The following is a 72089-nucleotide window of genomic DNA, read 5'->3' on the forward strand; positions in this document are numbered from 1 at the left end:
ATAAGTTAAACAACTTGTTTTTGGACTTTGCCAGCTATAGTTTTCCCAGACCTATCAATAATTCTTTACTTGTCTATAACAGTTTGCTCTGGACTCAGATGTCAATCTTATCTGGGATTAAATATAGGAACAACTAATTCAGAATCAGAATCAGATTTAGTATCATTGGCATATGTCATGAAATTTGACAACTGTGACATATCATCCAGACTTGAAGAAGACTCTCTGAATACCGTCCAGTCCATCGATTCAAAGCAGTCATGTAAGCACTTCTGTGCCTTCCTGGTTCATACCTTCTTTGTCTTCACTACTAGTGCTGCAGTCTTCAGTCTCTGCCTATACAGGTTCTGTGTCAATGAAACTGATTCTGACATTGTTAAATGCAGGTTCAAATTCTGGATTCACAAATATTTTTTACAAATTGGACTCCCATGTGACGTGTAAGTCCTTATAAACTGGCATATATAAAAGAGCAGTGTTTACAGCTTTAAAAAAGTTAGAAACATGGGCTTTGGATTTCAAATATGTAAATTGTGTAGAATATATATTTACCACATATATACAGTTAAGCAAAATGGATTAGTATATTTCCAAAGTTACAATGGAAGCAATTTATGTTCAATTAATTCCCTCCCGCCCAATGATTTTTAACATTACTTTACTGGTTCTCAGAATATCCATTAAATTCACTAAAGTCCCATATCCCTGCCAACAGCAAGTAAATAAAAACTCCCCAAATGCCTAATTATGATAACCAAGAATAAAGATATACTTTACAGTCTCATAAAGTTGAAATTACTATGTAATATAATTGGCTTAAAAATTGGAAAATAAAATTATTGGTTTCTGCTAGAAACTGCCTGCAGTCGCTTCAGGGGACTGTATTTTTGGCTAGCCTAGATATGAGTTGTATTACCAGAGACATGAAAGAATTGACAACATATGCTATTTAGAATGGGTTCCACAGAAATTGTTACCTCTGCAGAACTTGATTGATCAAAAATATTAAAATCAAATTTTAATAAGCAAGTAAATTGTATGTACATATTTGATTACAAGCTACACATTTAAGGTAACATCTACACTGAAGGCAGATAGCAGCAGAGTCACACTATTGAGCAAAAGGAAATGTCTGCTGCAGCACATAAATTGCCAGCATAAAAGATATACAAGTGGAATATTCCATCACTCTTCTCACTTAACCTTTGCACAGCCATCTCTTGCACTCATCACCATTGCTTCACCTGATTGAAGCTATGAAGGTGTTGAATTTGCTCATGAAGGTTTTTTCCTCATTCCTTATCGCCTCCTCTGGCACTGCAGCAGATTTCAGAATCAGAATCAGGTTCAATATCACTGCCATATGTCATGAAATTTGTTAACTTTGCGGCAGCAGTACACTGCATTACACAAATAATAGAAAAGAAAAAAACTGTGAATTACAGTATATATATATATAAAAAATAATTAAATTAAATAAATAATGCAAACGTTGAAAAAACTAGGGAGGGAATGTTCATAGTTTCAATTTCTATGCATAAATTGGACGGCAGAGGGGAAGAAGCTGTTCCTGAATCACCGAGTGTGTGCCTTCAGGCTTTTGTATCTCCTTTCCGATGGTAGCAATGAGTTCATGGCATGACCTGGATGGTAAGGGCCCTTAATGATGGACACCACCTTTTTGAGTTTACTTCTCCTTTAAGATGTCCTGGATACTACAGAGGCTAGTGCCCATGATGGAGCTGACTAAGTTTAACACTCTCTGCAGTTTACTTTGATCCTGTGCATAGTCCCCTCCCCCCATACCCTACCATACTATTTGAGGCACGCACCATTAAGGGCATTTAATAAGTAGTGGGAGCTTATCCCCATTACCACCACCATCTCTAACAACCTTAAGGAACTTCCTGCTGTAGTCAATCATCAATAATCCAGTTAGAATGCTCTCCATGGTACATCTGTAGAAATTTGCGAAGTGTTTTAAGTGACATATCAAACCTCCTCAAACTTCTAATGAAACATAGCTACTGTCGTGCCTTCTTTGTAGCCACGTCAATATGCTGGGCCCAGGACAAATATCAGAGGTATTGATAACCAGATACTTGAAACTGTTCACTCTTTCCACTTCTGCTCCCTCAGTGAGGACTGATGTGTGTTCTGATTTTCAGCCTTTGCGAGAGAAAGGCTGCCTTTTAATGACTGGAATATTGACTACAGGATTATTGATCATTGACTACAGGAGGAGGTTCCTTAAGCTTGTTATAGACGGTGGTGGTACTGGGGATAAGCTCCCACTACTTATTAAAAGCTCTTAATGGTGCGTGCCTCAAATGACCTCTGACAACCAAGTCCATCTCCCGGGCTTCAAGTGTGGATCAGCTACTAAACCGGGCTGAATTGTTTCTACTGACAGGAGGAGGGGCAAAGGCAAGTTGCTGGCGCCTTGAAACCAGTCGCTTCAGGCAGCTGTAGTTGGCATTTCATCTAGGAGGAGGAAGACTGATCTGCGGCCTTGTGGCTATACTTACTCAGGGAAAGGCTTCAGGAGTAAACCCCAGCGGAAGAATCCAGAGCTGGTGTCCCTAAGGCAGTCCGGTGTTGAGTTTAATGCTGGCTGGCAAATCCGGTGACACTGCTAGTGCCAAACTGCATTGGTCTTTGCCATTCCTTTGGGTTCATCAGATGCAATGAAGAAAGGGGGCTTGCTACATGGGCAAAAGTTTGCTCCCTGCATTGTACAGCCCCTGGCTTGAGTATCTAGACAGCTAGGATGCAACATCTATGGTTGACCCTGATCTTCAGAGACCTATAGAGCAGGAAGAGGAAACCAGAGGTCCATGAGCCAGTCCTTGTTGGGGAATCAGAGGATGAGCAATTTTAAATTCCTCATTGTTACCATTTCAGAGGATCTGTCCTGGGTCTAGCACTTAAGTGTCACTACAAAGAAGACTTGGCAGTGCCTGTACTTTCTCAAAAATTTGTGACCAGCATGTCATCTTTGACCAAGTTCTATTGATGCGTGGTGGTGAGTACACTGACTGGTTGCATCACAGCCTGGAATGGAAACACTAATGACCTTGAACAGAAAAGCCTCCAAAAAAGTAATGGATACAGCCTAGTCTATAATGGGTAAAGGCCTCCCCACCACTGAGCACATCTACATGAAGTGCTGTCACAGGAAAATAGCATCCATCATCAGGGGCCCCCACTATCCAGGCCATGCTCTTTTCTCTCTGCTGCCATCAGGAAGAAGGTACAGGAGCCTCAGGACTCACAGTACCAGGTTCAGGAACAGTTATTACCCCTCAACTATTGTGTTCTTGAAACAGAGGAGATAACTTCACTCAACTTCACTCGCCCCATTACTGAACCATTTCCACAACCTGTGGATTCACTTTCAAGGACTCTTCATCTCATGTTCTCAATATTTATTGCTCATTTATTTATTTATTATTATTATTATTATTATTATGTTTTATTGTGTTTCCAAGAAAATGAATCTCAGACATAGATGTACTTTGATAATATTGTTTATTTATTGAGATACAGCACAGAATAATCCATTCCAGCCCTTCAAGGCATGCCACCCAGCAATCCCCTGAATTAATCCTGGTCTAATCACAGGACAATTTACAATGAACAATTAACCTACCAATTTGTGTGCCCTTTAGACTATGGGTGGAAACTGGAGCACCCAGAGGCCACGCGGTCACGGAGAGAACCTGCAAAGCATTGAGTTAACTATTACTCTACGTGCTAGCCCAAATTTATTTTGTTGAATTACTTTGAGTTTAATTCTAAAGGAAATGACTCCATATCCAGGAAAATTGATAAGGCTTATAAAAGAGTAAGAGGGTTAAGGGAAAATCCTACTCAACCCCAAAGATAGAAAGGGGCCTTTAAATGTTTAAACCAAATTGGTCCTGTTCAGGTCATTTTCAGTTCACAAGCTTGTCTGAATTCTTATTCTCAATCTATTTTATTAAAACCATATGTTTATTGCAGATGTCTTAACTGAGTGACATGTTTCAGTGACTGAGCTGGTCCACTGTTTATGAGATAAGCAATAATCAAGCCATGGCCTGAACACTTCAGTTCTGAACACTTCAGTTATCTTTCTCCTAATGGTGATTGGAGGAAATGGAAATTTATGGACTTTGGGCACCTTTTCCAAATAAAACTCCCTCTGGAGCAACTCTCTCATGTGCTGACCATAACAGTTCAAACCAAATCACATAAGATTAGGTGCATTTATTTCACAAGAAACCAAAATAAATTGAGTCATACTAAATATAAATAGGAAGGACAATCACCACTCTTCTGAATCCAATTTCTTGTTGGAGATAGACCAAATCACCATATACAAATAGAAGTCCGATCTGCATTTTTCTGACAGCTTTCTTTTGGTCCCATGAGGGATAAGACTTCAAATGAATCCTTACAAAGCAAAGTTTTGCAAAGGAGACAAATTTCAGAACTTCGTAAAATAAGAGTTTCTGTTGCAGCTCCATACAACAATGATTGGTGATGTGAAGTATGCTGAGCCTTTCAAGGGCATGTGTATGCCTCATTTTAAAGACCTTGGAACAGAGCATAAATTCAAAGTTTGTGGATATTATCAAACATGAAATATGATTAACAGTGAGGATAGTTAAAGACTGATAGAAAGGCTTAATATATAGCAGATGAAATTTAACCCTGGAAGTGTAAAGACATATGATTCAGTAGGAAGAATGAGAAAAAAAAATTAAGCTAAATAGTATCCAAACTAATTTATTTCTCTCTCTCACAAGTTTGATAGAGTATCTTCCATCTGAAACATGAATTATTCTCTTTCACACAGATGCTGCCAGACCTCCTTAGTTTTTCCAGCATTTTCTAATTTTTGTTTTCCTTACTTATCCTACACATGTAGGTCTAGCCGGCCAGGAAAGTGTCAATACTTTACCATTAACATATAATTATAGACTGCTAGGAGTATAATGTAGAACATAGAACACTACAGCACAGTACAGACCCTTCAGCCCACAATGTTGTGCTGTCTTTTTAATTTAATCTAACATCAATCTAACCCTTCCTTTCTGCATAGTCCTCCATTTTCTTTATTATCCATGTGCCTATCTAAGAATTCTTTAAATGTCTCTATAATATCTGTCTTTTCAACCATCCTTGACAGGGTATTTCTCACACTCACCACACTCAGTGTAAAAATCTTACCTCTGACATCCCTCCTATATTTTCCTCCAATTACTTTAAAATTATGTCCCCTCTGCCCTGGGAAAAAGTTGTTTGCTATCCGCATGAACTATGTCTCTTATTATTTGTACACCTCTATTCAGTCACCTCTCATCACCCTTTGCTCCAAAGAAAAATGTCCTGACTCCCTTTATCTGTCTTCATAATGTAGTAATAGCTTTCTCCATAAAGCCATTTCAGCTCATCCTTTCACAAACACACACTTTGTTCTGCACATCCTTCCTCTACTACCTTTCCAACTGACAATTCACTTGCATGAGTCTCCAGCAAAATGTGAACTTCAGGAGGAATTCCATGGGTCAGGAAATATCTGTGAAGGCTGAGGGATAGTCAATATTTCAACTGTGACTCGGCATCAGATGATGCCTAGATCTCTGAATTCCTCCAGCAGTTTGTATATATTGCTCTAGAGCAGGGATTTCCAACCTTTTTTATGCCATGGACAAATAACATTACGTAAGGGTACTGTGGACCCCAGGTAGGGAACTCCTGTTCTAGAGCAATGCAAGTGGTTTTTCAGTTGGACAGATGGCAGAGCAAGTGTGTGTAGAACTAAACATGTGTCTATGATTGCTCCAAATTACAGCATTTATGGCTTTTTTTATTCTGAATCTCTCTTGACCCCAGTTCTTACGAAGGGTCACAGAGCTGAATATTGATTGTTGCCTGATGCTGCCTGACCTGCTGTACTTTTCCAGCATTTCCTGTTATAATTTTAGATTTCCAGAATTAGCATTTTTTCTATTTGTATAACATATAATGCGCTCTTTATCAAACAGAAGGCAGACAGGCAGAGAAATTGCATATATAATTCTGATAGGTGTCATTTTTACTAATCAGATAGCAGACATGCCATCTCTCCCGGGAGTTCTGGGAGTCTCCCGCATATCGATAATGGCTCCCTGATGCCCGCAAATTATATAAATTATCCCGGAAATTGATATTTTAGAGAGGGAGAGGGAAAAAAAAAAGAAAGAAAGAAAATGAATGAATCCTGCTTGATCTCTCTTTGTGCTACGTAAACATCTCTGTGGGCGGGCTACGTAGACATCTCTGTGGGCAGGCTTTACAGTCGACCTCTCTCTCTCTTCCATATTCCATCAGTTCAGTTACTGCCATCTGTAATGATGCTGAAATCATCTGGACAACTGTCGGTGATGAAGTACAAAAGCCTGGCGAAGAAATTCCCAAGGTTGGCGGTGACAACCTGACTACGCGAGGTTGTCCTTTACGGGCAGGGCGCGTTGGCTTCTTAAAGGGGATTAGAGCGGGGTTTAAATTGGAGCAAAATTCCAAAATCATCTGCTAAGACATCTTTAAAAACGCGCTCGCAGCAAGTAAATTCTTTGGGTTTTTCTCCTGAAACACTTCCACTTACAGGTACATCGAAACCTGCACTCAAAACACGCTGGAGGAACTCAGCAAGTGGGGCAACATCCGTGGAAACGATGAGTCAATATTTCAGGCTGGAACTCTTCTTCGTCGACTCATTGTTTCCACGGATGCTGCCCGACCTGCTAATTTCCTCCAGCATGTTGTGAGTGTGGCTTTGACCGCAGCATCTGCAGAGTATCTTGTGTTTACATCGAAACCCGCGATGGGCTAGCTTTAAGCGCAGCCATTTTCAGAAGAAAAAACTATTTTAATAAATACCTGGCCCCCACCGAGGTCTCGTCATTAGGACAGCAAACTGTTTACCTGTGCTGTGCACTTTATATGCATTTTGAATTACACTTTATTAAATAATATGGTAATATATTGTTTTATGTGGTGTGCGTGACATATGTATTGTGGCTACACCGTGGTCCAGACAGAGGTTGTTTCATTTGTAGACAATCAGCCAGATGACAATAAACTTGAACTTCTAAATCACTCATTTCAAATCCCCCATTTCGATGTAAGAAGGTAAGTTCTCATTCCAACTATTGCAGGCAATGTGTGTGTGTGTGTGTGTGACTACTGACGTATATGCGATCGGACGTTGTCTGAATGGACGTTAAGCGACTCACACCTGTAATAAGGATACACCTTATGCTTTTATTTCTTTTAGGGACCACAACATATTAGGGAGGCTAAGCGCAGGGAAGGCTGCTCAAGTATTTCACAGTTCTTTTCAGCAGAAAACCAAAGTCTGACAGAGAAGGTCACTAGAGCTGAGGTGTACTTTACATCTTTCATCGTTGAGCATAACCTGCCATTCCAGGTGTGTAAGCACACAGGCAAGCTATTCAGGAAAATGTTTCCTGATTCATATACAGCAAAAAATTATGCCTGCTCATCAACCAAGACAGCAGCTACTGTGAACATGGTGCGTTAAGACAGAATTCAGAAGTCAGTTGTCTCACAAAACACTTGTGAATCTGATGTCTTACGAAATTAACAAATTCATTGACACAGACTACTATGAGGTTGAGACTTCCAGTTGAGACCTCTGTGAAATGATTTTTTTTGCAGGGCGGGATGTCTGAGATGGAATAGTTCTTCTTACCTTGGGCATGAATGCCATTGGTAGAAGGTCTTTGAAGTCTGTTTTGACGGTCCAAGGAAACATTCAGCAAAAAGGCAGTTAGAACAGGTGTTCCCAACCTCGGGGTCCACTCAGACCCCTTGCTTAATTTTATTGGTCCATGGCATAAAAAAGGTTGGGAACCCTTGTGTGGAATGTGCTTGGCCTGTGAATTAGATGACAAGGGAGAGTCCAAGCTCAACACTATTTAGATGGGTTCCTTCAGAAGGCAAAACTAAACGGCTGTGCTTCATATTGCTCATGATAAAATACTTCTTTCAATTTGGGTCGCTAGAAAAAACAAATTATTAATATTATGATCTAGTAGTATGTTTCATCTAATGACTCAAATGTGGCAATTATGCCAAATAAAGCAAGCCTAATCCATTCTTAGGTGGTGGGGTGGAGATACATCCCTACCAAAGGAGGTGTAAGGCATTCCTTCCCTCCGCTAGCCTACAGGACACCATTGGACAAGGGGCAGCACCTGCTTAGCCGTCCCATTCAGGGTCATATTGAAGCCATGGGAACAGGAGGTGGATGGTCATATAAGCAGCTGGTGCATATCTCTAGTCTTGGTTATGTGACCACTGACACCAGGCAGACAATCTCTGAAGAGTATTGATAATGGCTGGGGTCACCTGTCTTGTAAAGACACTGCCCAGGAGAAGGCAATGACAAACTACTTCTGTAGAAAAATCTGCCAAGAACAATCATGGTCATGGGACCATGGTTGCCAACATCATACGGCACGGCACATAATGTTGATAATGAATGCATTCTACTCTCAGCAAAATAAAAGGCCTGATGTAAATGAATAATGCCACACAACAGATTCATGTTTTGGCTCATATGCAGTGAGCAACCCAATGGAATTGTTGAAAGATTGTAATATTAAATATCTTCTGACAGAATAGTACTGTACTCCCCATTTGAATTGCATTATAGATGTCCAATATCCTTGAATGCTAGTCAAAGAGGCATTGTGTAAAAAGACCACTGTCAAGAAGAGACGTGGATTAGACCTAACCAGATCCACTGTACTTACACAAGGGAATTTGAACTACATCCATGCCGATTAGGAAAGGTGATATCATCATGAGGGGAAAACATTTTAGTTTACTCTTAATGACTCATATTATTAGGAATAGAGGGCAATTTAGATACAAGGCAAATACAATCAAATGAAATGTATTTTCCATGAATGTAGGAAGGAACATAAAGAAAGTGGAGCAACAGGATATCTGCTGGAGGACCTCAGCAGGATGAGCAGTGATTTTGTAGGAGGACCTCATGGGTTGAGCAGGATATCTGCTGGAGGAGCTCAATGGGGAGTAAAGGAATTGAATCAAAATCAGACTCAGGTTTAATATGTGTGGCAGCAGTACAGTGCAGTATTTAATTTTTAAAAAACTATAAATTACAAGAAGAATATATAAAATTAATTGAATTAAGTAAGTAGAGCAAGAAAAGAGCAGGAAGAAATAGTGAGGCAGTATACATGGATGAATTGTCTGTTCAGAAATCTGATGGCAGAGGGAATGTTTACTCATAAGATGGTGAATATATGGAATGAGCTGCCAGAGGAATCAGAATCAGGTTTAATGTCATTGGCATATGTTGTGAAATTTATTGTCTTGCAGCAGCTGTACATTGCAATACATAATAATTTTTAAAATTGTGGTATATAAGTAGTGCAAACAGAGACCACAAAAATTAGTTAGATAGTGTTTACAGTTTTATTGTCCATTCAAATATCTGATGGTGGAGAGGAACAAGTGTCAGGTCAAAACCCTGAATCCAGATGCTAGCAAATTCTTTGTTACATCTGCACCTGCTTGTGTCTCCAGTGAAGGCATGGAGTTCCGTCAATTCCGAACCTGTGAAGTATATAACCAATCCAGAGACCATGATCACTATCAGGGCCACGGGGCTCTGAAGATGCATAAAGTAGATCTTGATACTTACTCAATGGCCTATTTTGATAAGTGTTTTGATGGCTGTAGGTTGCTGCAATTTTTTTTTCATTCTGCATTTGTCATGTGCCCAAGTTAACACAACTCAAAGAGAATCACTCTACATCCTCTAAGGGTTTAATCAGGCTTGTGTGGTTATCATGATGAATTTAAATAATTCTAACAGTTAAGTTTATACAATCCAATTTTCTGCTTGTTAAGTTTAATATTTCAGTAAAAAAAATTGCATAGAAACTTAATGAAGTTATGTTCTGATATGAAAGGTGTCAGGACTTAGTTATGAGAATAATCTTTGGTTGAATGATATAGAATAGAAAATGAAGAAATTCAAAGTAAATTTTATTATCAAAAGTACATATATGTCACCATATACAACCCTGAGATTCATCTTCTGTTGGCATACTCATGCTCAATAAATCTATAGAAGAGTAACTATAACAGAATCAATGAAAGACCGACCAATGAGGGCGTTCAGCCAGAGGGTAGAAGACAACAAACTGTGCAAATGGAAATATAAATAAAGAACAATAAATACGAAATAATGAGATGAAGAAAAAAAACATTCAAAAATTCAACTGAAGCATTTGCCCTTCGGACCAGTAGATAGAGTGGTAGTAACAACACAAATAGAACTGAGTATAAGTGGCCTTACAGTTTCAGCTAGCCAAGGTATCACTAAGATTAGCTATTTTCACATCCTAACATCACTTATCTTCCCTCCTGCACTCAGCCATCTGATGGAGAAATCTTAATCATGCACCTTAAACATGCTCTGCTCGCCAATCTCCCTCGTTATCACTGCTGTTGAGAGAAGTATGGAAAGTCCAGGTGGATACTCAAGAATAGAACAAAAAACAAGAAAAGAATATTGGAAAATTAGTAAATTTGCTTAGTATTGTCACACATGCCAAGGTGCAGTATTTTACATACCATTCATACAGGTCAATTCATTGCCATAGTGTGTTGAGTTAGCACAAGTAATAGTGCAGAATAAAGTGTTAAAGTTACAGAGAAAACGCAGAGTATCTAGACAATAAGGTGCAGATAAATTGTTCACTTAAGAGTCTATTTTATCTTTCTAGGGAACCATTCATTTGAGAGGAAAAGGATAAAAGGAGAGAGACACAAAAACTAGACTGTGGAAAAAGTCAAAGACATAAATATTTCTGCTTTTGTCCATAAGCAGTGTCTTGGAAGCTCAAAAAGAAAAATGTTCCTTTACTATCAAACTTGTGTGATGGGTCCAATTATTTAGAAAGCCTAGCACATTCATTTTTCAACATAGTCCCCTCCTACGTTTACACACTTAGTCCAGCAGTCATGAAGCATACAGATCCCTTCCTTATAGTAGTCGGCATCTTGGACCTCCAGAAAGTGGTCCACAGCAGGGGTGATTGATAAGTTCGTGGCCTAAGGTAGAAGGAGATGAGTTATTAACTTCAAACTTTCTGCAAAACCTAATACATTTGAAAAATAAATGTGCAAGGTTTTCTAAAATTGACTCCTTCTACCTTAGGCCTCAAACTTATCAATCACCCCTCGTATTTATAAAGATTAAGGAATTATTAAGTTGGGAACTTAATAGATCTGTTCATTTTTGGGTTGTCACTGAAAACACATGATACTGAAAGCTGCTGGATTGCCTTAAGTAGGCATGGTAGCATAATGGTTAGTACAATACTTTACAGTATCAATGACCTGGATTCAATTCCCACCGCTGCCTGTAAGGATTTTTACGTTCACCCCATGACTGCATGGGTTTCCTCCAGGTCCCCCAGTTTCTTCCCACAGTCCAAAGGTATACTGGTTAGTTAGTTAATTGGTCATTGTAAATTGTCCAAAGACTAGGGCAGGATTAAATGGGGGATTGCTGGGTGGCATGGCTTGAAGAGCCAGGGGGGCCTATTCTGTGCTATATCACAATAAATTTTTTTAAAACTTTAAAAAACAGCGAAAGTGCTGTTAATTATCCTTCAACCAAGGGAATCTTTCATTTTCCCTAGCCAATTCTAAAATGGCTTCAACTTAGTCTAGGTGATTGAATCTAATCTCATCAGTACTGCCTTGTCAAGTTGCCCCATTCCCAAAAACAAATATCAATTCCAACTTCTGGTAGCACTTATGTTCATTGATCTACACAAGTTAGGAAAAATCAGTCCTGACATTGCTTTCCTCAAAGCAAGGAAGGCTGAGGAAAGATTTAATCAGGATGCATAAAACCAAGAGGTGGGGTGAATAAGAAGGGCCTATTTACTTTTGGGAAAAGTGTAGCACCTGCTAAGCCACCCCCCCACCCCCAATCAGAGTCACGTGAAGACATGGGAGCAGGTGGTGGATGGTCGTATGAGCAGCTGGTGCATATCACAAGTCCTGATAGTGCAACTGCTGATGCCAGGCAGACAGTCTCTGAAGAGTATTGATAATGGTGGTGGGGGGGGGGATCAATAGTCTTGTAAAGATATTGCCCAGAAAAGGTGAATGGCAAACCATTTCTATAGAAAAAATTGCCAAGAACAATCAAGGTCATGGAAAGACCATTATCACTCACGTCATACGACAGGGCACATAATGATGATGATGATGATGATGATAATATTTACCTTTGAGAGAGGTTAATATTTAGTCGGTATAGTTATAATGATTAACATAATTAAGGAAGCATTTCTCACCCAAAGAGATCCATGGTTTTAGAATTCATTGCTTATGAGGGAAGAAGAAACAGCAACACTAATCACTTTTAAGACATATCAGGATATGGAAGTGACTGCTGTAACCTGGAAAAATATGGACATTGGAAGTGTTAGGAAGTGCTATTTGTCTCTAAATTGACTGGATCTTCCCCTTTTTTCTCATTAATTTCTATGATTCAATAATGTGTTGACAAAGGAGACAAAAGGAGCAAGGGAAAGTTACTCTTTCATGGGATGTATGCTTTGCCCTGGATGGACAAAGAGATCTGCAATCTGCTGAGGGCTAGATTGGTCGTGTTCAGGTCTGATAGAAACATAGAAACATAGAAAATAGGTGCAGGAGTAAGCCATTCAGCCCTTTGAGCCTGCACCGCCATTTAGTATGATCATGGCTGATCATCCAACTCAGAACCCTGTACCAGCCTTCCCTCCATACCCCCTGATCCCTTTAGCCACAAGGGCCATATCTAACTCCCTCTTAAATATAACCAGTGAACTGGCCTCAACTGTTTCCTGTGGTAGAGAATTCCACAGATTCACCACTCTCTGTGTGAAGGAATTTTTCCTAATCTCGGTCCTAAAAGGCTTCCCCTTTTCCCTCAAACTGTGACCCCTTGTTCTGGACTTCCCCAACATCAGGAACAATCTTCCTGCATCTAGCCCGTCCAATCCCTTCAGGATTTTATACATTTCAATAAGATCGCACCTCAATCTTCTAAATTCCAATGAGTATAAGCCTAGTCGATCCAGTCTTTCATCATATGAAAGTCCTGCCATCCCAGGAATCAATCTGGTGAACCTTCTTTGTACTCCCTCTATGGCAAGAATGTCTTTCTTCAGGTTAGGGGACCAAAACTGCACACAATACTCCAGGTGTGGTCTCACCAAGGCCTTGTACAACTGCAGTAGTACCTCCCTGCTCCTGTACTCGAATCCTCTTGCTATGAATGCCAGCATACCATTCGCCTTTTTCACCGCCTGCTGTACCTGCATGCCCACTTTCAATGACTGGTGTATAATGACACCCAGGTCTCATTGCACTTCCCCTTTTCCTAATCGGCCACCATTCAGATAATAATCTGTATTCCTGTTTTTGCCACCAAAGTGGATAACCTCACATTTATCCACATTAAATTGCATCTGCCATGAATTTGCCCACTCACCTAATCTATCCAAGTCACCCTGCATCCTCTTAGCATCCTCGTCACAGCTAACACTGCTGCCCAGCTTTGTGTCATCCGCAAACTTGGAGATGCTGCATTTAATTCCCTCGTCTAAGTCATTAATATATATTGTAAACAACTGGGGTCCCAGCTCTGAGCCTTGCGGTACCCCACTAGTCACTGCCTGCCATTCTGAAAAGGTCCCGTTTATTCCCACTCTTTGCTTCCTGTCTGCCAACCGATTCTCTATCCACATCAATACCTTACCCCCAATACTGTGTGCTTTAAGTTGGCACACTAATCTCCTGTGTGAGACCTTGTCAAAAGTCTTTTGAAAATCCAAACATACCACATCCACTGGTTCTCCCCTATCCACTCTACTAGTTACATCCTCAAAAAATTCTATGAGATTCGTCAGACATGATTTTCCTTTCACAAATCCATGCTGACTTTGTCCGATGATTTCATCGCTTTCCAAATGTGCTGTTATCACATCTTTGATAACTGACTCTAGCATTTTCCCCACCACTGATGTTAGACTAACTGGTCTATAATTCCCCGGTTTCTCTCTCCCTCCTTTTTTAAAAAGCGGGGTTACATTAGCCACCCTCCAATCCTCAGGAACTGGTCCAGAATCTAATGAGTTTTGAAAAATTATCACTAATGCATCCCCTATTTCTTGGGCTACTTCCTTAAGCACTCTAGGATGCAGACCATCTGGCCCTGGGGATTTATCTGCCTTTAATCCCTTCAATTTATCTAACACCACTTTCCTACTAACATGTATTTCCCTCAGTTCCTCCATCTCACTAGACCCTCTTTCCCCTACTATTTCCCGAAGATTATTTATGTCCTCCTTAGTGAAGACAGAACCAAAGTAGTTATTCAATTGGTCCGCCATGTCCTTGTTCCCCATAATCAATTTACCTTTTTCTGTCTGTAGGGGACCTACGTTTGTCTTAACCAATCTTTTTCTTTTCACATGTTTATAAAAGCTTTTAGTCAGTTTTTATGTTCCCTGCCAGTTTTCTCTCATAATCTTTTTTCCCTTTCCTAATTAAGCCCTTTGTCCTCCTCTGCTGGACTCTGAATTTCTCCACGTCCTCAGGTGTGCCGCTTTTTCTGGCTAATTTGTATGCTTCTTCTTTGGAATTAATACTATCCCTAATTTCCCTTTTCAGCCACAGGTGCACTACCTACCCTGATTTATTCTTTTGCCAAACTGGGATGAACAATTGCTGTAGTTCATTCAGGCGATCTTTAAATGCTTGCCATTGCATATCCACCGTCAACCTTTAAGTATCATTTGCCAGTCTATCTTAGCTAATTCACATCTCATACCTTCAAAGTTACCCTTCTTTAAGTTCAGAACCTTTATTTCTGAATTAACTATGTCACTCTCCATCTTAATGAAGGATTCCATCATATTATGGTCACTCTTACCCAAGGGGCCTCTCACGACAAGATTGCTAATTAGCCCTTCCTCATTGCTCAAAACCCAGTCCAGAATAGCCTGCTCTCCTGTTGGTTCCTCGACATGTTGGTTCAAAAAACCATCCCACATACATTCCAAGAAATCCTCTTCCTCAGCACCCTTACCAATTTGGTTCACTCAATCTATATGTAGATGACCAAGGAAATTAAAAGTGTTCCAGGTATGAACTCTGGGAAGTTATCGCACATGCAGAGTAGCAATTCCAGGCCAAAAATGAATCACAGAAGGCTGTTCAACAGGTGTGGAAAGGCTTAAATGCTGTAACCTCCTACAAACTGAAACCAAGTGATATTCGTGACAGCAAGGTTTTGCTCCCAGATGAGCTCAATGACCTTTATTCTCACCTTAAACAACGGAATTTGAGACACCTTCACAAACTCACACAGAACCCAATAACTCTCTGATTTTAGTCTGTGAGGCTGACATGAGAGCATTCTTCAGGAGGGTGAATCCACATCTTACCCAGATGGTGTACCTGGCCAGGTACTGAAGGTCTGTGCTGATCAAATGGCTGCTGTTTTTATTAACATCTTTAACATCACACTTTGACATTCTGAGGTACCCACCTGCTTCAAACAGACTTCAATCATACCAGTGTCCACGAAGAATGTGGTAATCTTGTTCAAAGACTATTATCCAGCAGCACTCACATCCACTGTGATGAAGTGCAAAATCAACTCCAGCCTGAGAAGCGATTGGGATCCACTCCAATTTGCCTACTGTACAACAGGTCAAAGCAGACACCATTTCTGAGCTGATCACTCAACCCTGGAACATCTTCACAGTGAAGATGCACACATCAGGATGTTCTTCTTTGTATACAACTCAACTGTCAACACTATTATCCACACAAAGCTAATTAATACACTCCAAGATCTTGGCCTCAATGCCTCGTTGTGCAACAGGATCCTCGATTTCCTCACTTACAGATCCCAGTCAGTTTGGATTGGCAACAAAATCTCCTCTGTAATCACCATTAGCACAGGTGCACCACAAGGCTGTATATTTAGTCCCCTGCTCCAGCTGTTTTAATGTTTATGACTGTGAGGCTAAGTACAGACCAATATCATATTCAATTTCTCTGATGAAACCTCTCTGTTGGCTGAATCAAAGTTGGTGATGAGTCGGCATGTAGGAGGGAGATTGAAAATCTGATTGAATGGTGCCCCAGAAACAACTTCTCACTCAAGGTCAGCATAACCAAAGTCTGATCATTATCTACAGGAGGAAAAAACTAGAGGTCCATGTCCAGTCCTTATTAAGGGATCAGAGGTGGAGAGAATCAGAAACTTTAAATTCCTTGGTGTTATAATTTCAAATGATTTGTACTGAGACCAGCATGTAAGTGCTATTATAAAGAATGCACGGCTGTGTTTCTATTTTCTTCGAAGTTTGTGCAGATTTGGTATGTCATTTATAACTTTGACAAACTTGTATACTTGCACAGTGCAGAGTTGCAGGGAAGCAGCATCCATCATCAAGGACCCCCATTATTCAGGCCATGCTCTCTTCTGGCTGCCGTTGGGAAGTAGGCACTGGAGCCTTATGATCTACAACGTCAGGTTCAGGAACAGTTATTACCCTCCCATCATCAGATTCCTGAATCACCTAGGATAACTTCAATCACCTCAACACTGAACTGATTCCCAAACCTATGGACTCACTTTCAAGGACTCTGTGACTCATGTGCTCAATATTATTTATTTATTTATTGATGTTTCTTTTGTAATTGAAGTTTGTCTTCTTTTGCATATTGGTTGTTTGTCAGTCTTTGTGTATAGTACTTCTTTGATCCTGTCTTTGTATCTATCTGAATACCTACAAAAAATCTTAGGCTACTATATGGTGACACACACACACACACACACACACACACATATATATATAATAAATTTACTTTGAACCTTGTATTTATTGACCATCCCCTACTGCCCTTGAGGAAATGGTAGTGAGCTGCTTTCTTAAACTCCTGTAAAATGTGTGTAACACTACTCCCACAGAGCTGACAGGGAGAGGGTGTTTTACCTAATCGTGACTATATTTCCATGTTGGGATGATGTCTAATTTTGAAGGAAATTTGGAAATTATGGAGTTCCCATACACCCTGCTGCCCAATCACCAGCATTCCCTCTGTTTTCTCTAACTTCAACACTCGACATCTTCAAAAGCATGCTTAGCCTCTTACTCCTAACAAAGGCCCTTGACACGAATTATCAGCTGTTCTGTCTTTCCCACTTCCCATGACGCTGTGCTCTGATGTTACTTGTCTTGTCTGAAGTTCCAGCTTTGGCAGTTTTTGCTCTATACAGTAACTCTGTGACAAGAGGTTTGTTGAAGAAAGGTTAGGCTGTGATTTTCCTCATTGTAAGTTCTCTCTCCAACTTCTGCAAGACCAATATGTGCTCTAAGGGTACTGCCCACTTGATCAGTAGTGAGGGTATAAATCAGTTCTTTTTCTATTCATAGCATTTCTCATAAATTGTACAAGCATGGAGGAGGAGTGAACTGGAATTGAAACTGATATTGGAATTGATTTACTATTGCCACATGTATTGCGATACAGTTAAAAGCTTGAGTTGGTTACTGTTCATGCAGATCAGATCATTACACAATGCATTGTGGTGCAACAAGGTGAAACAATAACAGAATGCAGAATAAAGTGTAGCAGCTACCAAGAAAGTGCAGTGCAGGTAAACAAAAAGTGTAGGATCCTAATGAGGGTGTTTGTAATGTCAAGAGTCCATTTTATTGTACTAGAGAACCATTCAATAGTCTAATAACAGTGGGTTTTTTTTAGCGTGTCGACCAGACAGTCAGCCATTCTTGTCTGGCGCGTGGTGTCAGGATTGGTCTCCTTTCGGATTAACCAGGTCACGATATGAACGTTCCTGACTCAACCCTTTTTTTTTACGAAGCCAAATGGCTAACTCGACGCTCAACCCAGCACGGATGGAAAGCGTGCTTGGGAGGTGGCCCGACTTGGATTCGACCTTGGGAGCCTTCACTCCGGAGTCCGGTGCAAGATGCCATTGTGCCACCAGCTGACCAACAGTGGGGTAGAAGTTGTCTTTGAGCCTGATGATGTGTTTTCAGGTTTTTGTATCTTCTGGCCAATGGAAAAAGAGAAAAGAGAATATCTAGATGGATGGGCTCATTGATTATACTGGTTACTTTACTGAAGCAGTGAGAATTACATAAAAACAGAGTCCAAAGAGAGGAGTCAATTGTTGCTTCAATGAAAATTGATAACATTTGATTAGGACATGCCAAGCCAAATGTCCTTAGCCTCCTGAGGAAGTAGAGGCAATGCTAATCTTTCTTGACCATGGCACCTATGTAGTTGGATTGGAACAGTCAATTGGTGATGTTTCCTTCTTGGAACTTAAATCCCTTAACCCACTCAACCTCAACAATGCTGATGAAGACAGGATCATGTCCACCATCCCCTTTTTCTGAACTCAGTGACCGGCTCTCTTGTTCTGCTGACGATTCATCTGTTAAATGTTTCATTAGGTAGCAGTCAGCAGAAGATTTTATGGGGTCTGGAAAGGTACATCTTCTTTAAAATGTACTTCTTGTAGCAGCATTCACTGGTGGACAAGTCCTTTGTTGGCACAGGACAAGCACAGTGATAGTGTAGAAAACATCTGAGACATTTGCTTCTGTAGTTAGGTAATGGTGATAGGGGATCGGTTTTGGTGGGATATAAGTACCATAGATTTTTTTAAAACAGCAAACTATTCATCTTTGGGAGGCTGACAATGTTTTCCCATTGATCTTGTCAAGTGCAACATATACAGTATGTGTATAATCTCAGGGTCACCCGTAGATTTTTAAATACCTTAAACTGGAATTTTCAATACTTGGTCATTTTCACTGTTTGGCACATCCCAGTTTATATAACAATGTTGTCTGTACCACTTACTGTCAGGAGAGGGTGCAATATCAGATTCATGCTGTAACGAATGTTTCGATGGTGAATCTTTGCCCGAGGTCCTGCATAATGTACACACTATCAGGCATAGAACACTTAAGCCTCAATTGCTTTTGTTTGAAAATGTGTTCATTTATTAGTGATTATTTTGTGGATGCTATCTTATATCGTATTGAGATTTTCAGTTATTATACATAACCGTTCTCATTGAATCACTAAGGGTCATGCTGTATCGAGTATTTCATGTTCTAGATGTAAAACAATGCATGTGGGAATTTGATTTTAATTAAATCTTTCTCAAATGCTAATAGATTTTAGAATACATAATGCTGTCATCTAGAATTTCTACTTGAGGTTTAAATGAAATGATTTAAAGATAGTTTATGTGCTTTGTCAAACAAAATATTGGTGCCATGCTGTGATAAATGTGTGAGAGAGACAAAAGAAATTAGAATTAGAATTAGTTTATTATTATTACAAGTATCAAGGTACAATGAAAAAAAACCTTAGCCACCCATACAGATTATTTCTTTGCAACTGTGTATTGAGGTAGTACCAGGGGAAACAATAATAGAATGCAGAATAAAGTGTTACAGAGAAAGTGCAGTGCAGGCAGTCAATAAGGTACAAGGTCAGTACAAAGTAAACTTTAAGGTTGTCTATATTATTAAACCGGGGACAGTTCGATTGTTTTAAAATATAAACCTCACCATGGAGATAGAGGAGCATTTCTTCTCTGTCAAGGTCCCGACTGATAATTCCCCATTTCCTCCTAATTCCCTTTGACTGCGACACACCTGATTCTCATCTAGACCTGCAGCATAAATATCCCAGCTTTGCATCCACTCATCACCAGATCTTTGTTTCAGCCACTGTGGTAATTCGTGTTCCTGGCCGCTTAGGATTGTGTATTATAAGTTTTGTTTCAGTACCGAGGTTTGCCTGTGCAACTCTGTCTCTCCGTGTCAAGAAAAGTTTTTTCTTGCCGCCTGCCTTTCTGTTTATCTTCCTGTTTGTGTTCCTCTCCAGCAACACTCTGTGTCAAGATAAGTATTGCCTGCTGCCTGCCTTTCTGTTCATCCTCCTGTTTGCCGTTCAGCTTCAGCAACACTTCATGTCAAGATAAGTATTGCCTGCTGCCTGCCTTTCCATTCATCCTCCTGTTTGCCGTTCAGCTCCAGTCACGCTCATGCCCTCGTCTGCATCCCAACTCTATCTTTGTGCCAGTGTCCTGCGTTTGGGTTCACCCGTTCTTTGCAACAGAACGATCTGGCCACCATGGACCCAGCAGACACAAACACCCTTCAACAAGCCCTCACCAGCCAGGGTTCCCTACTGGGACAGCACGACCAACTCCTCCGGGAAGTCATGGAGAACCTCTGTTCCCTGTCTGCTCACGTCACGCAGATTGGTAACCAGGTGGACTGTGTCTCCACTCATATCACTCAACCCAGTTTAGCCAGCCCAGACAGCTTGTAGCAGCAACCCCCCCACGAGTCACCAGCACCCCCGCCCAGACGGCCTCACGTGCCAGAGCTGGAGCACTACGCGGGAGATTTGGGAAAGTGCTGGGGTTTCCTCCTTCAGTGCTCCCTGGTGTTTGAACAGCAGTCGTCGACTTACTCCACAGATAAGTCAAAGATTGCTTATGTCATGGGGTTGCTGCAGGGGAGTGCATTAGTGAGGGCCACAGCAGTTTGGCACAACTACCTGAATCTGCTCCTCTTTCGCCAGTTTTATCGCGGAGATGAGAAAAATCTTTGATCACCCCGTCCGTGGTAAAGACGCCGCCAAGCGTCTGCTCATTCTCCGCCAGGGCTCCCGCAGTGTTGCTGAATATTCAGTGGATGTCCGGACGTTAGTGGCCGAGTCGGGGTGGAATGATGAGTCACTCCAGGGGGTTTTTCGGATTGGCCTCAGCAACCTGGTGAAGGACGGGTTGGCGGCGAGAGATGACACCGACAGCCTGGATTCCCTGATCTCCCTGGCCACCAGGTTGGACAATCGCCTCCAAGTGCGCCATAGAGAGGGAACTGATTGTCCACCACCTTTGGCCACTCCTCAGTGCTCTTTACCGCCTCACACCAGAACAAGCCTCTCTCCTCCTTCTGCACCCCGAGTAGCTCCCAGCCCTGCTGTTTCCACTGCCCTGGGAGAGGCACCCATGCAGCTGGGATGGAACCACCTTTCTCCCTCTGAACCAGTAGCAGGGGAGACCCTGGTGAGCCAGACAACATTCCCTTTCGTCCCCCGACCCCGGATGCAGCTTCAGGCCATTCTGTGTCACAACCAACAGTCCTTGCCTCTGCTAGCGCTAGTGGACTCTGGTGCAGAGGGAAACTGCATGGACGAGAACCTAGCCCTCCAAGCCAGAATTCCTCGTGAGCCTTTGTGAATCCTACTGGATGCTCGAGCACTGGACGGTAGACTCTTGGCCCAAATCACTCACTGCACGGTACCCCTGTTTCTTCTTCTCTCCGGAAACCATTGGGAGCAGGTACAATTCAATCTAATTTCCTCTCCTCAAGCCCCTATAGTTCTTGGCCACCTTTGGTTAAGCCGTCATAACCCCCACATCGACTGACCCACCGGGACGGTAGTCCGCTGGAGCTCGTTCTGCCATTCCTCTTGCCTGCAATCAGCCCTTCCCCCAGTGGAGGTCACTGCGACCTCATCCGCCCCTGAGCCCCCTGACTTGTCCATGGTTCCCGTAGACTATCACTATGGAGAGGTGTTTAGTAAGCAACAGGCCCTTTCTCTGCCTCCACATCGCCCTTACGACTGCGCGATTGATATTCTCCCTGGAACCTCATTAGCCACCAGTCAGCTGTATAACCTGTCTCGCCAATAAAGAGAAGCTATGGAGATGCACGTAAGTGACTCCCTCCTGGTTGGCATTATCGGACCTTCATCTTCCCCTGTAGGTGCTGGTTTCTTCTTTGTGAGGAAGAAAGATGGCTTGCTACGCCCATGCATCGACTACAGTGGCCTGAACAATATTACAATAAAGAATAAGTTTCCCCTGCCCCTGATCAACTCAGCATTCAAGCCCCTTCATGGAGCCACAGTATTCTCTAAATTGGACTTGCAGAATGCCTATCACCGGTCAGGATAAGGGAGGGAAATGAATGGAAGACAGCCTTTAACACACCCCCTCGGTCATTTTGAATAACTGGTGATGCCTTTTGGCCTGACCAACGCTCCTGCGGTGTTCCAGGCTCTGGTCAACGATGTCCTTAGGGACTTTATTAACCGATTTGTTTTTGTTTATCTGTACGATATCCTAATCTTCTCCCATAATCTCCAAGAGCACACCCACCATGTCCGCCAAGTTCTTCAGAGTCTTTTGGAGAACAAACTATTTGCTAAGGCAGAGAAGTGCGAGTTCCATGCCCATTCCGTCATTTTCCTGGGGTACATCATTGAGAGCGGGCGGGCGAGGGCCGATCCTGAAAAGATCCAGGCGGTGGCAGAGTGGCCTAAACCCATGACGCTTAAATAACTCCAGCGATTTCTAGGATTCGGCATTTTCTACTGTTGCTTCGTTAGGGACTACAGCCGGGTGGCAGCACCCCTTACTCAGCTCACCTCTCCTGCGACCCCCTTCTACTGGACCCCCGAAACCGACTCAGCCTTCTCGGAGCTGAAGAGGCGTTTCACCTCCGCTCCCATCCTGGCCTAACCTGACCCATTTCACCAGTTCATAGTGGAGGTGGACGCCTCCGACACTGACGTGGGGATGGTTCTCTCTCAATGCTCCGTCCCAGACCAAAAGCTCCATCTCTCGCCGTCCATCCCCCATTGAATGGAACTACAACATTGGGAACCAGGAGTTGCTGGCCATCAATCTCACCTTGGAGGAGTGGAAGCACTGGTTGGAGGGAGCAGAACACCCATTCATCGTTTGGACGGACCGTAAGAACCTGGCATACATTCAGACAGCTAAATGCCTGAACTCCCGCCAAGCCCCTTGGGCACTGTGTTTTGTCTGCTTCAATTTCACCCTCACCTCCCGTCCTGGTTCCAAGAATGTGAAACCAGATGCTCTCTCTCATCAGTACGTCTCTGAGGAGGACCCTTCCAATCCTGATACCATCCTTCCACCATCCTGTGTTGTGGCGGCCCTCACCTGGGAGATTGAGTCCGTAGTTAGAGAGGCCCAACGGATTCAACCTGACCCAGGCGATGGCCCCCCCAGTCGTCTCTTCGTGCCTGACTCTGTTCAGTCTCAGGTTCTCCAGTGGGGGCACACTTCCCGGTTCGCCTGTCATCCTGGAATCGGTCGAACCCTGTCTCTTTTGAAGCAACATTTCGGGTGGCCCACCATCGATGCTGACACTCGCTCCTTTGTCTCTGCCTGTTCTGTGTGTGCCCACAGAAAAACCTCCTATCGGTCACCTGCTGGGCTGCTTCATCTCCTACCTGTTCCTAGCCGCCCTTGGTCCCACATTGCTCTGGATTTCGTCACTGGTCTACCCCCTTCACATGGGAAAACAGCTATACTCACTGTGGTGGACCATTTTTTCAAAGCTGTGCGCTTCATAGCCCTTCCCAAAATCCCTACTGTCCGTGAAACTGCCGACCTCCTTGTCCAACATGTCTTCCACCTTCCTGGAATTCCCTCTGATATTGTTTCTGACCAGGGCCCCCAATTCATCTCCCAAGTCTGGAAATCCTTCTGTCAAGCCCTTGGAGCTTCAGTGAGTCTGTCTTCCATTTTCCATCCACAGACTAACGGTCAGACGGAGCGAACAAATCAGAACTTGGAAGCAGCACTGTGCTGCATTTCCACCATTAACCTGTCATTCTGGAGCACCCATCTCACTTGGGTTGAGTATGCCCACAACTCCCTGACCAGCACCGCCACCGGTATGTCTCCTTTCAAATGTTCCCTCAGTTATCAACCCCCTCTGTTTCCTGCCCATGAAGATGACATTGCTGTGTCTTCAATTCAGGTCCATCTCCGCCAGTGCCGCAAGGTCTGGAAGGATGCACACTCGGCCCTGCTCCACTCAGCTGACTGCAACCACAGTACCGCCGATCGCCACCGGATTCCAGCACCCAACTGTCAGTCTGGTAAGAAGGTTTGGTTCTCTTTAAGAGACAATCCCCTCAAAACTGAATCCAAGAAACTCTCCCCTCGTTACATCGGGCCATTAGAAATCGAGAGCATCATCAACCCCTCGGTGGTCAAACTCAAGCTACCCAGATTCATGCGCATTCATCCCTTGTTCCATGCCTCCCAATTGAAACCTGTATCCATCAGCCCTTTGTGTCCTTCTGCTGAACCTCCTCCACCTGCCCAGATCATGGACGATCACCCAGCTTACACCGTCTGGAGAATACTGGATGTGTGCTGTCGAGGCAGGGGTTTCCAGTACCTCATCGATTGGGAGGGATACGATCCTGAAGAGCACACCTGGATCCCCTGTTCCTTCATCTTAGACCCCTCCCTCATCTGAGACTTCCATTGCGACAATCCTGGCAAGCCTGGTGGTTCGCCTGGAGGCTTCCGTTAAGGGGGGTACTGTCATGGTTCCGACTGTTAATTCCTCATTTTCTCCTAATTCCCTTTTCCCCGTGTTCTCCCGGGCTCCTTGATTGTGACACCTGATTCTCATCTAGACCTGCAGCATAAATACCCCAGTTTGCATCCACTGATCGCCAGATCGTTGTTTCAGCCAGTGTGGTAATTCACATTCCCGGACACTTAGGATTGTGTATTCTAAGTTTTATTTTCGTATTGAGGTTTGCCTGTGTAAGTCTGTCTCTCCATGTCAAGATAAGTATTGCCCGCCGCCTTTCTTTCCGTTCATCCTCCTGTTTGCCATTTAGTTCCAGCAACGCCCTGTGTCAAGGTAAGTTTTGCCTGACATCCGTTCATCCTCCTGTTTGTCGTTCAGTTCCAGCAACACTGTATGTCAAGATCAGTTTTGCCCGCCGCCTGCCTTTCCGTTCATCCTCCTGTTTGCTGTTCAGCTCCAGCCATGCTCACATCCTCGCCTGCATCCCAACTCTATCTCCGTGCCAGTGTCCTACGCTTGGGTTCACCCATTCTTTGCAACATTCTCAAGCACAAAGAAGTTTCAAATGCTGCTTCAAATTATTAATTTGAAATTTGAAGTTGACAATTTATTCCTTTCAAGCATGGAAGCCCATGCAAATGGATAGAATTAAGATGCAGACACAATATTGTATGTTCTCGTTGAAGTGGCATTATGTATTTTGCTAAGGTTGGTAATCCATGTGAACCAAGTGGATATCATATGTGGGTGTTAGCAAACCCAGCCCTGAGACACCAGGCAAGGCCATTTGATACCAAACAATTTGTTTATTGAACATTACAGAATGTTTCTCCGGTGCTTCCCACTCCCTCTCCTCTCCCTTCTCCTTTTCCCAAACATGATTCCCCTCTGCCTATCCCTTCCCACTCTCAGTCCACAATAGGGACCCATTTCAGAATCAGCTTTATCATCACTCACTTATGCCATGATTTTTGTTTGCAGCAGCAGTAGAACAGTGCAATACGTAAAATTACTACAGTACTTCTCAAAAGTCTAAGGCACCCTAGCTATATATGTATGCCTAAGGCTTTTGCACAGTACTGTATATATACTTAACTATTTTAATGTTGCCTGTGACATAAAATGTCAGACAGAGGTTCAATGGAGATGAGATTCAATGGAGGAAAAGATTGCCTGTAGCCTTAATGATTTAAATTAAAGTTTTGAATGAGTATCTCACTGTGCATAAGAGCAACTTTCAACACTCATTCTGTACGGAATCTCTGTGGAAGTGCCGCATTTGACTACAGCACTGTTGGTTTAGAAAAGATTTGTATTTGCCTCCTTGACTTTCTAAATCCATTTTCAGTAGTCATCTGAAGCATGTTGACACTTGGTTGTTGGTTGAGGCTGATCCAGCCAAAAATATTCATTTCCTTTTTGTTGATCAAGACTGGATTAATATTTGTAACTTGGAGGAGGAGCAGAATGTAAGTTATTCAAGTTTGCCTATGATACAAAAAAAGGTGCAAGTTGTGGTATGGATATTGTGACTCTGCAAGGAGACAGAAATAGATTGAGCTATTGAGTGAAAACTCTTCACATGGAGTGTGAAGACAGCCACTAGCATATCTTCAGATTATAGAGTCATTACAGCACAATTTAAAAGGCCCTCCAGCTAATCTATTCCATGATGGTCTGTTACTATGCTTAGTCCCATTGACCCACACCCAGACCATAGCCCTTCATACCCCTTCCCTCCATGTTTTTTAATCAAAATTTCTCTTCAATGCTGAAATCGAACCTGTATCTACCACTTCCATTGGCAGTTTGTTCCACACTCGGATCACCCTCGGAATGAAGTAGTACACCGACAGGTTCCCTTTAAGTATTCCACCTATCACCCTTAACCTATGACCTCTTGTTCCAGTCTCACCCAAACTCTGTGGGGGGGAAAAAACCTGCTAGCATTAACCCTATCTATACCTCTCATAATTTTGTGCACCTCTATTAAATCTCCCCTCATTCTCCTACATACCAGGGAATAACATCCTAACCCATGCAGCCTTTCCCTAAAACTTGGGTCCTCAAGTCCCCCAACAACCTTGTAAATTTCCCTATACTCTTCGAACCTTATCAGTACCTTTCCTGTATGTAGGTGACCAAGACCACACATAATACTCCAAATTTGGCCTTACCAACATCTTGTAATATCAAGGTAACATCCCCACTCTTTTACTCAATTTATGAAGGCTAATGTGACAAAAATTCTCTTTAATGCCCTATCTACCTTTTTTGTTACTTATAAGGAATTAAATCAATCTAAATTCCCAAATCCCTTTGATCGATTGCATTCCCAGTACTCTTCTGTTCACTGTCTTTGTCCTTCCCTGGTGTTCTCCCAGTGTGCTACATCTCACACTTGTCTTCACCAAAATTCATCTGCCATTTTTCAGCCTATTTTTCCAGCTCATCTAGATCCTGCTTCAAGCTTTGATAGTCTTCCTCACTGTCCTTTATGCCCCCATTCTTAGTGTCATGTGCAAAACTGCTGATAGTGATGGTTGTTAATACAAATGATGCATTTCACTATATGTTTCAATGTTCATGTGACTAAGAAGTAAATAGATCCACATCAAAAATCATACACTTCACTAGGTGGGGGGGGGTGTCAAAAGGACAGAAAGAAACTGCAAACTTGGAAGGAAACCAGAGCATCTGGAGGAAGCACATGTGATCATAGGTAGAACGTACAAAGCACTTGTAGGTAGTGGCGGGAATTGAACTCGTATCCCTAGTTCTGTAAAACATTGTGCTAACCACTATGCTACTGTGCTGCCCCAATTTCCAGCATCTGCAGAATGTCTTGCATCAGACCCGCTGAGCTGCCTGGTAAAGAACCCACAGCAAAAACAGCACTAGACGCTAAATGGTGAACAGTCTCTTTAAACCTGGTTTTATCTTAACTCTGTTTCTATTGGCAGGGATTTAAAAAAAAAACATAAGACCATAAGATATGGGAGCAGATTTAGGCCATTTGGCCCATCGAGTCTTCTCTGCCATTTCATCATGCTGATCCATTTCCCTCTCAGCCCCAATCTCCTGTCTTCTCCCTGTAACCCTTCATGCCCTGACTAATCAAGAATCTATCAACTCTGTTTTAAATATACCCAATGATTTGACCTCCACAGCCACCTGTGGTGCTGAATGCCAGAGATTCGCCACTCCGTGGCTAAAGAAATTCCTCCTCATCTCCATTTTAAATGGACATCCTTCTATTATGAGACTGTGTCCTTTGATTTTAGACTTCCCCACCATAGGAAGCATCCTCTCCACATCCACTGTATTGAGCTCTTTCAATATTCAATAGGTTTTAATGAGATCACCCCCTCATTCTTCTGTATTATAGTGAGTACAGGCCTAGAGCTCCTCACATGATAAACCTTTCAATCCCAGAATAATTTTTGTGAACCTCCTTTGAACTCCATTAATCAGTCTGCAATATATATATACATATATATTTGTTCATGATATTATTATTAAAATCTTTATTGGGAAGAGACCCAGGGAACAGCGATATACAATTAACGCATAGCACCTGACAAAGCCATATATAAGCACATAAGATCATAAGATAACACGAGCTTAAGTCACCACTTCTGTCGCTACGGTTGTACTGACACATAGAAGTCTGTAGTTAATTAACCTACACAACCTGATGTCTTACATGTCCAAATGATCCTGGATATTCACTGTGAAACTTAACACACTCTGCCAGAGGGGCAGGAAGAAACAACATTTCCCAGCTTCATTTGTGGTGCTCCAGGAGAAATATGAAACATCATTTAAGAAACAGATCCAGTCTAAATGGAGCATAGTAATTGTACTGCTTGCAGGTGAATAAAGGAAGCATATTGCTCTTGTAATACACTTCCTTGCTAGGCATGTAATTTACACTGAAGGTTCAGTGTGCAGATCATTTTCTGTGAACAGACCTCCTTTTCAGGTGATGACATTAGTTAGTTATATCTCAACAGCTGGGTCCTATTAAAGCAATTACATAGGTCATAAATAAGTCACACCTGCAGAACTAAAATACCGACCTCTGAATCCCACTCAGGCTGATGGTGGTGTTAGTTGGAACTGCTGTGGTGACTGGAAAATGGAGAGAGAGAATATCAAGGAAAGAGCCAAGCTGTTGAAGGAAGTTTTTGGCGAGAGTGGAAGTGAACTAGAGATGGAGGTTGGCGGGAAAGAGGAACGGAATAGAAAGAGGAAGAAAAGAAAGCAGAGGTACGGGATATCAAACTCTGAGGAGTCAGCGGGTGATCAAAACAGTACAGGAAAACAATGGAAAGAAGATTAGATCAAAGCAATTATAAAACTAAGTGAAGATGGGGTGTCTTTTGGTGATTGGAACCCAATTTGTTTGACAAAGATGCTCAACAAAATTATAGGTGAGATTAAAGGAGCAAAGATTTTAAGAAATGGATCGCTATTAGTGATTTGTCAGGATAGTGCTCAGCAAGGCAAAGTGATAAGATTATATAAAATAGACGGCAAAGAAGTACAATGCTCAATACCCAACAATAGAAAGTGGACTAGAGGAGTTATTTCGGGGATACCAACAAAAGTTACTATGGGTGAGATTAAACAGAACATAAAAGGAGCAAATACTATTGAGGCCAAATGTTTGAAAGTTACAAGAAACAGGAAAAAGTGTGATAGTTTATTGGTAATGATTAACTTTGGTTAAGAGAGATTGCCGACTAGCGTTTATTTAGGGTATATGTGTTATACGGTTAGAATATATATATATACCACTGCCTTTAAGATGCTATAAATGTCAGAAATTCGGCCACATTGCAACGGTCTGCAGAGGAAAACAAAGATGTGGGAGATGCGCTGGAGAACATGAATATGGGAAATATAAAGCGGGAACTAGGCTGAAACGCTGCAATTGTGGCGAGGAACACAGCGCAGCTTACCCAGGGTGCATTTATAGCAAGAAGGCAGCTGAGATACAATATGTAAAAGTAACACAAGGAATCAGTTATGCAGAGGCAGTAAAAGAATTTGATGAAAAAAAGGTTGTCAAGCAAACAAATACAGGGAATAATAAACTGGTGAATTGTGAGAGCTGTAATATGAAAAATAAGGATACACTATTAATGAGCACAAAGGATTTCATGTTTTTTATGGTGGATGCAATTAATTGTTTGGCGCAAACAAGCAAAAGTACTGAGAAAATTAAAATTATCGTCAAGTCTGCTGAAAAGTATCTTGGTATTAAAGGGATTAGGTGGGAAGAAGTCAAAGAAACACTGAATGGAGGATCCATCAGTTCGCAGACAGGGGAGTTGGAATCTTAATGACAGTATATTTATCGCAAATGGTCAAGAATTTAAGAACTGTTTCAGAACTTAAGGAAAATCCTCAGATCTTACCCTCACCCCAGGGTAAATGTGCAGAACTCCAACAACAAATGGAAGTACTCGGCAAGAACAACGGTGAGTTGGAAAGAGATTGGAAAATGGAGGAAATTATTACAAGGATACAAAAGGAAAAGGAATTTGTAGCAAAGTGAATTATCTATATTCAGATTATAAAATGAAAACATGGAAGCAAATGAAGAAGAATTCCAAGGTCTCAGTAAACAACTGCAGGCTACGATCCAAGAAGAGGAAAACCTGGAAAAGCAGATAGACTTGGAAAAACAGCAATTTTAAAAGTATAACGTGTGATAATTACTATTCTTTAACAAGATGATTTTAGTCTTACAAGTGATATAGATGAAATCAATGTAATTGAGGTAATACAACTACACGAAAACATGTGACAAAATTAGGGAAGAATAGCAGTTTGCGGCATTATCTAATGAGCGCATTAAGCATTCATGAGGAATTGCAACTACAGAGTGATGATAATAGAGAACTGCAGGCTGAACTAGATTGCCTAAAGTAGAGAACTCCAGGACATATTTGGTTGGACCACAAGAAGTCTAGCAGGTGGCGATAATGCACTGAAAACTGGTTGCCAACCGCCATAAAAGAAAGGAGACAAACTAAAATACCACAACAAACAATTGGAGGACAACTATGGGCCCTGTGGTTTCCAAATTCCATCATGACCTTTCCCAGGTCTATTACCATAACATCCTTCAGCCCACTGTTTCTGTAAGATCTCTGCTTCCACTCCTGATACATCTACTCCACCATGTAAGGTTGTGCATTTAACTGTCTGAACCTGAGGTGTGGAATTCTATTCCTAAACTTGTGCATCTCTTTTTCCTTACTATTACCTTCAAATCAACATCCTTGACCAGGCTTTTAGTTCCTTTTTCCGGTGGTGCCATTAAGAAAGCTACTTGTGTGAGTAGCTCCGATGGATATCATCAAATATTCCCATTTTAGACTGCTACAGGTGGAATCCTCAACTACAGACATGGATTATTATGTACTTCAATGTACTTCTGCTGCATAACAACACATTTTGAGTGTTGGTCTTTTATTTTTATTTTTATTCTTTTTCTCTTTAAATTGGGTTCTTTTGAGTTTCTGCTTTCTGGCTACCCATGAGCAAGCAAATCTCAAGGTTGCATATTTCACGTATTCTTTGATAATAAGTGTACTTGAAACTTGAAATTTCATGAAATATGCCGGTGATAATTCAGATCCTGATTCCTTATTTCAAGACATACTGTCGTGGTAGAAACCAGATTGCGATTAATGACATTCTTTGTTGGCCTTCAGATATTTTAATATGTTGAAAACATATATAAATGCAAATTAATGAAAACCTTTGCCTCTCGAAGTCTAACCCTACGTCCCCGTCATGAGAGGTGAAAACAGATAAGACTGGCCAACAAGGTTCTGGTGAGGCTGTATAATCTAGTCCCCTAAACAGTGGATGCAATGGATTGCAGAAAATTTGATGAACTCCAACCATACCATCGACTTCAGAAGATGATGGAGACACGAGGTCATCGATGGCCTATGCTCCATGGGGAGTGAATAAGTAGGTAAGTAATGAAAGGCTTTAGTTTATAGATTTAAAGAATATTTGAATAGATGTTATCTTATTTGCATTTTATTTTCTTTCGGGCACAAAACCCAATTATTGGGTGATTACTCATTAAACTAAATGCACCCAAACTAATGAAATAATTTAAAGAATTCTGTAATAAAAATAGATTCTACATGTAATATTCAACTTGTCAGACAGCATCTATATAGAGCGAAAATGAGTTAGTGATTAATCTGACCTTCCATCAGAACAAGATGTTTTCTCTATCACCATCACCATTAATCTCTTGAGTTGCCTCTGGTTTCCATTTCATTCCACTTTAGCTGATGTTCTGTGGTGGCAGAGACGGCAGTGGAATCGATTGGAAACTAAGTAAAAATTATCCAAGATCAATCTTGCTTTCAGAACTTGGAACTGAAAGATAGATAAGGCAGCAATTTTGTGCACAATTTAATGTCATTTCTGCAGGTCTGTATTATGAAGCATACAAATCATACAAATGAAATGATTTTGCTCTAAGTACTATTCCTAGTTCATTCATTCATTCATTATGTGCCATATAATATGACATAGACGATCATGATCTTTCCATGACCATGATTGCTCTTGGCAAATTTTTCTACAGATGTGGTGTACTATTGCTTTCTTCTGGGCAGTGTCTTTACAAGATGGGTGACCCCAGTCATGATCAATACTCTTCAGAGATGGTCTGCCTGGCATCAGTGGTCACATAACCAGGATTGTGGATGTGCACCAGCTGCTCATACAACAATCCATCCGCTGCTCTCATGGCTTCATGTGACCCTATCGGGGTGATGGGGGTGGTGGTGTGTTAAGCAGGTGATGCACCTTGCTCAAGGGTGACATGCAGTCTAGCATCTTACAAGATGGAGCATCTTATACTTCCATTGGTACAGATGTATCTCTACCCCATCACCATGTTGTACCCTGAGATTCATTTTCTTGCAGGCATTCACAGTATAACAATAAAATACATCAAATAATGAAAAACTACACACAAACAAAAACTGACAAGCAACCAATGTGCAAAATGGTAGAAAAGTGGCTGAAAAAACAATGAAGCACTTCTTTGAAGTTTTGAGATCCTTGGCATCAGACAGAGCAGCCCTGAACCAAGTGTTTTTTAATGGGTTTTGGTGGAGACAATCTTGTTTGATGTAGAGAGTGCATAGCATCACACTCTTGTATCAGAACTGCAGTGTACCTGGACGGAGACAGAGCAGGAACTGTCTCTCAGCTGTCCACTATTGATGGGAAGCAAAAAACTGCTTTAGCAATAGTGCAAACAAGCTTCAGCAAGACTTTTGACAAGGTCCCACATGGGAGGATGTTCAAGAATGTTCATTCACTAGGCATTCAAGATGAAATACACTCGTAAATTGGTTTAGACATTGGCTTCACAGGAGAAGTCAGAGGGATGTAATAGATTGTCACCTCTCTGACCGGAGGCCCGTGATTAGTGTGTGCCGCAGAGATCGGTGTTGAACCTGTTGATACTTATCACCTGTATGAATGATCTGGATAATAATGTGGTAAACTGAATCAGCAAATTTGTGGATGACACCACAATTGATGTAGTGCATAATGAGGAAGACTATCAAAGCTTGCAATGGAACTTGGACCAGCTGGAGAAATGGGCTGAAAAATAGCAAGTGTGAGGTGTTACACTTTGGGAGGACAAACCAGGGTAGACTTGCACAGTGAACAGAAGGGCACTGAGGATTGCAGTAGAACAGAGGGATCTAGGAATATAGATTCATAATTCATTAAAAGTGGTGTTACAAGTAGATAGGGTTGTTAAGAGAGCTTTTGACACATAGGCCTTAAAAATCAAAGTACTGAGTGCAGGAGTTGGGATGTATTGTTTAAGTTGTACACACAAGACATTGGTGAGGCCTAATTTGGAGTATTGTGTGCAGTTTTGGTCACCTACCTACAGGAAAGATGTCAATAAGTATAAAAGAGCAAAGAGAATATTTACAAGGATGTTGGCAGGATTTGAATTGTGTTATAGGGAAAGGTTCAGCAAGTTAGGACTTTATTTCCTAAAGCATAGAAGAATGAGGAGAAATTTGATAGAGGAATATAAAATTATGAGGGGTATAGATAGCGTAAATACAAACAGTCTTTTTCCACTGAGGTTGTGTGACACCAGAACTAGAGGTTATGGGTTAAGGGTGAAAACTGAAACTTTTAGGTGGATTATGAGGGAGAGCTTCTTCACTCAGAGGATGGTGAGAATGTGGTACGAGCTGCCAGCAATGTGATGAATGCAGGTTTGATTTCAACATTTAAGAGAAATTTGGATAGGTATATGAATGGGAGGGATATGGAGGGCTATGGTTTAGGTGTAGGTTGAAGGGAGTTGGCAGATTAACAGTTTGGCACAAATGAGATGGGCTGAAGGACCTCTTTTTGTGCTGTAATGGTCTATGACTATTCTAGAATTCTGAAACAAAAGCAGAAAAGGTTGTCAACATGTCAGGTGTCATCATTGCAGAGCGGAAGAGATTTAATATTACATTTCAAAGATCTTCCATTAAAAATCACAGATGTTGCTGGTTTTTCCAATTATCAGGTGTGTACTTACAGCAGGTGGCATGTGTCTGTCTCCCTTTTAAAGAACACAGAACAGTGCAGCACAGTACAGGCCCTTTGGCCCGCAATGTTGTGCTGACCCTTAAACCCTGCCTCCCATATAACCTCCCACCTCAAATTCCTCCATATACCTGTCTAGTAGTCTCTTAAATTTCACTAGTGTATCTGCCTCCACCACTGACTCAGGCAGTGCATTCCACGCACCAACCACACTCTGAGTAAAAAAGCCTTCCACTAATATCCCCCTTAAACTTCCCACCCCTCACCTTAAAGCCATATCCTCTTGTGCCATATCCGCAGTGGTGCCCTGGGGAAAAGGTTCTGGCTGTCCACTCTATCTATTCCTCTTAATATCTTGTATACCTCTATCATGTGTCCTCTCATCCTCCTTCTCTCCGGAGAGTAAAGCCCTAGCTCCCTTAATCTGTGATCATAATGCATACTTTCTGAACCAGGCAGCATCCTGGTAAATCTCCTCTGTACCCTTTCCAATGCTTCCACATCCTTCCTATAGCGAGGCAACCAGAACTGGACACAGTACTCCAAGTGTGGCCTAACCAGAGTTTTATAGAGCTGCATCATTACCCCGCGACTCTTAAACTCTATCCCTTGACTTATGAAAGCTAACACTCCATAAGATTTTTTAACTACCTTATCAATATGTTTTTGTTGTCAGCAGGAGATCCACAAGGATGTTCCCAGGATGCGAGGGTTAGAATTATGAGAAGATATTGGATAGGCTGGGGCTGCCTTTCATGGAATGCAGGAGGCTGAGTGTCATGGTGTGTGTGCTGGCAAATGACTGAAGCCAGGAGCGGAGGAACAACAGACTCCCATGTACTGAAAATGCTGGTGAACGCAGCAGGCCAGGCAGCATCTATAGGAAGAGGTACAGTCGATGTTTCAGGCCGGGACCCTCTGTCTTGACAAAGGGTCTCAGCCTGAAACGTTGACTGTACCTTGTCCTATAGATGCTGCCTGGCCTGCTGCATTCACCAGCATTTTTTGTGAGCGTTGCTTGAATTTCCAGCATCTGCAGAATTCCTTGTGACTCCCATGTATTACTTCATTTGGGCTAATGGCGACTCGCACCTATCAGTGAGATGTAATTCTGCCACCTACTGTAATGGAGTGTGACAGCAGCCATGACAGGGAATCAGACCCGACCTCCCAGACCTGTTTTATTTAAAAAGTTCACCAGGGTCTGAAACGACCTAACCGTCCCTGCCTTAGGCACCAGATTGTCCTGCAAACTAGCCACCCCTTGACCTACCCAAAAATTGCTCATATGGCTTCCTATGTTCCCACAAGTATCTGTGATACACCATGATCACCTGTACAATCATCTTTCAAACATTACAAAAATTACAGTACCCATTCGAATGATTACCAACAAATGACGAAGTGGAGTGCAGACGCGCATATGCCCACCAAACATCTTCCCTCCTATTCCTTCACTCCCATGTAGAGACTATTACAAGAGTTTATGCATAAGAATTCCAACAGAACATTGATGGCTTGACCAAGTGACCCTGCGATTAGTGCGAATTGAGCATCCGCATATAATGTAAGTAATATGGAATCCCTGAGTCTAACAATATAAACGTAACAAGCTTAAACAGAAGGCCCCATAAGACCGCGTTACTAAGAGTGAGTCACTCAAGAAGAAACACAAGGAACTCTAATAATTATTGACTGTTATTAAACAACAATAAACCATTTCAGGTGCTCTAAAAATCTCTGTGCCCAGTGCTCTCCGGTGCCCCACACGGGCCTGAAGAGCTCATAATATTGAGAGATGACCTTACAGAGGTTTATAAACTCATAGGGGACATTAATAAAGTGGATGGTCACAGTACTTTTCCCAGGATAGGAGAAACAAAAATGAGAGGTCATAAGTCTAAGGTGAAAGGGGAAAGATTTAAAGGAAATCTGAGGGACAGCTCTTTCACACTGAGGATGGTGGAGATTTGGAATGAACTGCCAGAAGAGGCAGAAAAACTGGGTACAATTACAGCACTTAAAAGCTGTTTTGTCAAGTACAAGGATGGGAAATATTTCAAAAGTACTGATGAAGCAGAGACAAATGCGATTAACCAAGATAGGCAATTTGATCAGCAGGAACAAGTTGAACCAAAAGTCTTTGTTTCCATGCTGGATAAATGAGAGCAAAATAATTGAATTCTGATCACTGTTATTGGAGCAATCAGAGTTTATTGGCTTTCTGGCAACTGAACATGAGTCTGAAGGATATGATTTTTAAGTTGCACTTCAGATTCGCATGTGAATCTATTTTCTTGTTTCAATGCACTGCCAGAGATGTCATCTGGCTTTTGAGGTAGATGCAGAAAATCCTCTGATGTTACTGTGCGTGCAACTATATAGGAACTATTAGGGACAGGAGGAGGCCACTCAGCATGCCGAACCATCAATAAGATTATGGCTGATTTGACTGTACAGTGTGTCACCAATGACCCTATTAAGTGCCTGCAGATGGATGTGGAGAGCGTTCTGACAGGTTGCATCACTGTCTGGTATGGAGATGCCAATGAACAAGATCAGAAAAAGCTGGCGAGGGTAATAAGCTCAGGCAGCTCCATTGTGGGCACCAACATCACAATGACATCATTGGGAGGAGATGGCTCAGGAAGCAGTATCAGACGTGTCCTCTTGTCAATGCTATCATCAGGGAGGAAGTACAGGAGCCAGAAGACACGCACTCAATGTTTTTGGAACAGCTTCTTCCCCTCCGCCATCAGATTTCTGAATGTACCATGAACCTATGAAAACTATCTCACTATTTGACCTCTTTTTGCAATACTTAATGTATTTAATATTTCTTATTGTTGTTTGTAGTTCTTATGTATTGCACAGCACTGCTGCACTAAACAACACATATGTCAATGATAATAAACCTGATTCTGATTCTTTAACTTGAACTCAACATTTCTATCTATCCACAGTAGCTTTTCCCTCATTTAGTTTTTGTGTGTCTATTTAACGATGCCTTAAAATATTGAAATATCCTACTTCCCTAGATGTTGCTGGAGATTCAGAGAGATGTGCAGCACAGAAACAGGAATTTTGGCCCATCTAGTCCATACTTTCTTCAAGGGTGATCTGCAGGCCAGCAGAGGGAAGGAGGGCCTTACATCTCTTTTGGTAAAGACGTATCCCCACCTTGCTATGCACAGCACATAATGATGATGGTGGAGAAAAGTTTAGAGGAGATGTTAGAGCTAGGATTTTTTTACACAGAGTGTTAGGTGCTGGAATGCACCTCCACTACTACTACATCGACTCAGACCTAGGGGGCCGGCGTCGAGCGATAGCAACTGTTACAAAAGGGACATTTAGGAGACTCTTAAATAGACACATGAATATAAGAAACATGGGGAGGGGATAATGGTGTCTGCGGGAAGGAAAGGCTATCATAACCTGTCATGAAATATGCTTACATATGTGAATACAACATAGTGGGCTGAAAGGCCTTTATTGTACTAGACTGTTCTATTTTTCTTTTTTGATATTATCCTGTCAAACAGTTGTTCTCACACTACTGTTATGAGTTTTTGTCTCAGAAAAGTTACCTGATTAAGGTACAGTGCAATAGTCTTGGGAACATATATATATAGCAGGGATGCCTAATAATATGCAGAGTACTGTAGTAATTTTATGTATTGCACTGTATTGCTGCTGCAAAAAAAACAAACTTCATAGCATATGTGAGTGGTGATAGACATTATATTGATATTGGTCTCTATTGTGGACTGAGAGTGGGAAGGGGACAGAGAAATGGGAATCATGGTTGGGAAAAGATGAAGGGAGAGACAAGGGAGCAGAAAGTACCAATGAGACATCCTGATATGATCAATAACTCAATTATTTGGAATGAAATGACATTGCCTGTTGTCTCAGGGCTGGAAGTGTCTGCAACTGTACCAGCTCTTGACCCTGGTACTCCTCTGGCACCTGTCCCACACACCTCCCGTGACACTCTACCTTCACCATTCCCAACATCCTTTGCTCCCGCCAGATTTACAAACTTGTCTTCTGCTCAATGTTGACAAATACAGTCCTGTGCAAAAGACTGAAGCACCCTAGATATGCATATGTGCCAAAGACTTTTGCGTAGTATTTTACCTTGACATGACCTGCACTGAAAAAGTAGTGATGGAGTTAGGAAGAATTGGTAAACCATGGGACTGTGAATAAAGTTTCTTAAGGTAGCTTCCTGTCTCTATCTCTGGAAATAGTTTACCAACTGATATCTTTCATAAACCCACTGATTCTCATAGTTAACTGAATTATACCTCTTCCCACCCTGTCATTTGTAAAAATGCCATTACCTTCTTTCAATTCCTGCATCTCTGCTGCATTTGCTCTTAGCATAAGCTTTTCATTCCAGAACTATTAAAATGTCCTCCTCCTTCAAAGAAAGGGGCTTCCCTTCCACCACCATATAGAAAATAGGTGCAGGAGTAGGCTATTTGGCCTTTCGAGCTTGCACCACCATTCAGTATGATCATGGCTGATTATTCAACTCAGAACCCTGTACCTGCTTTCTCTCCATACCCCCTGATCCCTTTAGTCACAAGGGCCATATCTAACTCCCTCTTAAATATAACCAATGAAATGGCCTCAACTGTTTCCTGTGGCAAAGAATTCCACAGATTCACCACTCTGTGTGAAGAAGTTTTTCTTCATCTCGGTCCTAAAAGTCTTCCCCTTTATCCTTAAACTGTGACTTCTCGTTGGGGACTTCCCCAACATCGGGAACAATCTTCCTGCATCTAGCCTGTCCAATCCCTTTAGAATTTTATACGTTTCAATCAGATCCCCCCTCAATCTTCTAAATTCCAGCGATTATAAGCCTAGTCGATCCAGTCTTTCTCCATATGAAAGTCCTGCCATCCCAGGAATCAATCTGGTGAACCTTCTTTGTACTCTCTCAATGGCAAGAATGTCTTTCCTCAGATTAGGGGACCAAAACTGCACACAATGCTCCAGGTGTGGTTTCACCAAGGCTTTGTACAACTGCAGCAGAACCTCTCTGCTCCTGTACCTGCATGCCCACTTTCAATGACTGGTGTATAATGACACCCAGGTCTCGTTGCACCTCCCCTTTTCCTAATCAGCCACCATTCAGATAAAAATCTGTTTTCCTGCTCTTGCCACCAAAGTAGATAAACTCACATTTATCCACATTAAATTGCATCTGCCATGAATTTGCCCACTCACCTAACCTATCCAAGTCACCTTGCATCCTCTTACATCCTCCTCACAGCTAACACTGCTGCCCAGCTTTGTGTCATCCGCAAACTTGGAGATGCTGCATTTAATTCCCTCGTCTAAGTCATTAATATATATTGTAAACAACTGGGGTCCCAGCACTGAGCCTTGCGGTACCCCACTAGTCACTGCCTGCCATTCTGAAAAGGTCCCGTTTATTCCCACTCTTTGCTTACCGTCTGCAATTCTCTATCCACATCAGTACCATACCCCCAATACCATGTGCTTTAAGTTTGCACACTTATCTCCTGTGTGAGACCTTGCCAAAAGCCTTTTGAAAATCTAAATATACCTCATCCACTGGTTCTCCCCTATCCACTCTACTAGTTACATCCTCAAAAAAATTCTATAAGATTCGTCAGACATGATTTTCCTTTCACAAATCCGTGCTGACTTTGTCCGATGATTTCACCACTTTCCAAATGTGCTGTTAGCACATCTTTGATAACTGACTCTAGCATTTTCCCCACCACCGATATCAGGCTAACCGGTCTATAATTCCCCGGTTTCTCTCTCCCTCAATTTTTAAAAAGCGGGGTTACATTAGCCACCCTCCAATCCTCAGGAACTAATTCAGAATCTAAAGAGTTTTGAAAAATTATCACTAACGCATCCACTATTTCTTGAGCTACTTCCTTAAGCACTCTGGGATGCAGATCATCTGGCCCTTAGGATTTATCTGCCTTTAATCCCTCCAATTTACCTAACACCACTTCCCTACTAACATGCATTTCCCTCAGTTCCTCCATCTCACTAGACCCTATGTCCCCTACTATTTCTGGAAGATTATTTATGTCCTCCTTAGTGAAGACAGAACCAATGTAGTTATTCAATTGGTCTGCCATGGCTTGTTCCCCATGATCAATTCACCTTTTTCTAACTGTAAGGGACTTACATTTGTCTTAACCAATCTTTTTTTTTCACATATCTGTAAAAGCTTTTACAGTCAGTTTTTATGTTCCCTGCCAGCTTTCTCTCATAATCTGTTTTTCCCTTTCCTAATTAAGCCCTTTGTCCTCCTCTGCTGGACTCTGAATTTCTCCCAGTCCTCAGGTGTGCCACTTTTTCTGGCTAATTTGTATGTTTCTTCTTTGGAATTGATACTATCCCTAGTTTCCATTGTCAGCCATGGGTGCACTACCTTCCCTGGTTTATTCTTTTGCCAAACTGGGATGAACAATTGCTGTAGTTCATCCATGCGATCTTTAAATGCTTGCCATTGCATATCCACCATCAACCCTTTAAGTATCATTTGCCAGTCTATCTTAGCTAATTCACGTCTCATACCTTCAAAGTTACCCTTCTTTAAGTTCAGAACCTTTGTTTCTGAATTAACTATGTCACTCTCCATCTTAATGAAGAATTCCACCATATTATGGTCACTCTTACCCAAGGGGCCTCTCACGACAAGATTGCTAATTAACCCTTCCTCATTGCTCAATACCCAGTCTAGAATGGCCTGCTCTCTAGTTGGTTCCTTGACATGTTGGTTCAGAAAACTATCCCGCATACATTCCAAGAAATCGTCTTCCTCAGCACCCTTACCATTTTGGTTCACCCAATCTACATGTAGATTGAAGTCACCCATTATAACTGCTGTTCCTTTATTGCACACATTTCTAATTTCCCGTTTAATGCCATCCCCAATCTCACTACTACTGTTAGGTGGCTTGTACACAACTCCCACCAGCGTTTTCTGCCCCTTAGTGTTATGCAGCTCTACCCATATTGATTCCACATCCTCCAGGCTATTGTCCTTCCTTTCTATTGCGTTAATCTCCTCTCTAACCAGCAATGTTACCCCACCTCCTTTTCTTTCATGTCTATCCCTCCTGAATATTGAATATCCCTGGATGTTGAGCTCCCATCCTTGGTCAGCCTGAAGCCATGTCTCTGTGATCCCAACTATATCATATTCATTAATAACTATCTGCACATTCAATTCACCCACCTTGTTACGAATGCTCCTTGGACTGTCACACAAAGCCTTCAGGCTTGTTTTTACAACACTCTTAGCCCTTATACAATTATGTTGAAAAGTGGCCCTTTTTGATTTTTGCCCTGGATTTGCCTGCCTGCCCCTTTTACTTTTCACCCGACTACTTTTTGCTTCTACCCTCATTTTACATTCTTCTGTCCCTCTGCACACGTTCCCATCCCCCTGCCACATTAGTTTAAATCCTCCTGAACAACAGTAGCAAACGCTCCCTCTAGGGCATTGGTTCCAGTCCAGTCCAGCCCAGGTGCAGACCGTCCTGTTTGTACTGGTCCCACCTCCCCCAGAACTGGTTCCAAAACCCCAGAAATTTGAATCCCTCCCCCTTGCACCATTTTTAAAGCCACATATTCATCTGAAATATCCTCCTATTTCTACTCTGACTAGCACGTGGCACTGGTAGTAATCCAGAGATTATTACCTTTGTGGTCCTACTTTTTAGTTTATCTCCTAACTCACTAAATTCACCTTGTAGAACCTCATCCTGTTTTTTATCTATATCATTGGTACCTATGTGCACCACGACCACTGGCTGTTCACCCTCCCACTCCAGAAGGTCCTGCAGCCGCTCAGAGACATCCCTCACCTTTGCACCAGGGAGGCAATATGCCCTCCTGGAGTCTCATTTGTGGCCACAGAAATGCCTTTCTATTTCCCCTTATAATCGAATCCCTTATCACTATAGCTCTCCCACTCCTTTTCCTTCCCTCCTGTGCCGCAGAGCCACCCATGGTGCCACGAACCATCAATGATGCCCTCAACCATATTTCATCCATTTCACACACATCTGCCCTCACCCCATCCATCTACCATCCCATCAGCCTCCATCTCCAGCACACAATTCTCCGTAACTTCCACCATCTCCAACGCCAAGTACATCTTTCCCTCCACCCCACTTTCCACTTTCCATAGGATTTCTCCCTACACGACTCCCCTGCCCTTTTGTCCCTCCCCACTGATCTCCCTCCTTCCACTTATCCTTGCAAGTAGAACAAGTGTCACACATGCCACTAAACTTCCTCCCTCACTATCATTCAGGGCCCCAAAGAGTCCTTCCAAGTGAGGCGACACTTCACCTGTGAGCCTGTTGGGGATATCTATTGTACTTGATGCTCCTGGTGTAGCCCCCTATATATCGACGTAGATTGGAAGATTGCTTTGTCAAGCACCTGTGCTCCATCAGCCAGAAAGAGCGCAATCTCCCCGTGGCCACAAATTTCAATTCTACTTCCCATTCCCATTCTGACATGTCAGTCCATGGCCTCCTCTACTGCTCCGATGAGGCCACACTCAGGATGGAGGAGCAAGACCTTGTATTCCATCTAGGTAGCCTCGAATCTGAACATTGATTTCTTGAACTTCTGGTAACTGCCCCCCTCCTTTCACCATTCCCTATTCCCACTTTCCTCTCTCACTTATCTCCTTACCTGCCCATCATGTCCCTCAGGTGCTCTTCCCCCTTCCCTTTCTCCCATGTCCTTCTGTCCTCTGCTATCAGATTCGCCTTCTCCAGCCCTTTATCTTTTTTCACCAATCAACTTCCCAGCTCTTTATGTGACCCCTCCCCCTCTCCCGGTTTCACTTATCATCAACAACCCTGTCCCTCTACCTCTGCCTCTTACTCTGACTTCTAATCTCTGATGAAGGGTCTCAGCTCCAAATGTTGACTGTATACTCTTTGCCTGACCTGCTGAGTTCCTCCAACATTTTGTGTATATTTCATAAGATATTCTCCATTTTTCCATGTATCAGAATGTTTAGTTGGAGATTCATGTATTGTAATCATTTGTCTGGTCTACACGCACAGGCTCCTTTGGGAGTAGAGCAAGTTGGAATTTGCTAATGTGATGCATTGGCTTTTCTCTCAGATCCAGGTATGCAAGGAAGGCAAATAATCTGCTGGCTCCATCATTGTTTCTAATCTCTTTTCTCCAAAGAGCCCAAAAGGGAATTTTCTTCTACTGCTTTTATATGGGGAAAACATAATACTCAACAATTCCCAAAAAATCCCACCAAACAAACGTAAGCAAAGAAAAATACAAAGTACATTTGTTATCCAAGTGGATATACCAACACAACCTTGAGATTTGTCTTCTGCAGGTAGCCACTAAACAAAGAAACACAACAGAGTCCATTAAAACACACACACACAACAACAACAAAGACTGTGAAACAGCCAACATGTGAAAATAAGAATAAATTGTGCAAGCAATAAAAAAGTAAGCAAATAATATACAGAACATTAATAATGGAATCCACCAAAAAAAAAGAAAATGGGAGCAACTTAATCTTCTAAATAAGCACTTTTTGTATGTTTAGCCGAAAGATGTGCTAAATCTGGTTCTATTCTGGTATAATGGCTAAAAATGAACTTGAAGTGTACATAGAACAAAATTTTGCTTTCCTTTAAAAACAATGAGCCTAATTCAAGCAAGTGCTTCTGTAAAATACTCAATTGTGTCTGGGGGAAAAAGTCAAGCAGCAAGTGAAATGTGTGAGATGTTTGGAAATGTTTACTTTACTTATGATTAACTCAGACGTATTAACCATTTATCCCCAGTCTCACTTTCCTAAATGACATTCCCCAGTCAGGCTGACCACACATGATGTTTTATTGTAGAAAATCAAACAAGTCTGTTCATTGTAGAAAGCATAACTTGTATGGCCTGCAGCATTTCCAGATTTGCTGGAGTAAATTACAGTTTCATTTATAAAGGATTCTTTTCCCAGCCATTCCTTTCTCCAGAATCCGGTAATTACACTGGGCAACAACAATTTTGCTTCCTGAATACTTTTGAGTGCATCTTATGGATTTGGGCTGCTGATCAGGAAAATCACCATGAAGTTCCCCTATCACATATATTTGCTATTTTATTTCATAACTCAAGTCAATTAAAATGTTGCCTACAATGTAAGCTGAAAAGTTTTCTCACTTCGGCAGGATGGATGCTGCGTGGTTTTACAAAGGCTATACATTTTCATGGAAGATTTTGATATTTGAGACGGATGTTTCCCAGAATAACTGATGCCAAGGTTAAGGAAGATATTTTTGTTGGACCACAAATCAAACTGGTCATCAATTGAAAGATCTTCTAGTGGGACCAGAGAAAATCACATGGAAGGCATTCAAGGTTATTGTTGTTGAAAATTTTCTTGGTAACTACTGAGCACAAAGCTACATACAACTGATTCATGCATACAAAACCATGAAGTGTAAGATTCATTTTCTTGCATGCTCCAATGAATGACTCAACTCGACGTTCAAAGCTCAAAGTAAATTTATTATCAGAATGAATACATGTTGCCATATACTACCCTGAGATTCATTTTCTTGCGGGCATTCACCGTGCAACAAAGTAGTACAATGGAATCAATGAAAAACTACACATAAAGACCGACAGCAGCCAATGCAAAAAATAAACTGTACAAATAAATAAATAAATAAATAAACAAATAATACTGAGAGCATGAGTTGTAGAATCCTTGAAAAAATTAATCTGTAGGTAGTGTTCAGTGATCAGTTCAGTGTTGAGGTGAGTGAAGCTATCCACACTGGTTCCAAAACCTGATAACTGAGATGTAATAGCTGTTCCTGAACCTGGTATTATGGATCTTACTTCCTGATGGCAGCAATGATGAGAGAGCATGGCCTGGATAGTTGGGATCCTCAATGAGGATGCTGCTTTCTTATGGCATTTCTCCTTGTAACTATGCTCAATGGTGGGAAAATATTTTCCTGTGATGAACTAGGCTGCAGCCACTACTTTTAGTAAACCTTTCCATTCTTGGGCATTGGTGTTTCCATACCAGGCCATGATGCAACTGGTCAGAATACTCTTTACTTTGTGTCTATAGAAGTCTGTCAGATTTTTAGATGATATAATGAATCTGTACAAACTTCTAAGTAAGTAGAGACATTGCTTTGCCTTCTTTGCAAAAGCATTTACATCCTGCTCCCATCTCCGTGTACTTATCGGTGTATTTCAGGGGTTGACTGAGGCTGGAATACATTGGTTTGAATGGAAATGAAGGAAGTTGGCCATCCTTTAGAGTCAACTTAAGCACATAGAAAGATAATCCATAGACAGTTGTTCATGGTAAAATATACTGTAAATCATCGTAGTGGAAAAGTAGTATTAGGTCTAAATAAAATTTAATGCAGAGGATAGTTGTCTTTATACTCCGAAGTCTCAATATATCTTAGAAACTCCAAAAGTTAAATATTATGCAAAATGGATATGTTTCTTCATATAATTGTGGCAAAAAAATCTGACAAAAATGCTTTCAATATCTGATAAATTTATTACATTGCTGCTAATTCAGTCTTTTCCAAAGCAGATGAAAATTATCAAGGTTGATTTAATCAAAGATCTTATATAAGGAATTAATATATCCAGTTCTTTTTTTCTTGGCCCCATTCAAACCCTGGCTCTGTGATAATGGTATTTAGCATACAGTACAATAACCTAATTCAAGCCGCAATGAATATTTGTATTTGTAAGTATCCATTTATCGAGCAAATTTTTCTCCTCTTCTAATAGCACTTGAAAATAATGTATCATGACATTTAAGATTTCCAGAAAATGAATTCTTACTGTAGACTGATGATCACCTTCTTATGTTCCCAGATCAATAAAAAAGCAACAAAATATCACTTTCAGAAAAGCTACATTGAGTGGAATAAAATTATAGCATGTTAATATCTAATTAATATGCTAAGGAGTCCTTGCAATTGGAAAGTTTATTTTGTTCTAACAAATAGCCCCTCTAAATCATCTGGAGGCAAGCAAAGCCTTTTTTAATTATTTGAATCTAAGGTGTCAACCAAGATAGAAACTTCATACAAACTGCATTACCATATGTATTGCAATTTTACACCAAAGAGCTTCATGTTTACTTCGACTCTGCTAAAACAAAGCCTTATATCTGACACTGCTTAAAGGTCTGATAACAATTCTATAATGGTTCTGTCAGAGCTGGTTTGCCATTCATTTGGATTCCACGAGGAGTGGATCTAAGCTACCTCTTTAAAAACTGACTCACAAATGAACACATTCCCAGTGACCAAACTGACTCTGACAGTGATGCATGGATTTTTATATGAATACTGAAAACTGATGGATTTGTGATCTTATAAATGCTAAGAACTAATGCACATAATTAGATTGCACATTTGAAATCTATAACTGGGTAGTTTATTACAGTATTATTAAGCTAAATGTTCAAAAGATATAACTGGTAAGATTCTCTCAGAGTAGTTGCCAGAGTTTCTTTTTTTAACTTGAATAGAAATTATCTCATATCCTGTGCAAAACAAATGGTCCTCAATTATGAATTAGCGCAGGGAGATCAGCCCAGCCAGAAACATCACTTCAAATGAAGCTTTCTATTGTAGTTTCTATAACACAGAGCTGTCTAAATAAACTTAAAATTATAAAACAATGGAGGCTTTAAGACTCATTAGTATTCACTGCTCAACCTAAAATTTTAATACACTTCTGATGTTTCTGATTGGCCCAAATGACTCAAATGAGCCAATTAGATTTAACACTTTTTCATTAAAAAAATTGGCACTGTTTTAAAGTTAAATTTTGTTTTCTAATTTTTCAGTTTTCTTTTTTTTCCTTGCAAGGATGAGTTCAATTTAAACTGTTCCTCTGCGCTGCTCTATTTACTGGAGCAAGTATTATACCAAAATGACTTAAACACAGGAGCAGGAGTGGGCCAGTCAACCCTTTGATCCTAAGCAACACACACAGAATGATGGAGGAACTCAGCAGGTCAGGCAGCACCTATGGAAAAGAGTAAACAAGTCGACGTTTCGTCTGAGACACTTCTTCAGAACTGAGAAGGAAGGGGGCAAGATACCAGAATACACAGGTGGTGGGGGGGGGGAGGTGCTAGTTAGAAGGTGATAGGTGAAGCCAGGTTGGGGGGAGGGTGGTGGAGGGCAAGGGCTGGAAAACTAAAAATCTGATAGGAGAGGAGAGTAGATAATAGGAGAAAGCGAAGGAGGAGGGGACCCACGGGAAGTAATAGGCAAGTGAGAAGAAATGAGAACCATTTGATCCTGTTGTGCCATTCGATATGATCATGGCTGAACTTTCTTCCATATGCCTTGATCACTCCAGCTCTAAGAACAATATTTTTCTCTTTCATAAATACCTTTGATGATTTGGCTCACTCTTTGATAGCAAATTCCATAGGTTTATCATTTTCTGGGAGATTAAATTTCTCCTCATCTCTGTCTTACATGGCTCAACTTGTATCATAAAAATGAAAGATGATTTTATTCTACAAAGCTTAATAGGATAGATACAGGAGTATATTTTTTTTTATCATTGGCTGAGGTGTCTAGACTAAGTTTAGGCTCAAAATAAAGGGGCATCTCTTCAGGACCAAGATGAGAAGAAGGTTCTTCACCCAGAGGGAGTGAATTGTTGAAATCCACTGTACAAGATGGATGAGGAGTCGGATTTGTTGTTTCTTTAAAAAATATATTTTATTCCTTTAGAGATACAGTGTGGAATAGGCCCTTCTGGCCTTTTGAGTCCTGCTGCCCAGTGGTGCCCAACAACTCTGGTTTAACCCTAACCTAATCATGGAACAATTTACAGTGACCAATTAACCTACCCGGTATGCCTTTGGACCAGGGTAGGAAACCAGAGGACTCAGAGAAAACCTATGCATCCACGGGGAAACAAACAGAGACTCCTTACAGAGGATGCCAGGATTGAACTCTGAATTCTGATGCCCCAAGCTGTAATAACATTTATTATAACTATATTACTACATTACTGCAAATTAGCCTACAGAAACATCTTGTGCAGATGGTAAGGATATGGAGTCAGTACTGGGAATAACAATGGTATTCATCAATACAGCTCAGATTCTGTTCCCAATTGCAAATGTTATCCATTGATTCTATTATGTTTCTTGGATATTCTGAGAACGCCGACAAGAAAATGGATCTCAGGTATGTATACGGTGGGTTAAGCCCTGTATATTTTGATAATGAATTTACTTTGATCTTTGAACTTTATTTTCTTTAATGTATGAGTTTTGCCAATTTCACTACATTTTTAAGAAAACATTTTCTAGGGAATAGGGAAGAAAAGGGTTGCATAACTTGAATTGCACTATTAGATTTAAACTTGACATAATGTTTTATTGACTTAAAAACAAGCCTATGATTGACTCCATTGCTTTTCTCTATTTGAGGCATTGAGCAAGGTTGAAGTCGAGGAGGACGAGAGCAGAGGATGGACGGGTGTTCAGTGCCATCTGCCTACGTTTGACTGGTCTTCTCTCCCGTGTGCTAGCTGCTGTCAGAGGAAAGTGCAGGAGTCTTAGGATCCACATTGAAAGGATTGATCGGAGAGGATGTGAACTTATTTTGGGTGACTTTGGGGCTCATGTTCCATGTGTTCCTGGATTCTAGTTCCCACTTTTTTTTACTGTTTTTGAGTAGTTTGATCAGGGCAATTGATGTAGTCTTGGGCGTTTCTGCGAAGAATGCTTTGCCCTGCGCTGCAGTGGTCTAGAAGTGTGGTGCTGAACTGAACTAAACTGAATAGTACTGGACTCCTGGTTTGATGTTTGATATTCTATGTGTTGCCCACTTGCTTTTTGACGTTCGTGCAATTTGTTCTTCCTTCGCGCATTGGATGTTTTCTTGAACAGGTTCCATGGTGTTTCGTTGTTTCTTGGCTGCTTGTGGGAGGATGAATATCAGAGTTGTATTCTGTATACACACTTTGATAATGAATGTACCTTGAAAATTTGAATCTCGGGACATTGCAAATGTAATGTCGAGTTGCCTGTAGGTTATGCCTTGCATACAGAAATGCCAAAGGAGATGATGACAACTTTGTTATTTATAAAAATCACAAAGAGTAGGGGTTCCAGAACAGTTCCCTGAGGCACACCACTGGTTACTGACCGCCATGCAGAATATGACTCGTCTACAACCACTCTTTGCCTTCTGTGGGCAAGCCAGTTCTGGATCCACAAAGCAAGGTCCCTTTGGATCACATGCCTCCTTACTTTCTCAATAAGCCTTGCACAGGGTACCTTATCAAATGCCTTGCTGAAATCCATATACACTACATCTACTGCTCTACCTTCATCAACGTGTTCAGTCACAACCCCAAAAAATTCGATCAGGCTCGTAAGGTACGACCTGCCTTTGACAAAGCCATGCTGACTATTCCTAATCATATTATGCCTCCCCAAATGTTCATAAATCCTGCCTCTCAGGATCTTTTCCCATCAACTTGCCAACCACTGAAGTAAGACTCACTGGTCTATAATTTCCTGGGTTACGTCTACTCCCTTTCTTGAATAAGGGAAAAACATCTGCAACCCTCCAATCTTTTGGAACCTCTCCCATCCCCATTTATGATGCAAAGATCATTGCCAGAGGATCAGAAATGTCCTCCCTCACCTCCCACAGTAGCCTGGGTTACATCTTGTCCGGATCCGGTGACTTATCCAACTTGATGATTTCCAGCTCATCTTCTTTCTTAATATCTATATGCTCAAGCTTTTCAATCTGCTTTAAGTCATCCCTACAATTGCCAAGATCCTTTTCTGTAGTGAATACTGAAGCATAGTATTTATTAGGTACCACTGCTGTCTCCTCTGGTTCCATACACACTTCTCCACTGTCGCACTTGGTTGGTCCTATTCTCTCACGTTTTACCCTCTTGCTCTTCACATACTTGTAGAATGCCTTGGGGTTTTCTTTAATCCTGCTCAGCAAGGCCTTCTTCTGGCTCTCCTAATTTCATTCTTAAACTCCTTCCTGCTAGTCTTATAATCCTCTATATCTCTATCGTTACCTAGTTTTTTAGGATGTAATTGATTATCATCTATATCAGCAATCTGGATCATAATGTGATAAACTGGATCAGCAAATTTCCAGACAACACTAACATTAGTTGTGTAGTGTGTTGTAATTCCAAAGCATAAAGCTAAATGGAAGCAAAAACACAGAGCCAGGAATGCATGTCCTAGTTTCAGTTTTAGTTTTAGCAAGAGGTACATTTATGACAAGATGACATAATGACATGTGCCATTTACATACTTTTACATTTAACTTGTAATGAATTATTTAAACAACAAAGAATGCTTAATCAAACAATATGTTTACAAAATTACTCAAGTATTACTGAAATATTAAATAATCAACACCCTCCATGCTTAGTGCAACTCAATGTAGAGTGCATCTCCACCTATACATATACACAATATATTTACAGTATACTGTATAATACATCTATGACATAGACATCCACAGCATTGAAAATTTTAAATTGTCACAGTCAGGCCTAGAGAATTAATCGCTGCGGAAGATTTCTTATTCTTTTGGGATAACATCTTTCCTGACAAGGGGATTCACTCTACTTAGCAGCTGAGACTTGTGATTAAACACTATTTTACCTTTGATATGTTTGAGTTTTCTACTGCCATCCTTGAACATTGCTGTGGCATCATCCAATCCCCTTTTTAATTTGCATTCAGTTGATTCTATTACAGGGATGCAGCATGCAAATGGAGGATGAATCTCGTCAAGTTGTTGTCTCAGCTAGTCATAGAAACATAGAAAATCTACAGCACAATGCAAGCCCTTTGCCGAACATGTACATACTTTAGAAATTACCTAGGGTTACCCATAGCCCTCTATTTTTCTAAGCTCCATGTGCCTACCCAGGAGTCTCTTAAAAGACCTTATTGTATCCACCTCCACCACCGTCGCCGGCAGCCCATTCCACGCACTCACTACTCTCTGCGTAAAAAACTTACCCCTGACACCTCCTCTGTACCTACTTCCAAGCACCTTAAAACTGTGCCCATGGCTCCACAATGCTGGCCCTCCTGTTTTTATGACATACAAACCCAATGTGGCTTGTTGGTTGTTGTATTTCACTGTCATGAATGTCATTCCCACAGGAGATATCTTTTCTTCTGTATAAGTTCTTAGTTGAATATCTGCAAGCTTCAGTTCAGTATCTTTGAAATGCCATTCAAACTCATTTTGTGGAATGACTAAAACAGCTGAACCAGTGCCCAATTCCACTTTAATTAATTTGCCGTTCACTTCTGGTGTATCACTTACTGTACTCACAGTTTATGAACCTGTGAACTTGTCCATTTTCTTTTCTTTTTACTCAGCCATCTCCTTTTCCTTCCTGAAGAAACACTTACTGTGTTGTTTCTTTTACTTTACCATTTCTCCTACGGCTATCTACTCTTTGTTTTTTTAACTCAAATATCTCACTGTGCTTCAACAGGTAGACAGTGGTCTCAGGTTCACTTAAAACTTCCTTGTCACCACTGTTATGTTTTGTAACTTCAAAACATAAATCCAATTGAAAGGAAACACGGAGCTGGGAATGCGTGCCTTAGTTTTACTTTTACTTTCAGTGAGGCATGAACTTATGACATGGTGACATAATAACGTACACCATTCACATACTTTTACATATAATGTGTTATGATTTTTTAAACAACAAAGAATGCTTAATCAAACAATACATTTACAATATTACCAAAAAAATTAAATACATAACATAGCAGACAGCGAGGAAGACTATCAAACCTTGGAGCAGGATATGGACCAGCTGGAAAAATGGCTGATGGAATTTAATGCAGAGAAGTATGAGTTGTTGTACCTTATGAGAACAAACCAGGATAGGGCTTACGTGGTGAGCTGTAGGGAATTGAGGAGTGTAGTACAACAGAGCGATCTGGGAATAGAGATACATAATTCCTTGAAAGTGGTGCCAAGGTAAGTAGGATCAAAAAGAAAGCTTTTGGCACATTGGCTTTCATAAATCAAAATATTGAGTACAGAAGTTGGATGCTATGTTGAAGTTGGTGAGGCCTAATTAGGAGTATTGTGTGCAGTTGTGGTCTCTTGCCTACAGAAAGTTTGAAAGAATGCAAAGAAAATTTACAAAGATGTTGCTAGGACTCAAGAACCTAAAGTATAGGGAGAGATTGAATAGGTTAAGACTTTATTCCTTAGCGTGTAGAAGAATGAGCGTAGATTTGATAGAAGTACAGAATATAAAATTATGAGGGGTACAGACAGGAGAAATGGAAGCAGTCTTTTTCCACTGGGGTTGGGTGAGACTAGAACTAGAGGTCATGTGTTAAAGATGAAAATTGAAACATTTAAAGGGAACATGAGGGGGTATTTCTTCATTCAGTGAGGGTGGGATGAGCCAACAGCAAAAGTGGTGAATACGGTTTCAATTTCAACATCTGTGAGAAATTTGGATGGGTGTAGGTCGACAGGACTAGGCAGATTAATAGTTTGGTACAGACCAGAGGAGCTGAAGGGTCTTGTTCTGTTCTGTAGTATTCTATAACTATGTCTTAATGATTATATTAGGAACTTATCCAATTTCCTGATGAATATTATAACTGTATCTTACAACTTTTCTTATAACAAGGAATGATATTAAATAAATAAATCAGTGAATTCCAATCAGTATAAATGGACTTTCAAAGCACAGACAAATAATCGGAAGGATTGTATAATTTTAGAAACCTATTCTGATAAAAGTAAGGTCTTCTGTGTTTCTTTGACCACCCTTGACAAAGTTTTGTTTACTAGGAAATGGAATTAAAATTTTTCTGAACTTAGTTGTCTGTCATCTACCAGAATTAACCTGGTCTGATGTGCTGATCTCTTTCTAAATGAGATAGGTGATAAATACTTTTCAGTCTAAAGTGCCCTCGAGAAACAAATATGGAGACAAATTACAAGTAAAATTAATCACAAATTTAAAAGCCAGTTCATTGTATCTTCCTGGTATGAAAAAAAAGAATACAGATGTACTTAATATATCATACCAACCTGATAAATAGCAAAATGTACTCTTTAGAACAATTTATTATCTAATTAAGTGTATGCATCACCAGCCCTTCTGATTTTTATCCGTGATATCAATTAGATGTATATTTTACAAACATCAATCAAATGATTAATCACTGACCTTCCTGCATTGTCTTTGCGTTGTCTTGGCTTTTAGTATCATCAACAAATAACCCTCTTAAAGTGTCTATTCAAAAGATAGAATTGGGTTGAATGCAAAAAGACATGCTTTGAAAAACTGCATCTAGGTCAGCGGTCCTGATATAATTCTCTAAGAAGTTATTGCATAGAATAAGGAAGTGCCTTTCAACCTGATGAGAGCAATTTTTTTCAAAATATAGAGTCAAGGAACACTACAGCACAGAAACAGGCCATTCAGCCTATCTAGTTTGTGCCAAATAATTAATCTGCCTTGTTCTATCAATCTGCACCCAGACCATATCCCTCCATACACGTCCCCCCATCCCCATCCCCCCATCCCCATCCAAATTTCTCTTAAATATTGAAAATTGACTCTGGATCCACCCCGTTCAGCTTATTCCACACCCTCACCATGCTCGGAAAGAAGAGTCCCCCCGCCCCCCCCCCAAGCATTTCACCTTTCACCCTTAACCCATGACCTGGTTGTATAGTCTTACTCAACCTTGGTGGTTAAACGCAAACAACAGGAATTCTGCAGATGCTGGAAATTCAAGCAACACATATCAAAGTTGCTGGTGAATGCAGCAGGCCAAGCAGCATCTATAGGAAGAGGCACAGTCGACGTTTCCTATAGATGCTGCTTGGCCTGCTGCGTTCACCAGCAACTTTGATGTGTGTTGCTTGGTGGTTAAACCTGCTTGATATTCCCCATCTATACCCCTCATAATTTTGTATGCCAATATAAGATCTCCCCTCAATCTACTACATTCTGGGGGATAAAGTCCTAACTTATTCAACTTTTCCCTATAGCTCAGATCCTCAAGTACTGATCACATCCTTGTAGATGTTCTCTGCACTCTTCCAAACTTATTTACATCTTTCCTGTAGGTTGGTGACCAAAACTACACACAATACTCCAAATTAGGCCTCCCCAACCATACAATTTCAATATATCATTCCAACTCCTGTATTCAGTACATTGATTTATGAAGGCTGATGTGTCAAAAGATTTTTTTATGATACTCTATGATGCCACTTTCCAGGAATTATGGACCTGTATTCCCAAAGCCTTCTCCTCTACCACATTCTTCAGTGCCCTACCTCATGCTGCGCAAACCCTACCCTGATTGGTCCCCTCAAGGTGCAACACTTCACACTTGTCTGCAAAAAATTCCATTAGCCATTTTTCCGGTTGGTCCAGATCCCACTGTGAGCTTTGATAGTCTTCCTCATGATCGACCATACTCCAGTCTTGGTGTCATCTGCAAATCTGCTGATCTAGTTTACCATATTATCATCCAGATCATCAATATAGGTGACCAACAAAAATTGATCCAGCACCAATGCCTGTGCACACCACAGGTCACAGTCCTCCCATCAGAGAGACAACCATTTACAACTGTTCTCTGGCTTCTTCTGTGAAGCCAACGTCCAAATTAATTTTCTACCTCATCTGAAATGCCAAGCGACTGAACTTTGTTGACCAACAACCCATGCAGGTCCTTGTCAAAGGCTTTGCTGAAGTCCATGTAGACCACATCCACTGCGTTCCCTTCATCAACGTTTCTGGTAACGTCCTGGAAAAACACTATAAGGTTGGTTAGAGGCAACCTACCATGCACAATGCCATTTTGACTATCCCTAATCAGTCTCTGTGTTACGTACCAGCAGCAACAGATCACAAATTGAATCAATGCTAAAACCACTACATTTACTAGTACCTACTCAAAAATATAGAAAAATAAATGAAATAAACAGAAGTTAACAGTGTTATGTGCATGTGTGGCTCCCAAACTGTCAAGCTTAGGAACAGTTCTTAAAGTCTTAAGTTGGCAAACTAGAAAGGTCCAGTAATCCACTGAATAAGTGAGGGGAGGGACTTATAAATCTACATTAAAATGTAGAGAGGAGGCGATCACAAAGAATTCCACAGGTTCCACGCTGGGAAAACGAAATAACAGTCGCCGAAGATCTTATCCGTCGAGTCGTCCCAAAATCCATGTAAAAATATCACAAGGTGACAGTCACAGAATATTCCTTAGTGGTTACCACATAACATACCCAAAACCATGTAAGGGTTAACAAAGGTGGTTGCCACAGGGTACTCCAACAAAATCCACGTATGGATCATACGAAGTGACAGTCACATATCCACTGTGCATAGGGTGCTGTTGATCAGCCCAAATCTCAGAGCATGGAAAAGTATCAGACTTTACCCTTTTGTTGTGGCAAGCTCCTGCTAGCAGCTTGCGATCCAAAGCTCCCTCCCTCCCCCTCCCTCCCTTTCTCCCTCTCTCTCTCTCTCTCTCTCCTTCTTTCCTTCCTTCCTTCCTTCCTTCCTTTCTTCTTTCTCCTCTGAAAGTCCCTGCGGTCTGCCACAGCTCGTTATACTGACGTCATAGTCCCGCTTCATCCAGGCGTTTTAAAGTGACACCCACAGCAAACGAAACCGTGGTCACATAACATCTGTCTATCCAAATGCTTATGTATCCAGTACCTTAGAATCTGTCTGCCTGTCTAGGTACTACATCCGATGCGGACTTTGGTGACCATAGTTCTCGATATAGATCTATCTTTCGTTTTCTGGATGTCTTCCATTTCCTTGATGTGTAGCCACCTGGCTAGGCTTTTGATGTACATCTAGAACTTCCTCTAGGTTTGCTCCCCTCAATCTTTCCAGAGAGTATCAGTTTCTCTAGTTCATCTTTCCGCATGATGTGTCCTAGGAATCTGAGTTGTCTTTCTCTTATTGTTGGTATGAGTGATCGCACTGCTTGGGCTCTTCTGAGAACTTCTTCATTTGATGTGTGTGTGGTCCATGATATTTTTAACATTCTCCTGTAGAAACATAATTCAGCTGCTTCTAGTCTCTTTTCCATTGCTGTAGAAATGGTCCAGCATTCACTTCCATAAGTCAGGATAGAATAAATGTAGCTGTTCTGTATTCTGTTTTTAGTGTACTTGCTTATCTTTCTATCTGTTAATATGGTCTTCATTTTTTTGAAAGCTTCTTTTGCCATTGTTATTCTGTATTTGATATCTGTGTCACACCTGCCATCGCTGGTTATTAGGCTGCCAAGATATCTGAATTTGTTGACTCGTTTGATGTTTGTATTTCCGATCTTGATCACACGTTGTGAGATGTTTGTCTTTCTGGAGATGACCATGCTTTCTGTCTTCTTGGTGTTGATTGAGGGGCCTCTGTGATTACTTTCTGCTGCCACTATAGTGAGTAGTTCTTGAAGTTTTGTTTCTGAGTCAGCTCTTAGTACGATGTTATCAGCATATTTGATGTTATTTATATTATGGCCTCCAATTGTGAATCCTTTGATGTCTTTGATACTTCTCAAGATATTTTTACTATACAGGTTGAATAAGTCTGGTGAAAAGATGCAACCTTGCCTGACTCCTCTCATGATATTCACATACTCACTCACTTCTCCTTCTATTCTGATGGATGCCGTCTGGTCCCAGTATAAGTTTCTTAAGAAATGTATATATTTCCCATCTATGTCAAGATCTTGAAGCATTTCCAGAAGATCTTGCTGTCTGACAGTGTCAAAAGCTTTTGTATAGTCAATGAAACATAGGTAGCTGACTTTTTGTACCTGGATGGCTCGTTCACAGATCATCTGTAGCATGAAAATAGCATTTCTGGTTCCAGTGTTTTCCACAAAGCCGCATTGTTCTTTACTGATTTCTGGTTTTATACAGCATCTTGCTCTCATCATGATTACTCTGAGAATAATTTTTGCCACGTAGCTCATCAGGCTTATTGTACAATGTAACTCACATTCTGTTGCTCCCTCTTTCTTTGGAAGTGTGATGAACACTGATTTACTTAAATTATCAGGCATCTCCCCATGATCATAGATTTCATTGGCTTTTTCTGTTATTTTTTCTATTCCAAAATCTTCTAAGGCCAGTATCATTTTAACAGCGATGTTGTCTGGACCAGTTGCTCTGTTATGTTTTCTTTTATTTATAGCTGCTTGAACTTCTGATTTTAGAATGCTAGGTCCTTCAAGATTCTTCTTCATGTTCGGTTTTTCTCCTCTTTGGACTTCAAAAAGTTCTTTTGTATATCCTGTCCATCTGTTTAGCATTTCCTCCTTGTTCATAATTAAGCTGCCATCTTTTGCCTTGATGCATCCACTTGCTGAGCAAGGTGATTTCCCCGTTAGTTCTTTAATCTCACTGTGCATCAACTTTGGTTCCAGGGTTATGGATTTGTGGCATTTCTATCTCTGAGCATTTCTCATTTAGCCATCTGTCTTTAGCTTCTCTGCATTTTCTTTTTATTGTCTTATCAAGTTATTTGTATTCTTCACTGTCTCTTGGTTTGATGGTCTGTTTTTGTTGCATCAATTGTATTATATCTCCAGTTATCTATTTCTTCTTACTTTTCCATCTTCTTCATGGGGTGGTTTCTTTTGCAGCTACAACCATGGATTCCTTCAGTATGTCCCAGGAAGATTTGCCTCCTTCATTCTGCAACAATTGAAACAGTTTTTCACCTCGATTGTGTATTCTGTTTTCAGATGAGGGTTGTTTTGTAGTTGTTGATAATCCAGTGGTTATGAATTTTTTGGTTTCTTTAATTTTCTCATCTTTATTTTCATTTTGCAAACGACTGGTATGTGGTCACTTCCACATTGAGTTATCGAGTTTTTGAATCTGTTATTGATTGTTAAGTAGTTGATTTGATTTTTGTTGTTCCCATCTGGGCTTCTCCATGTCCATTTCCTTCTTGGATGTTGTTTAAACCAAGTGTTGGTGATTCCCTTAGAATACCTTCCGACAATTTTCCTACTCTTGATGTCAGGCTCATCCGCCTATAATTCCCTCGCTTATTCTTAGAGCCTTTCTCAAACAGCAAAATAATATTTGTGATCCTACAATCATCCGGCACCTCCTCCGATGTATGTTTGAAATATCTCTGCAAGGGTCCCTTCTGTTTCTGCACTAGCCTCCCACAGGGTCTGAGGGAACACCTTGTCAGGACCTGGGCATTTATCTCCTCTAGTTTGCCTTAAGATAGCAAGCACCATGACCTCACTGCTGCCTTTCCATACATCTATAGACCCTGTGTCCATCTCCCAAGTAAATACGGATGGAAAAAAATCCATTTAAGATCTCCTATTATCACTTAATATATCTATAGAAAACCTTAGGATTCTCCTTCACCTTGTCTGCTAGAGAAACCTCAAGTCTTCTTTTTGCCCTTCTTATTTCCTTTTCCTTATTAAGTGTTCTCTTGCATTTCCCATACTCCTTAAGTATCTCATTTGTTGCAGCCTGCCTATACCTGCTATACATCTACCTCCTTCTTTTCCTTAACCAGAATATCTCTCGAAAACCAAAGTTCCATAAACCTGTTACCCTTACCTTTTATTCTGACAGGAACATACAAGCTCTGTACTCTTAATATTTCACTTTTGAAGGCCTTTCACTTACCAAGTACACCTTTGCCAGAAAAAAACCTGTCCCAATCCACAGTTGCCAAGTCCTTTCTGACTCCATCAAAATTGGTCCTTGTTCAATTTAGAGTCTCAACCCAAGGACCAGGCCTATCCTTTTCCATAATTTGCATTGAAACTAGTGGCTTTATAATCACTAGACATGTTACGATTGCTAGATGCAAAGATATCTTCTGTTTTTAGAAAGACTGTTGATAATCTAATATGAAAGCTAACTTAAGGGAAGGCATGATAATATATTTCTATTAATGATCTCAGCAAGTGAAGGAACATGTAGCCGTACATCATGTTATCACATTGCAAATAAATGTCACTTTGTGTAAAACAGTCAAGATTTTTGGCATCGGTAATCACTGGGCTTCTTTTAGAATGGAGAGCGTGGAAAGGTGGAAAACAGTCACTGTTGCTCTACAGATGAATCAGAGGCATAATTTTACACAGCGAGATCCCAAAATGACTGAAATACCCAACAAGATAAACACATTAACTAAAAATATAATGAGCAATAAATTTCAGATAGATATAAATCTACTACTTAGATCACATATGTGCTACATGTCTAGTGCTGCCAATTAAAAAGTGTTAAGATATAACATTATATAAATTAAAATAATTAATAATTAAGGCAAGTTATTGTTTACTATTAAAATACACTGGGAGAATATTGAAATTTTGAATTAATGAGACTGTCTTCCAAAAGAACAGGAATCATATATGTGAATGTAGTTTTCATTAATATGAAAAAATAACTCAGCCTATTAAACCCTTCCTTCCAAACTGAACACAATTTTTTCACTCGGTAGCAAGTGAGTGTATGCTCAAATGGTTAATGATACCAGGAGGTAAATTACTTTGATGCCCAAATATACTAAGACTATTGTTTTTTGTCTGGTTATGAAGTATTATGTTAAGTATACTCCAGAAAACTACACTTTAAAAATATTATCCCTTTAAATTTGATCAAAATGTTTTCCAGATTTGATTGCAATATTGTTTAAAATAGATTAATTTCTTAGTGTCTCAGATAATTAAACAGTTCATAAGCAGCTTTTGTGACAGAGAATCCAATCCAAGCACATTTACAATAAAATATGAACCCCCAAACCACCTCATCCTTTGATACAGTGTTATCCCTCTTCTTCCCACTCAATGATTTTACTTTGTTTCAGTAATGCCCCTGAAGCAATGGATCATTGCATTCACGTAGCTAAGTCAAGGTGCCCAGTCTATTCTCTGAGGGAACACACAACAACTTGGTGTGTTCCATGTTTCAGTTGCTGAATAAAATTCATTATATTAAGATCCTTAATAAGCATTGTTCCATTGTAAAAATGATGGAAGGAATAAAGGATGCAATTGAACTTCGGTGTTATCAAAATCAAATTTTGGTGTTTCAGGTTTTGTCTAACATGTATACCTGGACCATCTATTGAGAGGATAATATATTAAAACCCTGTTCTGAATTTGTTGCTGGGTTCCGTTTGTTACTTGAGGAAATGTTGACTGATTTGGCTGCTTATAGATTGTGCTTTCACTTTCTTTCTGTGAGGCACCTTGAGGAAAAGGCACATCTCAATCCAAAGCGACTATGAGAATTCACCTACCTATCCACCGCAGTGAAACAAGTTAGCTTTCTCTGTAAACAAAAACCTGATGAAAAATATCTAGAAGCAAAATAAATCATTTTGCAGCAGTCCTGCTGGATTAATAGGTAAAGATATTGTTCAGTCTGGTACAAAGCAGCAAACACTCACTTAGACACCTGATTAGATTATCAGATTGTGTTGAATTCAACTCAAAGAAAGCAGCAAATAAAATCCTACCACCGGATTCTTTATGCTTATTGAGTTTTTTTTAATGCTGCATCAGATCCAGAGTAACTGTCATTTTGTTCTCCTTTTCTGAACTATGACAATAAATAGTCTTGACTCTTGGTCTCTGCCCAACTGGGCTATGAAGAAGGAGAAAAAAAAGAGAACCCGGTTAGCCACTGAAAAATATTCCAAAATCCTCAGCTTAAAAGTAATTCTGTGGATACTGTTTGAGATCTAGTGGGGGGTGGTTTTGGTGGCTGCAGATTCACATAATAAATTCATACACAAATTCACTTGACCATAAAACAGTGCCTTGAAAAAAAGAGAGGGAAAAATTGTATGAAAGGGGGACAAAGAAAAATAAATGAGTTAACAATCTCCATTACAAAAATTGATGTGATTGTATGTTTATATAATTTATTGACATTTGCAAAGCATAGATTTTTGTGTCATTGTATTATGTCTTGCAGTTCTGAATAAGTTTGTGTTTTGTTAGAGACTTAATAATTTTAAATAAGTTTAGATATCAACTCTGCCTAATTAATTTATAAAAATATTGTTTTGCATATTTATTGTATGCATCAAGAAACTCAAATGTAATGCATTGCAATTGTGCTACATATAGAACCTAATGAACATTGTAGAAGCTAAAATTAATATGAAGCTGTTTGCTTTGTGTAAGATTTTCAGTCATACATAGAGAAAAGGAAGGGATTGTGTTAAGGGACATTTTACTGTGAACGTCTAGTCAATATTTTCCTTTAGGTAGAGGTTTTTTTGATAAACGTACATTGTGTTTAGTTAACCAGTTTATAATAACTATTGTTGACATCTGAAAACACGATCAAAAGTTCACAATTTGGATTCAAAAAATGAATGTCAACATGGTAAGATGAACTATTACAGTAAAGGGAGTGTAAAGGGAGGGATAGTAATCAAATAATTTAGACAAAAGTCAACATTAAAGGCAGTATTTCTGTCATGTAAAAATATATAATTGCTTTAAATGCTGCTACTTTGAGATATAAAGATGTTTTTGTATGAATATTTAACACTAGAGGGTGCTGTGTAATTGTACCTCATGTCTAACAGTAGGATCCTCACTACAATGCCTGCCGACTGGATAGAACGTCAAATTTTAAATCAGAAAAATATTCCTGGGATTGATTAATCACATTACTTTTCTCCCAAGCAGATACGTTTTCTCTGTCCCTCAGTCTTGTTCTGTCCATCACATTATTTGATATTTCAAAAATAAGCCATATGCACGTAATGCATTAAATCAGCTGTTAGTTCTGCAAAAGAATCCACAATTCTTCTGAAATTCCTATGAAGTGATGTATATTTATTTTTCTCAGATCCATACAGATTTAATCAGCTTGTGTGCAATTTTACTTCAAGAGTTCTTTAGTGTGGCTTAAATAACCCAAAAAAATGAACAAATTGAGGGAGCCCTGAAAGTAAGAACATTCATATTTCTAACATCATCCTGCTTAGACCGAAGCCATGATTATGGCCTTTTATGTTCCAATGGAATGCCGTTTCTTTTTGTTGATCTACGTAGGCCAAATTTAAATTTACTCCGGTTCTCATCTACACAATAGACATTAGAATCCACAAACATAAAGCATTTTAAACACATTTTCTGCACAGTGCCAAGCAGTAATATGACCAAATATACCACAATCCCTTCACTGACCTTGCCAAAGTTATTAAGAAAAAGTTAACACAGTATTTTTAACAGTACTGTTCTCTGAAAGCACTTCAAATGTACTTACTATATTTAAGATTTGACCACAGTTATCAGAAGTGTCTTTGCACGTAATCCAACCATTGCATCTTAAAGTTATTTAATTCTAAACACATTATCCTTCTTATGATAACTCACAATAAAATGTTTGTATAAATAGTCAGTAGATGGCTCTGCAGCTTTGAACTAAGTACACTCTAATCCACTTTGCTGCTTAGTAGTTTTAATTTCACAGTTCCACATTAAGTTCTGATGGCCCTAATCTTCCTTCCGTATTGTGTCAGGGGATATACCAGTCCTTAAAATTTAAACTAAAAAAAAAGTGTTTGTTCTAAAGTAGCTCCCAATTTTTGATTGCAACTTCATAAAGTGTTAAGTTAATTATTTAACTTATTTTAATTAATCCTACCGTACCTTACCCACTCCTCTATTTACAATTCATTTGGACCCTTTCTTTAATATGAGAGAATCTATACAGTAGACAACCTGTACTCTGCACAGACATCTAAGAAATAAGAGACCCTATAAAATGAATGATAGAATGTCGAAGCCTAGAAGCCCCACCCCCAACCCTGCTGAATCCATTTAGGATTGTTTACTTGACCATTTATAATGCAGATTAAACTAATATGTTTTCTTGTCTCAAACCACTGTTAACTATTTTATTAAGAAACAGTCATAAACAAACACAATCATACTGCACGAAAACAAAAGCTTGTGTCAGTCGTGAAATGCCCAGTTAAGCGCATCCTACTCTAACCCTGTGTAATTTTCCCTCCAGTCCCATCAAATCACCTGAGGTTCTGAACACTAGGGATAATCTACGGTGACCAGACAGCCTACTTATCTGCAGGTCTTAAGGATGTGAGGAGAAAATGGACCAAACAGAAGAAACCTTTAGGATCAAAGGGAGAATGTGCAAACTCCACCTCAATTGCACATGGGTTTTAATTTGGAAAAGAGTGAGTTGATTCACTTTGGAAGACTGAACTTGATGGTAGGATACAAGGTTCGTAGCAGGATTCCTACCAGTGTGGAGGAACAGAGGAATCTTCATGTCCAAGTCCATGGTCCCTCAAAGCTGCAACACAAGTTAATAGGGTGGTTAAGAAGATGTATGGTGGGCTGGTCAACTTTAGTCACTAGATTGAGTTCAGCTGTATGAGACTACTGTTAGATCACACTTGGAGTATTGTGCTCAGTTCTGGTCACCTTATTATAGGATGTATCTGAAGGTTTTAGGGAGGGTGCAGAGGAGATTTACCAGGATCTGCACTGATTTGAGATTTGCCTGGATTAAAGTCTTATGAGGCAAAGTTGTATGGGCTTAGGCATTTTTTTTCTTTAGAGAAATGAAGGATGAGAGGCAATTTGACAGAGGTATATGAAATTATGAGAGCTATAGGTAGAGTGGACAGCCAGCACCTTTTCCCAGGGCAGCAATGGCTAATGCCAGAGGACATCCGCTTAAGATGGGTGGAGGAAAGATGTGAGGGGTAAGTTTTTTCAGACAGAGTGTGGTAGGTGCCTGGAACCTGGTGGTGGGAGGGGATGATACATCAGGGACATTTAAGAGACTCTTAGCTAGGGATATGGATGTAAGAAAAGTGAAAGGTTGTGGGCTGTGTCGGGTGAGATTGGCCATAGAATAGGGTTATATAGGTTGGCGTAACAGTGTGGGTCAAATGGCCTGTACTGTGCTGTACTGCTCTACTTTCTGTGTTCTATTCCATATCTAGGTTGCAGGAAACTGGCTGCCACAGAATAAAGTGTTAATAATTGCATTCACAAAACAGAGTGTTCAGACATTTCATTCAAAGAATAAAGAGTAGAAAAACAGTGGGATTACGTTACAAACAGGTTATAAGTCAAATGAAGGAGATGACTGGAAATATATAATAGTTAATGGAAGAAAAAAACAGGATATTGAATAACAGCAACACATACAAAATGCTGGAAGGACCTAGCAGGTTTGGCAGCATCTGTGGAAATGAATAAACAGTCGACATTTCAGGCCGAGACCCAGTGCCTCTGAAATAGATTGAAAATCTCATCGCCGTAAATGTGAATAATGTTCTGTGGAAGTCTAATGCCTACAAATTGTAGTATGCTCCCAAGGCTGTATTGGAATGGTATGTATGTGGTGGGACATCCCAGTATATCAAAATTCAGTTCTACATGAGGGATTAAGGTAGAGGGAGGCTGGCTTGTGAGAGTGGGGGAAGCACCATAAGAATGGGATCAGGTGGAAAGAGAACGGGGGTTGTTGGGATGTAGATTAACTTTAATGATTATTGGAATGGAGTTTAAAAAGCCTAGGTACATTTTTTACTTACCTTGCTAGCCACCCTGATACTGGAATGTTCAATGACATGATGTTGTAGCCATGTTCCCACACAAAGCTGCCAATGACATGTCGCAGAGAGAAAATGAACATCTCACAGAGAACAGGTGGGGATTGCAAGGGTGATTCATGTTAAGAAGCAAAATGACTGCAGTGTTTAAATGCATTTCACTTAAACCACTAATAATTGCAAACATTATTTGACACTGGAAAACATGTATCAATGTAAGTCATATAACTTTAGTCCATGAGTCTCATCGTTTGTTCACATTTTAGAAAATTTGCAAACAAAGGCATTAGCCAGTGTTGACACGTTTATCAAATATATTATTGTATGTCACACTACGATTTAAGAAGTAATTCACAGAGAGCAGAAATAATCTTTTCATTCATCAACATAGTTTATAGATATTTCAGCAAACATATCAACATTGGAGAAATCTAAATTGCCTTTATAAGGAACTGTCACTTAATGCTGTTTTTCTCGAGAAGCTTTATTGGTTTCTTTCTGTCGAACAAAAAAACTCTGCAAAATGTTAAGAGATTCCGAGCACTACAGAGATATGGATCTGTCTCGTGTCAAGGGTTTAACTAAAAACAGATCTTCGGATATGCTGTTTCCAATCGACTGACACAGGTAAGTAATCGCTTGCTAATAGCTAATAAGAAGAAAGTTAAACTCAATTTTAAAATTAAGTTAAATATATTTTGCATCAAGTTGCAATTTGCAAACATGCAAAATAACACAATGAGATTTCTGTTCAGATTTGCATGGAGGCTGCACCTCGTACAGATGATAAAATCACAATTTAATCACATACATCTCCTTAAAGAGAGAGCAACTATAAGTTTAACCATGTTCATATGGATCAGTGCAAGTTTTGTTTTTGGTTTACGTGTCTGAAATTTGAACTAAGCTCGTTCTTTGGTGGAGGCCGGATAGCTCTATTGGTTAGGCATCAGAGTTTTGTATGGCTGGCTTGTGCTTTTCAAGCATATTAAGATTTCTCCAAACGCACTTCACAGATCTAGAGAATGGAGAAGACTTTCATCTTGTCACTGTCAGCTGTTTGAACCCAAATTTCTAACATGAAAGGCAGCCTCTCACATACAGCTCCACCTCACTGTATGAAAACAGTTGAGATACAAAGAACAAACAGCAAACCTCTGAAATAAAATGGCAGATACTAAATATAGATCCACTAACATCAATGAAGTAACAAAATCAGTTAAGGTAAATGTAAACACTTTATTTGAACTGACTTTGGAAGGCACAGATGCAAGTTCTGACTCCTCATATTTAATGTAGCATTTGCATAATACCTCCAAGAGGATCACAACCGTCTCATAGTTTTTGGAGGCTTGCGTGTCTCAATGACCCAGAGAGCTATGTTGGCTGGAGTCAGGGCTTTATGCTTTAGGTCTTGATAGGGTCACTTGTGCCAAACAGGTCAAAGGGTAGAGGCTAGACTGAGAGTGGTCACTGGTCCTCCAGGTTTGGAGGTTCAGCTCAGGGCTAACAACCCTGACTGGTCAAATAAAAAGTTGTTACAAGAACATCAATGAAGAATCCTTCAACACCTGTGTATGATGGTATTCTTGAGTTTCCACCCAGAAATTGCATGACTGACAGTAGTGAAAACCGAGCTACTGATACAATGAAGAAAGCCCTGAACACCACCAGAGATGGAGGCCTTTCATTCCTGATCTAAATGCCAGTGGTGTAATAGGTGGTAGGTAGGTAGATATTTACATAATACATATGGGAAATGTTCCTAATGCTTATTGTTTCCTGTTAACATGGTTCTGGTTATACTGTTGTTTCTTGTGTAGCTTGGTCACATGTATTATATTGGCCCTGTGACTATTCCATTATAGTCACAATGTCACAGAAACGTGGTTTTGGTCTATCATAGTCATACTAGCCTATGTATCCACCTACATTAACCCTTTTAGAGTTGTGGGTGGAACAGAAGCGTAATGGTTAGCTCAACTCTTTACAGTACTGGTGACAGGGGTTCAATTCCTGCCACTGCCTGTAGGGAGTATGTACATTCTCCCCGTAATCATATAGGTTTCCTCCGGGTGCCCCAGTTTCCTCCCACAGTCCAAAGACGTAACGGTTGGTAAGTTAATTGGTCATTGTAAGTTGTCCTGTGATTAAGCTGGCATTAAATTAGGGGATTGCTGGGCAGCATGGCTCAAAGGGCTGAAGGGCCTGCCTATGCTGAATCTCAATGAATAAATATGTTTGTAAATAAATATATTTCTCAGCACTTGATCCATAGCTTTCAGTGCTTCGATAGTACAAGATCTTGCCTAAATATGCCTCTAATGTTAGGAGAATACCTATCTTTACCATTCACTTAGACAGTGTTTTCCAGATTCCAAACAGTCTCTGGATAAAGACATCCTTCTCAGATTCCCCCTGAAACTCTCATCCTTTCCTTAACGGCATGCCCTCTCATTTTAGAAATCCTTCTATGAACAGAAGAACATACAAATACAGGAGCAGAGATAGGTCACTCAGCTCCTCATATCTGGTCCCTCTGTTCCTCAATATTCTTTCAGGCCATACCATTCATTATGTACCTTCTTCTTCTTCTTCTTAAGTCCATCATCCTTGCGAGGAGTAGGTTGTAATCAACAACCCACCAGAGCCCTCAGTCCTGCGCTGAAGTTTGATCGACCCCTTGGATTCCACTTTCTCCACACAACTTCATAGATCCTCTCGGCGAAGATCCTTCCTCTCCCAAGGGCGAGGTTTTTGGAGCTTCTTTTGGTGTTTTGTAGCTCTGGATTCTTACAGGATGGTGTTGCTAGTCCTCCTCCTTTCGTAGCCATGATTGGGACTATCCATGGTGTAGTTATTCATTGTGTATACTCTACCCTTACTTGTCCTACCAAACTACAGTGCCTTGCAATTATCAGAATTAAATGTCATGTATCATTGCTGTGAAAGTCTTAACAAATTATCTGTATTTTTGTGTCACCTGCAAACCTGCAAGTCAAATATCCTTCATTAATATTCAATGCATGCAATAAACAGTTATCATCCCTGCACCAGCCACTACTGTACACCACTGGCAACAGCCTTCACTATCATTCCCTTCCTCCTATTACCAACCCACATTTGGATCCAATTTGTCAACTTGCATTGGATTCACAATTGACTTTGTAACAGCAGGATGCAATGATCTCTTTGGGCTTGGGTAGGGAGCCAGAGAGCATTGGACTCTCAGATTTTTAGAGCACCTGAATTGGTTAATCGTTGTTTAATGAGAGTTGATAATTGCTTAGTGTTCCTTGTGCTTTTTTTAAGCAACTCACTCCTTATAATGTGGTTTCTCCTGGTGCTTTCTACTTTAACTTGCTAAGTTTATTTTGATAGGCTTGGGGATTCTGTGTTTCTTGTATTATTCAAGCATGCGACTGATTAGCACTAATCGCAGGGTCCTAGTTTTGAGAGCTTTACGTCTTGCAGTGTCACTAGGTTGAGCCACCTATGCTCTGCTGGAGTTCTTATGAATAAATTCTGGTCACCATCTCTACATCGGAGTCTGTCTTTCCTCTGTACTTGGGTTCTGACATTGCCAGTGCACGTCATGACAGCTGGATAATTGAAGTGACAATATAGGAAGTATCTTACAACTCTTCAACTCTTATTGAAACTGATACCTGTCCAGATTTTTTTCTGGGGTTATACCATTGCCTTGGTATATTGTTGAAAAGGGAATCATGAATGACTAATATGAAGAAAGGTGTTTACCCTTAGTTATTGTGCTGCTTTATTTCTTCCAACACTGATTCTTCCCTGTTCATTCCTACTCAAAATAGTGGAAAGTTAAATATTGTTTCCAGGCTCATTATAATCAGTAGTGAACATTATTTTCCCATATTTAACCAAGATTTATAAGTAATGGTACTGTTGAACTCTTGTTACCTTGGCCATGCTTTGAACTAGCGCTCTGAAATCAGCCACCTTTAAACATGTGGCCTGAAGTAATTTGTTTAGCTCCTAGACAACTTAACCCTGAGAGAAATTTGTCTTTTCAGCAAGTTTATTTACAACTACACTCACAGTTAAGAACAGAATGAAATGAGCAACTTTAAAAAACAATGATAATTAAATCCTAAATTGCAAACAAACAACAATAATTACACTAAAGAAGGGATAGATATATAATGACAATGTGCAAGTAAGGTCACAAAAAGCATAAATGTAGGCATAGATTTATTGGTCTTCAAACTGTTTCAAATACTAATTTCCTTCTGGAGAATATATTCGTCGAGAAGGTGCTTTCTAGGATTAGCAATTTATAGATAGTTTTAGATTCCTCTACAGGCATGAGTTGCATTACTTACGAGCCACCCTGTTCAATTATTTTAAGGAAAGAGAAGATGCTGAGAGCAGCTGAGAACTTCCAGGTCAGCAAGTTAACCAAATATACATGTTAGATTGCTGCAATAAAATGGCCACCCTATTCCAATGCTTACTGCGGTCAGTTCTAATTTGAAAAGTTAATGATGCTTAGATCAGCATGCGACTTGGCTAAAATTACACTCACTATTGATGCTGTCTTTGAAGGCAAATCTGGTCCATTCACTTTATTGCACGCAGTTGGCGGAATGATAAACAGCCAGTACTGCGCTCACCATTAATCGGGCCTTGCCAAAGTAGCTTGACATTAGCTAATTAATCAGACAAGTCTAATAAACAATTTTGGCAAGAATGGTTCCATAATAAGAAAAGCAAATAACTTACTCCGTTGTTTAATATTCTGTACCATCTTTATCGGTGAAGTTTTGAAAGTATAGAAACTGTCTCGCTAGGTATTGTTGTTTTTGAAATAAGTTAATTTGTTTGTGAGACTTCACTTTTATCTGGTATCTGAAAATTGACAGTAACCCATTTAAGCTGAAATAAATGAATTAATAACCTTGCTTCAATCACATACGTAAAATGATGGTGAATATATTTGTTCTCTAAATGCATAACTGGTAGAACTGTGTTCACTTGAAGAATGATTGTCATGGTAAGATGATGGTTATTCTTCTACCTTATTCATTATTATTTTGATAATTAAACAGTCTGATAGAGCTCTTCAAAGTGCATTAAGAGTCAACTACACCCATAAATACATTAATTATTTATATTCAAACTGTAATTTCAGGCTATGTAGTAGGTTATTTAACTGTATGCAGCTAATTGTGGCAACCCCACATGAATATCACATAGGCATTTAAGAAGCCACATTTTTAACAAGCTGTTATAATTTAAATTAGAAAGATAAATGCATCAGTATGCCTGATTTTGAATGTGAAATATTACTCTTTTTGAACATATTACAAATTTTCTCTCAAAGCGATATTCTTTCTGTATATAAAAAATGTTCTGAAGTTTCAATTTTAATGTTGCACCTATTGTAAAATTGTTACTATTATGAAGTAACCCAAACAAAAATAAATTTGTAATGAAAAACGTATTTGAGTGTTAGTGGAGAGGGAGCATTTCACCAGTATTAAACATATCTATCACTGGATGTTGATGACCATGTTCCTGTCATATTTATGAGCAATTTTGTGCTGTGCTGTGTATGACTGATCGGAGAGTTGCCGCCAGGTGATTGCATAATTTGGTGCTTCTGGTTTCACATTCATTTAAAGAAGAGACAAACATGAAAATGGTAGATACAACATAACAATGACATTATCCCGACTTTTGTGAATTTCTGATTTTGTTAGCTTTGCAAAACAGGAAATTAGATCATCAGTCCTGATTAATAACAGGGTTCTGGCTCCTTAACCTGCAATTTGTTATGTATCGATGGTTTGGAGTGATTAAGATATAACCACAGAAGCTGAACTCTTGGAATTAAGTACCTGGCCTTCATGGGATGACTTGGTAAATTTGTGATGATTGAAACTGCAGTAAAATTTCATAATTTGTATAATTTCAGAACAGTTCTGAACTACTGAACTTTTAAAAAAAAGCAAATGGCTCCTTGTTATCAACTAAACTTCAAAAGAATAATTTTCTGCAAATGAGTTAGTAATTTTACTATTCATGTAATATATCTTATGCTTTTTGGCCTATATCCCATTGATGGACCTTATGCATTCCCTGGGGGAGACCAATGCACCTCCGCACACAGTTTGCTGGCTGATGCAAAGATGAGAGAGTGTTTAGTGCTGTCTGTGAGCCTCTTGCTTGTTGCTGCTGGAGGAAGGGTGTGACTGTCTCGTGCTTGCTGCTCCCAGGGGAAGGATCCTGCTTTCGGGTGGTCTCTGTCTCCTGGGATGCTGTCGCAAGATGTTACCAAAGTTCTGGGTCTGTGATTTATGGATTGGACTGTGGTTCTCCTGGGCTCTCTCAGTTTTGTGATTTATATATTCTGTGTTTTCGCACTTTCTTTTTTGTTGCTGTTAGCGTGAGTTGTTTGTTTTTGCGTGGGGCTGGTGTTGGGGTTTAGGGGTTGGATGTTCTTGTTGCCATTTGTGTGATTTGTTTTTTTTTGCACGAGAGGTTGATCTTTTCCTTTGAACGGCTTCTACGGTTTTCTTTGTTTCATGACTGTCTGAAGAAGATGAATCTTAGAGTTGTATACTACATAAATACTTTGATAATAAATGTACTGTAACTTGCACCTTGAACAATGCTACATTTCAGGCCTCACACTAAATAAAAACTGAATGAGAAATAATTTGGAAATGCTACGCTGCTGGCTCTGTGTTAAGTTTCCATAATTTTTGAAGTAGCAAGGAAAGATTCTGCCTTGCAATGTGTTGAGAAAAGCACTGAAATTGTGAAATTATAAACAAGGATAGGTAGACATCCTCAAGACTTTCATATATATAGCCATGTCTGTTGGTTACTTTTTATCCCTTCCTGGTGTCCTTCACATATACCAACACCAATATGTAAAATTAGCTTTAAGGTTCTTTTCAGCAACTTGTAGAGCTGAACCACAAAAACATTTGCTATCTTAGGCAAATTAAGATTATGTCTTAGATAACAATCTGTCCATCATGATCATTCTTTCTTTTCCATTTTGCCATTTTTACAAAGTTGCTTATGATAAAATGAATGTTGCATATTGCTCATCCAATATTCCCCTGTTCCACTCTCTCTCTCTTCCGATGATGAACCTTCCACACTAGAGCTTCAGAGATACCTTTCTTTTCCTTTGCTTCAGCTTTTCCTGTACTAAAGTTG

This window comes from Mobula hypostoma, chromosome 5, assembly GCF_963921235.1.
Source record: "Mobula hypostoma chromosome 5, sMobHyp1.1, whole genome shotgun sequence".
Classification (NCBI taxonomy): Eukaryota; Metazoa; Chordata; class Chondrichthyes; order Myliobatiformes; family Myliobatidae; genus Mobula; species Mobula hypostoma.